Below are 69,388 nucleotides of genomic sequence, written 5' to 3' on the forward strand. Positions count from 1 at the left end.
AATAAAGGGATTCAGTATACAAGTTTTTGTCAAATAAAAATATTTTTGTTTCAAAAACATCAAACAGAACCTAACATTGAAACTGATTACCAAGGGCTGGTGCCATTGGAGAGAGTGTCAATTGTGCTTGAGCTGTTGCATGATTTTTGTAGTGCAGGATTGAGAAAAAATGTCAAAAATTTTGTGAATTGTTTTTTTGGCTGTGCATGAGAAGGGACGTTAGGAATTGGATAGAAAGCTGTGAAGTGTGCCTAAAAAGAAAATAAGAAAGAAACATTGACATTCAATGACAAAATGGAAATCTGTTCATCTATTTTGGCAAGAATCTCTTGACATCATGAGCCAACTTCCCGAGGCTCAAGGAAACAGGTACATTTTGCTTTTTGGCGAAGTTTGCTTATTCAGTAAGTGTTACGGAGCCGTAGCCTTACCCAATCAAGAGGCAATAACCGTTGCAAGAGCTTTTGTTGAACACTGGATAGTGAGGTTCGGCTGTTCAGTCAACTTACACAGTGACCAAGGGTCAAACTTTTTGTTAAAAAGTAGTTGATAGTCTTTGCAGTGAACTAAAAAATCAGAAAGAGGACATCAACAACATCCTACCACCTACAAGGGAACACGATGGTTGCAAAAAACAAAACGAACAAAAGATTCTCTAAATATATAGGTTAATAGCAACAAGAATTGACCTAATTTCTATCCATAGTGATGATGGCCTATCGATCATCAATCATCCATAGTATAACAAACTACAGCCCAGCTCATGTGGTACTGATTTTCCACTCTCACTACCCATAGGCTGCATCTATAGCACACACAGATTGCAAAATTGAAAAACCATTTGACTATGTTTCCACCATGAAGCAAAAACTACATGAAATGTATCAGTTGATGCAAGAGTTTATGGGTGTCGAACAAGAACGCCATAAGACCTATTGTCATTGCAGTAAGTATCGACCGATATAAAAAGAAAGGAGAAGAGAGAGGAAGTGTTTGTTTTCAACTCTACAATAAAAAAGAAGCACGAAAATTTTCTTCCTTTCTATAGAGGACAATCGGTAATAAAGTTAATCATTTGGTTTGAAGTTAGTCATTGGATCTAAAATCTAGTCATTGTGTAATAAAAAAGAGTACGTGTCGTTGATTTTTATTTTAAATGGCACCAAGTGAAACAAAGTGTGTTCCATGGAACTGTGCTTCGCCCATTATTAATTGAGTTTTATATTAACCACATCGAAAACTCTTTGAAATTTTTTACAGATTTGGTACAAATTTCGTATGACTGGATGTTAATTTCTTCAGATAGAGTTGACCATTTAGCTGAACAAGCTTTATCAGCGACTCTCTACAAATTTTTTAAAAACTTCGAAAGCCATGAACTAAATTTGAAAGCAGAGAAAAAGAAAAACATCAAACATAAGCCAAATTAGAGGAAAAAAAGCAATGATTTGGAATATTTAATTGTTGACAAAAAGTTTGCTATTGCAAAAGCGAACAAAACTATTTCGCCGTAATAATTTAAACTCACCGACTTTAAACTCAATTTTGATTTTCATTTAATTATGTGAGAGCATGACAGTAAGGTCTTGACATAAGGTGCATGACATAAGATGCATGACATAAGATGACACAGTGAGAGCATGACATAAGGATTTGAACAAAATACGGATTCAGGATCTTTTCCGTTTGTGCCCCCCCAGCTTAGTGAGTGCACAGTATTTGCAACCCCCCGATGCACGTGCAATATTTTTACTTAATGATTCACTATGTAATGACACGTGCTCTGTAACTGGGGGGAGCGTAACTTACTGGGGGACACAAACGGAAAAGATCCAGGATTCAACTGCCCACGAAAACAATAGGAGCTCTAATGTTGTTGTTGTGGCTTTACGACTTGCGTCGCAGGTTTCTTATTCCAAGTCATCATGTTTTAAATTTTTCTACCGAAATGGCAATCGCAGAACAGTTGCCATATGCAAATTGTCTTTTGAGAGTAAATTTTGGTGACGAAACGCCACATAATTGCCTTTATTCTGTTTGTTTTTTAGTCATGCTTCGTTCTCAAAACCAAGCTATTTGTCCGATCTATTCACACTTCGATAATTTTCGAAGACAAAGTTCAGAAGATTTTTTATAGGCAAACTATTCAAATTGATTGTTTTGTTGCATCTAGAATCATATGCTCAGCTATTTATCTATGTTAAAAAGAATTTCTAATTGTTGTTACGGCAATTGAAATGGGGATTGAAGTTTTTCGTTACATCGAAATATAAAAATTCAAAATTTTTAGTCAGGAAAAACGTTTTAGGTAATTTAACAAACGCTCAATTTTGCATTTTTGCAACTACATCATCAATCAATAATTAGCTTTTGAAAATGTTGTGAAGCTCCCAATTGGAAGATTTAAAAAAGGATTGTCAATTTAAAACTTTCCTATGAACCTTTGCGAACTCTGAGTTCATCGTCAGGTTACTAACAATACAAAATGCTAAAAAGAAAGCCAGAAAGGAAAATGCAAATCACTAAAATCAATCATTCAAGGAAATTCAGAATGAATTTTTTATATATCTACAATCGTATCTGCAAAACATTTACATCTGAGTAAAAATACTTTTTCGACTTGATGTAGCAGATGCATATCGACATGTTTATCATTAAAAAACCTACAATTATTGCTTTAAGCTTACTTTGATTTTGTTCAATTGTAAAAATGAAATTTTCGTTTCTTTACGTGTCTTTCAAGTTGGATTTTTATCTCCAAACTAAGCTTTCAGTTTCATTTCTCTTGTTCGGTATTCGTCGCGCGTGTTGATGGCTGCTTTCAAGGTTCTTATATAGAGCGCCTCTAGTATCAATAACTTAGATTGGTTGCTGCGTTGGTCTAATATCTTCCACTGGAAAGCTGTTTTATCTCCGTTGTACTCGATTGCATGTACTCCCATCAGTGAGTCGGCCTTGGCATGCTCTGCAACCCTTGTGGTAATATTTCGGCATGTCTGCCCTATATAGATGGATTTGCATCCATTACAAGTGAATTCACAAACCACGTAGGATTTGAGATCCTTATCAAAGCTAGACTTGAGGCTAGGTAAACAGCTCTTAAGTTTCCGAGTGGTGACAACCGTCTGTACAGGATGAATTTTGTTCAACTTCTTTACAAATTCATTAGAGATGTTGCCTCTGTACTGTAATACAAATTGTTGTTTCTCAGTATTTTCCTGTTGTTTTACGGCTACACCCGCGTTGTATCTATGTCCTTTTCTTTTTTCTTTAATTCGCAGCTGGTTAATTTTATCCTTGACGATATTCCCTACCCAATGCCTAGGATATTGGTTACGTTCCAAAATTTTTTCATTTTTTGTCAAGGCTTCATGGAACGCTTCCCAATTGCTGGTGGCTCGGAACAGGCGGTGTATTGTTCCCTGTATTAGGCTTTACTTATGTTGTAGGAGTGCACAGCTACGATAGTTCAGAATTGTTCCAGTAGCTGATGGTTTTTGGTACCATGTGCAAAAAATGTTCCCCTCCGGTTGTACCTTAATTGACATGTTCAGAAATTGCAAATTTCATCGGTTTTTATCATCTGTTGTTTCTAATGTAAATTGGAGATTTGGATGGAGGTCATTGACCGCATCTAACAGCATCTTTTTTGTGTCACCTCTAACTGTTCTCACAATATCGTCGACATATCTTAGAAAATCTTTAGTTTCGGACGAATAGTTAATGTCAGTCTGATCATTTGCACGACAGAATGAGCACATCCAGAACTGGTTTTCCATGCTGTCATATTCTGTGTTACTGATTTTCTGACATTTTGCGTGGAGCCATCTATTACAAACTTCACACTCTACACCCCTGGAACGTGCTGTCACAGGGTGTTCGCAATTGCGGCAAGTGCTAGATTGTGTGTTGGTTTTACATTTAGGTGTCTGTAATTTCAGTTGTGGCTCCCACGATTTCATTCAAAGGTTTGCCAAAATCACCGCCAAGGACGCACCCACTCCCAATTGTAAATTGCTACATACATAATCGAACAAGGAAAATCATCTTTCAAGATCATCGGGAACCAGTGAAAATGCCAACACTATGCTCATGCAATGACAATTTCACTCTGGCACATGCCCTCAACTGTCAGAAAGGAGAATACACCCACATGAGACATAACGAGCTTCGCTATTTCGTTGCGAACTTGTTTTTTGATGAGTGTCATGATGACAAGATCGAACCTCTTCTTCAGCCGTTGCAAGAGGAAACCTTTGCTCTTAAAACAATGACAACTGATGATGCTGCAAGATTACATATCAAGGCCAACGGACTTTGAGAATCCCGGTTCAACAAAAACATACTTCGATGTACACATTGGTTCTTTAATTCTCACACTCGGTGTTTGAGTTTCATCGCTCAATTTTTCTTCAAAGGACTTCGTCGAAATGTTAGCTAAGACAACTGCTAGGGATGCCCCCTTGCCAGGCCGTCTTTCTGACGGTACCAGTTATCGTTACATTTGAAATGAACATTGGTGACTGCCAGTTTCAGTAAGAGCTTAAGTGTGGATCGTTTGTTCAACCTGACGATGAACGCAATGTTCGAAAATGTTTGTTTTTTAAAGCATTATATTTTTAATCAAATTAAAGTGTCTTGTTCTATGTCAGCGTAACAGCTCTATCTATTTTCAGTTAGTAATGGCGGCCTTAGCGCCATTTGGGACCGATTCTCAGCCTAATACTAGGGCCATACTGAAGGGCGGCAAGCTTATGTATGTCCCATCTTATACCAGGTGAAACTGCATTTTTGCATAAATTCCACAGCTAATTGTAGTTTTCGTAGAATTTTTAATGAGGTGCTTTTACTTCGTGGTTTCCTTTTCCGTCATGTGCCTTGCGTGTTTTTGTTTTCCAGATTTTCATCTAAGAATTTCATGCAAGTGATCAATCAAAGATTGATCTCGTCTGTGAGCTTCTGAAGCTCCCGCTCGAACTATCTCATCAGTAAATTTTGAACCAAGATTTGTCATGAGAAATTCTATTCAACTTTTCCGCTGAAGCAAATTCAAGAAAATGCTGACCTAGAAGATTAGACTGAGAGAGTTCATTTTATTACTAACTCGAGCTTACTTGATACCTTTGCACATTGTAGGTGCTATATAATGATTACGGGAATTATCAGACGACCAATAACGGAAGGTCCTCAAAATCACAATGCAAAAGTCACAAAGCATTGCTCACTAATAGCAAACATATATCAGCCTATTCTGGTTTTCTACTGATCAATTTTGCAAAATTGCTATCATAAACAACTGCGCAGTTGAATAAGTTTAAACTGTGCTGTGAGGATATACTTCAGAAATCATGGCAGAGAGAGTAACTATTTTTGTTAACCTAAAAACTGTAAAACTAAAAGTATAAAGCCCTTACAGGGCACCAGCCAGTCAAATCCACGAAACCCTGGAAGAAATCGAAAAACAGATGAAACAACGGGATAGTTACACCTGAATTGTCAGCGGCGATCTCAACCTCCCTGGAGCTGATTGGAACAGCATGCTCTCAGATGATGACTACGAACTTTCGCTTCTCAACAACTTTGAAACCCACCAACTTCAGCAAATTCTGCCTTGCAAACGAAATCAATCACTGGATGTATGCCTCACCCAATCTCCTGACAGCATTGAACTTGCCGAAGTCGACAAAAACCTAACACGGGAATACTCAATCAACGGAAAGAGATGCTCCGACCATCAAGCATTCCGGACAACCATTTCCATCGACATATCAGCTACGAAACCAGCCCCCAAAGTGAAACATGCATATCACAAGGTGGACTGGAAAGAATTTAACAGCCACATCAGAGACCATCCCTTTTCACCCTACTGCTTCAGCAACGTCGATGAACTTGTTGACCAATGGTACCTATGGATCGAAAAGATAATTGAGATACTAATCCCCCGTGTCACCCAGCACCGAGCAAACCTTCCCCCATGGATTTCCTCTGCCACATCACACGAACTCAAGATCCTCGGAACGATGAAAAGAAAATACGAGAGAGCACCGACCCTCAACCTCCTGATAAAGATAAAACGACGCGAAAAACTCCTCAATGAGCAAATCCTGACAGATCACGCAGTCTACGAAGACAAACTCTTCAAAAGCCGCCGAATGTCTGATCTACAGAAATACCTGAAATCCCTACGCAAATCAAAACACTTCCCTGATGAAATGTACTACAATGTTGTGCAAAATGGACAAGAAACAAAGAAAACAGCCACAACCGATAGTGAAAAGTGCAATCTCTTCAACGACTTCTTCTCCGACGTTTTCACCAAAGATGGTAAAATCAACGAACCCTCAGTCTACCCAAAACAGAGACTCAACTACCTCAGAATTTCTGAAGAAGAAATCGAAAGACAACTGTTGGGCCTCCAGGCAAACAAAGCGTGCGGCCCAGACAACATCGGAAATATAATCTTAAAAAACGCCCCAGCTTTGGCAAAATCTCTCAAACTTATCTTCCAAACCTGCCTTAATAAAGGAAAATTCCCAGAGAGCTGGAAAACAAGTGAGATCACCCCGATCTACAAAGAAAACGACAAAGCAGACATCACACAGTATCGACCAATAAGTCTATTGAAGAACGTCTCAAAAGTCTTCGAGAAAGTCATCTTCGAACGGCTTTACCCACCAATAGAAAGAACCCTCTCTGACTCCCAACACGGTTTCAGAAAGAAACGATCAGCAGTACTTCAACTCATCCTCTTCACAGACGAACTATACCAGCAACTTGAATCGAAAAAATGCAATGACATTCGAACTCTGTATGTTGACTTCAGAAAAGCCTTTGACAAAGTAGCGCACAAAAGACTCATCCAGAAGCTCGAGAACATTGGCCTCGGAGGAAAGCTACTCCAACTACTCGAAAGCTATCTCACAAACCGAACGCAACGCGTCAAAATTGGAACAAGCAAATCAAAGACCAGAAATGTAACCAGCGGAGTACCTCAGGGATCAATTTTGGGGCCTCTGATGTTCATCATCTACATTGACGATCTCCCCGAAGAAATCTCAGACATCCCGGCCTTCGGATACGCGGATGATTTCAAAGCAATTACCCACGGTGAACACGAATGCGAGACCACTCTCGGGGAAATACACAAATGGAGCAAAGCAAACCATATGGACCTAAATGTTAGCAAAAGTAAAACTCTCCTCATCAGAGGGGATCTAGCCCAGCGTGACGAAGCAGGTCTTGAAACCGTTGCCACCCAAAAAGATCTCGGAGTCGTAATGTCTCGAAATCTCTCTTGGAGCGCAAACTGCCAACTTAGAACAACCAAAGCGTGGAAAGCCTTCTACACACTCAAACGAAATGTTTCGAGCAGAACCTCAATGGAAACGAAACTGAACGCTTACATAGGATACGTAGTGCCCGTACTCACTTACGCCTCCCAAGTCTGGTACCCTTCGAAGACTGACATGAAATCAATCGAGAAGATCCAGCAAAAGGCAACAAAGTGGATATGCGGTGGAAACGACGAATACCATCAAAGACTCGAAACGCTGAAAATACTCCCACTCTCCATGTACATGGAAATGCACGATGTCCTCTATCTCCTCTCAATCCTAGAAGGCAATTACTACGTCCCCGAAGACAAACTGCCAAAGCGAAAAGAAAACGAAACAAGACAAAAGCAGGAATTTGAACTCCCCAAACACCGACTACATAAATCAGACGAAAATTTTTTCTTCAGAGCCACAAAGCTATTCAACATCATCAGTAGGACAACGGAGAAGCCAATGACGAAGAAACTTCTGACAGAGATGTACCAAAACTATTTCCACAGAAGCTACAACGAACTCGACAGCTGCACCTGGAGACTTCTATGCAACTGTGGAATCTGCAATCCAATGAAAAAACTCGTGCCAAACGAAAACTGAAGGGTTCCACACCCGAGGGCTCCGACCCTAAAGACTCTCCTACTACTACTACTACATATGCCACAGCCCTTATGTGTCGAAACATCTGTAGCTGGCATCTATGCTGTGACTGTCAGATCTGCAGAAATAATAGGACAATTTTCTAAGACGACGACTGGGACGAAAATCCCCTCAGTGAAAACTGTAAATCCCCAACAACAACAACAACAAAGCCCTTAGGAACAAATTAATCTAAATTTGATAGATTTATTTTGAATTGATATTAACAAAATATAATTTGTTTAGCCAGATTTTTTACTTAGAACTGAAAATGACAAAAATCAAAACTTTTTTTGTCCCTAATTATTACTTATTTGGATCCCATTTACTTTTTTCATACAATATTTTTCGTGATATTTTTGTCATTACGGTTTTGACTTTTGGAATTGGTGTAAACTAGTAAGGCTCGAGATCATATTTTTTGTTTTGTGGCTCCTTTTATGCGGTATACTCGTCCGTAATTTTAGGTATCACCAGAACTGCTTACGAAGCTCAAGTTCTTATAGCTGTAAAAGCGTGTTTACGATTAATGGAGTGCTTACGTGTTAACTAAAACAGGATAACCATCTAGAGCTCGACGGCACTTAATCGCTTCGCAGTGCTGTTATAGTGTTTTAGTACTTAAATGCACGTTTGATAGAAACTGCTAAAGATGCCTATATTCATGTTGTATAGGCGCTATTTTATTTGCAGATTTGGACCCCGTTTTTTGTTTCGACACTTTTTTGTTTCCTCCGCATCAAGTGAAGCTATCCTCCCCAGTAAGTCACCTCAACCAATTCTAGTTAGGGCAATAGTTTGAAACCAATTCGCAGGACATTAATCTTTTTTTGTCCAACACGAGGCCGGCTTCTTCAGTTAATTCTCCATTTTGTCTCCGTACGATCCTTTAAGAATTTATTTTACGCCTATCAATGAAAACGCCGTCTATAAAGTTATTTGGACCACAAATATTTTTCAAAAACAATATTGTAACGACCGTTTCTGGTCTATGTACTCCTCCTTACTTTATTTATCGAACTGAGCTGAAAGTATTGGAATTATGACTGTAGCTAAAAAAATTTTCACAAGACATTTTTTTTGCAGTTAATAATCCTCAATGATTAGCTCAGTTTACTAATTCGCTTTAAATTGTCGTATTTAGAATCAAATTGTGTGGCTATCACTCACTGTAAGTCACAGAAGCAGCAAAAAATATATTTGCAAATACTTATCCAAAGAATGGAAGCCATATAAATAATATCCGAAAGTGAACAAACAATATTTCTTTGATTCCAGGTAATTGAATTTAAGCAGTCAAGTTTTATATAGGGCTTTCCTGGTAGATTTTTTTTGTATGTTTGGACCCCGTTATGGAAAAGACGTTTTTCTTACCACTGCTTCAAGTGAAGCTATCCTTCCCAGCAAGCTACCTAATCCAAATTACGCCAATAGTTTGCGACCAAATCGTTGGACATAATCTGTCTTATCCAACACTCTGCCGGTTTTTTCTTCATTTTTTTACGAACTGATGAGAAAAAGATATAATTTTGTACGTTCTAAAGTCTAAATTTGATTCATATAAAAATTGAAAGCTTCAAATTGTTTGAATGAGGGATACCTTGGATTTTCGAATGAAAAATCAATTTTTTAAGTTGTACTTTCTTAGACCTTCAGCAGACTGAACTTGCACACCATTATAAAATTTGCCACTTGTTAAAGCCTGAACAATTTTTTTGGCAAAAATTTATCAAAAAACTTTAGTGTTAAATGAAGCCAACTGTTTCTTCTGTTGGGTAAACATTTGTAAATAAGATAAGTTACACTCTTGTCGGCAAATGAGTTATTTATAACAGCAAAATTTCAGCTACGCTTTTGAAGAAAAAAGGATACTGTTTTCAAAGCAAAATTTAAATTTTGGAGTTTTTGTTTTCTTGATTTTAAGAATAGTCCCAAAACCATTGCTCTCCAGCTTTTTAAAAAAATATTTCAAACAGCTGATTTAGCTTACTGTATTGGAAACCTTATGAGCGCAGACACATAAAAACTTTATTTTGAAAATTTTAATTCTATCTTTATTATGACTTCCGAAGTTAATTTTAAAAATATTTCTTTCTCTGAAATTAGTTTCGTCCTTTTATAATATATGGTGCTGTGAACCAAAAGCATGCGCTGAAGTTCAAACAAAAATTAGATCCAAGGCTGTTTTTCCTCAAATGAAAACTTTTCCTTTAAAGTGAATAGAGATCTTTTTTTCTCACTAAATGAGGTTTTTTTCGATTAGAAGTTTGAAAGACAAATATTATGGAGCTTCGTGGTATCACTCAAGTGCTTCGCCGTTGTTGTTATTTTGGTTAAATTCTTCCTAAAAGCTTGAGCTTTTCCTCGATTTTTATAAATAAAATTTATTAGATGCTTATCTCTAAGGAAAATTCTTGAAAGGAAAGTTTTCCTCAAAGGAAAATCCTTTTCTCAAAAATTGCACTCAAATAAAGCAACGAAAAAAACCAACATTTAAAAAACTGACATTGTGGAATATATCAACAATTTTGTGTGAAAAAGATACTTGAATTTGTTTTACTGAATTTCTTTTAATGAATTTTTCCCCGAAGTGATTAGTTATTTTTCTTTTTTATCTTGCAGACCTTACTGCTGAGGGTCTCCTTGTTTAGTTTATGTACTGTTCTCGACTTTATCGAAATGAGTCCAAAGTATTGGAATTATGATTGTAGCTAAAAAATTTTCACAAGATATTTTTTTGCAGTTAATAATCCCCAATGATCAACTCAGTATACTAATTCGCTTTGAATTTTCGTATTTAGAATAAGAATTTGTGGCTTCCACTAACTGTGAGTGACGAACAGCACGAAATTATAAAACTCTATCTGCAAAAACTTGTCTAAAGAATGGAAGCCATATAAATCATATACAAAGTCCACAAACCGTATTTCCTTTTGATTTCAGGTAATTGAGTTTAAGCGTTCAAATTTTACATAGGTCTTTTCAATTCTCCCGAATAGTAATTATCTAATTTAAAATAAGATTGAATATAATTTATTAAAGTAGAATTTGCTTCGCTAGATTTTTTTTTCATTGGAACTAGAAATAACATAAAAATCAAAACTTTTCTGTCCCTAATTATCAATTACTTGGATCCCATTGACCTTTTTCTGTCAATTTTTTGATATTTCCGGTTATTGTAGGTGTCGCCACATTTGATAACGAAGCTAAAGTTCTTATAGCTGTAAAACCGTGTTCACGATTAATGAAGTGCTTACGTGTTAACTATAACGGAATAGCTATTTAGAGCCCGAGTTGCTTAGTCGTTTCGCAGTGTTGTTAGTGTTTTACTCGTTAAATGCACGTTTGATGGAAACTGCTAAAGATGCCTATATTTATCTTGTATAGGCGCTATTTTATTTGTAGATTTGGACCCCGTTTTTTTGTTTCGACACATTTTTGTTTCCTCCGCATCAAGTGAAGCTGTCCTCCCCAGTTAGTCACCTCATCCAATTCTATTTAGGGCAATAGTTTGAAACCATTTCGCAGGACATTAATCCTTTTTGCCCAACACGAGGCCGGCTTCTTCAGTTAATTCTCCATTCTGTCTCAGTACGATCCTTTAAGAATTTATTTTACGCCTATCAATCTATAAAGTTATTTGGAACACAAATATTTTTAGAAACAATATGGTAACAACCGTTTCTTGTCTATGTACTCCTCCTGACTTTATTTATCGAACTGAACTGAAAGTATTGGAATTATGACTGAAGCTAAAAAAATTTCACAAGCCATTTTTTTGCTGTTAATAATCCTCAATGATTAGCTCAGTTTACTAATTCGCTTTAAATTGTCGTATTTAGAATCAAATTGTGTGGCTATCACTCACTATAAGTCACAGAAGCAGAAAAAAATGTATTGGCAAATGCTTATCCAAAAAATGGAAGCCATATAAATAATATCCGAAAGGGAAACAATATTTCGTTGATTCCAGGTGATTCAATTTAAGCAGTCAAGTTTTATATAGGGCTTTCCTGGTAGGTTTTTTTCTATGTTTGGACCCCGTTATGGAAAAGGCGTTTTTCTTACCACTGCTTCAAGTGAAGCTATCCTTCCCGGTAAGCTACCTAATCCAAATTACGCCAATAGTTTGCGATCAAATTGTTGGACATAATCTGTCTTATCAAAAAAACTATTAGTCGTACAGGTTCAGTTTTAGTGAGACTTGAGTTTAATTGTCTGAGCTTTGTTGTGTAATCGTTAGGCATTAAATACGCATTGATTAAGACAACGTTTAGTTTTGGAAGCGTTATTGCTGTATGGTCTCTTGATTGAAAGCTTTGTTCATTGGTCTTGATTTCTTCGTTCCAAATTGTTACAAGACTTCCACTACAGTTTATTGCAGGCACTAGGTGATAGCTCAGTTTGTATTGTTCAAGAATTGCTTCATGTGAGCTAGGTAGTGTGAGAAATTTCGTTTCTTAAACACAAAGGAAAATTCTTTAAAGGAAAATTTTCCTTGAAGGAAAGTCCTTATTTCTCAAAAATTGCATTCCAAAAAAGCAAAAAAAACCATTTTTTCAAATATGACGATAGGGAATATATCAATTTTGTGAGAAAAATGTACTTGAAAATGTTATAGTGAAAACTTAATGATTACATTATTTATTCAATTTTTCTCTGAATTATTTAGTTATGTTTCTTTGTTATATCTTGCAGCCTTTATTGGTGAGAGTCTATATTTTTTTGTGGATGTCAAAACATCTTCAATTTCTTAATACGGTGAATGTCTCAAATCGCGAGGCGCTATCATGTCATTGTTGCAAAGAGTACACCTGACCTGAAGGAAGCAGAAAATGCATTTCTTTTGCAAAATTAGACGCAACTTGAGTATTTGATGCGCCTGAAGTCTCTAATTGTTTTTTTTGTTTCCGTTTCATTAAGATATGAATTTCTATTTTCTGATTTTTCTCTTGAAAATAGTATTTTTGATAACTGTGATATTTGCAAAATAATTATTTAAACACTTTTGAACTCCTCAGAAGCACTTTTTGTTTCTACCTTTACTACAGAAGCACTTTTTGTTTCTAACAAAAACAGTAAAAAGGTAATTTTTTGTTGCGTTGGGGAGTTCAGATTTATGATCTACAGCTTACGAGTTGAAAAACTTAGCAGTCGCTGAATTCCTTATACGGACGCCCCACTTCAGAGAGAGCCCATCTAAAATCACTTAAATAATTCGTGTCTATCACGGCTATTTTCCGACAATCTACCGGCTATGTGCTTGTTTAGTCGAGTAATGGATGCATTTAAGACGGATTTTACTTCCGTCAGATGGAAATCTGTTATTATTTTTTATTCATTATCTAAGTTAGGTATCGTTTCAATTAAATGTGACTTTTTTGTAGGATGTTATTCGCTCGGCTAATTATCTTTATACTAATGATTTGAAGCTTGCGTCGGCTTTGAAAAGAATAATTTATATTGCTCGAAAAGACTGCTTTGCTTGCTCTCACTGTTAAGGCTGAACAGATATATGAATGGAGGGAATTACTTAAGACGAATGTGCGTTTGACCGATTGGTTTTTAATTTTGATTCAAAATAAGTCGTTTGTATTCTTGTGCTCTTCTAAAGCACGTTGTTCCATCGAATATAAAATGAATTTTATACAAGTTGAGGTAGAATTTCAGAAGCTGTTAAATGATTAAACGAATAAAAATCTTATTTTGATATGCTGTTCAATGATATCGCCAATAGTTCCGGGTCCAATGGTAAATATGGTTGTACATAAAGAGGTCAACGCCCAAGATTGAATTCTGAACATATAGAGCAGTGCTAGGAATATTGGCCGACAGGGCGTTCAGTGGAAAAGGAAAAATGAGAAATTTAGCCGTGTTTTCTAATAGGTCAACAAGCTTCATTTGGCCACCATAAAGAGTATAGTTTGGGTTTAACAGCTAAAATTGTGCCTAGGTACTCTTTCAATTATAGAAGTGCTGATATCTTTCTACAAATACGGAGGGTGACTCTTTTGCATACAGTGTTTTTGGCACCATTTCAAATCAAGTTTTAGTGGTTCTAAATGGCATCGTATAATGTAGGCTGTTGTACTAATTTTTGGATATACATTGTGACTGTTTTATCGGAAAGAGTGTTACTTTTAGACACCCCAGAAAAAATTATTTTGTACCTTTACTTTACAACCTTACTTTTCTCACAATCAATATTTGATGACTTTGTTGACCTTATAGCCTTTTCAGCCAGCGAAACAAGACAGAAAAACAGTAAAAAGGTAAATTTTTGTTACGTTGGGGAGTTCAGGTTTATGATCTACTGAATTTTTTGCTGAATTCCTTATACGGACGCCCCACTTCAGAGAGAGCCCATCTAAAATCGCTTTTAAATAATTCGTGTCTATCACGGCTATTTTCCGACAATCTACCGGCTTTTAAATAATGAATTCAGAAGGAGGTATTTACAAATGCTAACTACCACTAACTATAGCTTGCAAAAGTAGCTCTATCGAAACAGTACTACAGACTGAATAAAAAGTTTAAATAGTTTTTAGTTTGCTCAGGAGATTCTTGCCATGAGCCGTTTAAAACACTTGCAGTAAATCGTTGAGTTTCGACTCTCATAAGATCAAATATCTCACGCCAGTTTGTCAATTGTAAGACATTTCCTGCTGCAGTTAATTTGTCGCATTTAAAAACTGCTCTGATGTTTCAAATGTGTTTTCGCAGAAGCTGCAATAGGGCGAGCCAGATAAATTTTTCAGCCAACTTAATTGTTTTTCAAGAAGACAGTTGAATGCAGGTCGATACAATAAATTTTGTTGTTGAGGTAAGAGCTGGTTTATTTTCCATATATCGCTGCAAAAGCGGGTTTAGTCTTCCGTTGAACAATTGTATTTAATGACAGCTTTGTGTAAACGATTTTCAATAATACTGGAGGGAAAAATTTATTGATTATGTACCAGTAGATGTCTCTTGTTTTCATGCAATTATGCAGCCTGAGCGAGGATTCTCTCTTGCTTTTGAGTAAAAGTAAAGCATTCTCGTTCTGAACAACTTTGAGCTTTAGTAAAATAATCAAAAGGGTTAAGTCTTTCGAAAAGGTGATCGGTTCTCGTCAGGTGAACTAATTTTGTCAAAAAGTTATGAAGAAAAATTTTTTGAAATGTGGAAGGGAGATCCCTCCTCTAGCCGATGATTGGTATAGGACTTCGTTTCTATTTTCCATTTTGTGACCAGCTTTCAATAGGCTGTTAATGAGTTTTTGCATAATTTTCAAACTTTTCACGGTCGAATCTGTGTGTCATGCATAGTAAAAGAATTTTGGAAAAATGAATGTTTCGATATTATTTTCTTGGCTTTCGTTGTTTTCGCTCGAGAAATGAAACGTTTGTAGACGGCTATTTTTGTTATAAGATAAGAGACCAAGTAGTTTAGGCTGGGATTTGTCAGCGTGGAACATTATGCTAAGAGTTTTTGTTGATCGCACAGTTTTATAAAAAGGTATATTGTTCGTAGATAAGATTTCGCTCTTGAAATAAATTTCTAGCGAGTTTTGATCGAAGAGAACTTCAATCGATGATTTATGAACCAGACATGTGATGTCATCAGCATATGCAACAGTTTTTGCATTCACGAAACCTTTGTTGCGAGATGAGTTGTCAACAAACTAAGTAACGGCTCAATAGCGAGGATGAAGAGCAAAGCTGAAAGAGGACACCCTTGTCTTACTCCACGTTCGAGAACAATTGTCTGAGAGAGGTTGCCGTTGATTTCAATAATTGCTTTTGTTTACTTATATATTGTTCTGATTGCAGATTTTGTGAAACTATCTACACCTATTTTTATAGAGAAGAGCGAATATGTATTCCCTATCTACTTTGTCGAAAGCTTTTGAGAAGTCTAGATTAACGATGCATTTACTGTTACTCATTGGTTGTGGGCTTTGCGTACCTTCATCAGCGCTGTATTAAATTGTCGTTTGTTTAGGTAGGCGTGTTGATGTTGACCAATTATTTCTTCGAGGTTTTTGATTAGTCTGTTAGCCAAAACATGCGACAGAATTTTCAAGTCAGTGTTCAGCAGGCTTATGGGTCTGAACCTGTCTACTGTTATTGGTCTTTTAGTCTGTACAATATTGTTGAAAACCGTTTTTCTTATTGGGGCAATTTCTCGTTCCAAGTTCACAGGATTGCATCAATTTCTTAAAGTGTTTGAAGTTCAGTCGTTGTTATTCTCGTGTTCGTTGTTATTTAATTTGCTGAATTTTCTCTCTGAGTTCTTTTTCTTCACATAAGCTGCTTTTCATCTTTGAACCTATCTCGCGGGATTTGTTTATCGCTAAGGGTTGGAATGCATCCCGTATATGACACATCATTTCTTCGTATGTGTCTTCAATCGGAAAAGCGTTTCCAAATTGTTACAGTTCTTCTCTTATATAGTTTTTATTGAAAACTAATAGAGTGTCATTCATTTTCCAAAAGCTCTGACCACGTTCTTTTTCTTCAATTTTGTTGCTTAGCTCCAAAAGCATATGATCTGAGAGGTTATTCCGATGTATTCCATGTTACTGTTATTGAGATTAGCAAAAAAAATCTATGCGTGAGAAAGATGTTGTCTTTTTGTAGTGTGTGAAAACTTAGACGTCTAACTCAACTGCTATATCAAAAAGGAGCGCTTTCTCGATGACAGGCTTTAGCTTTGCGAATCGCTTTGATCTGTCGTCTTCACTTCAAGAGCATTTGAGGTGATTTTTGGATCATGGTTAAATGCATTGAACTCTTCTGTTAAAACTATGAGTCGTCCAGGTTCAATTTTAGTGAGACTTGAGTTTAATTGTCTGAGCTTTGTTGTGCAATCGTTAGGATTTAAATACGCATTGATTTAGACAAAATTTAGTTTTGGAAACGTTTTTGCTGTATGGTTATAAGACTGCCAATGCAGTTTATTGCAGGTGATAGCTCAATTTGTACTGTTCAAGAATTGCTTCATGTGAGCCAGGTAGTGTGAGAATTTTCGTTTCTTGAACACAAAGGAAAATTCTTTAAAGGAAAATTTTCCTTCAAGGAAAGTCCTTATTTCTCAGAAATTGCATTCTAAAAAAGCAAAGAAAAAACCAGTTTTTTCAAATATGACTATAGGGAATATATCAATTTTGTGAGAAAAATGTACTTGAAAATGTTGTAGTGAAAACTTAATGATTACATTATTTATTGAATTTTTCTCTGAATTGTTTAGTTATTTTTCTTTGTTATATCTTGCAGCCTTTATTGGTGAGAGTCTCTTTGTTCTCTTTCGTGTTGCCGCGCCATTGGGATCAAGCTAAAAATTTTCAAGCTTGTTCTCATTCATCTGTTAACTTATATTTATTTTGCGGATGTCAAAACATCTGTACAATTTCTTAATACGATGAATGTCCCAAATCGGGAGGGGCTATCATGTGATTGTTGCAAAGAGTACACGTGACCTGAAGGAAGCCGAAAATGTTTTTCTTTTGCGAAATTAGACGCAACTTGAGTACTTGGTGCGACTGAAGTCTTTAATTGTTTTTTTTTGTTTCCGTTTCATTAAGTTATGAATTTGTCTTTTCTGATTTTTCTCTTGAAAATAGTATTTTTGATAACTGTGAACTTTGTTTTAATATGAAATTGCGTAGAAATCGTAATTTACTGTTTTCAATGATTATTATAAGCTCCAATTAGCTGTTTATTTTTAGTCTTGGTAAGCCATTTGACGGAGGTGCTCTTATTTTCAGATTTGCAAAACAATTATTTAAACTCTTGAACTCCCGAAGCTTTACTAAAGAAGCACTTTGATTCTAACAAAACAGTAAACAGGTATTTTTTGTTACGATGGGGAGTTCTGATTAATGATATAGCGTACAAGTTGAACAACTTTAGAGTCGGTGAAGTCCTTATACGGACGCCCCACTTCAGAGAGAGCCCATCTAAAATCACTTATAAATAATTCGTGTCTATCACGGCTATTTTCCGACAATCTACCGGCTATGTGCTTGTTTAGTCGAGTAATTTATCCATTTCAGACGGATTTTACTTCCGTCAGATGGAAATCTGTTATTAGTTATTAGTCATTATCTACGTTATGTCTCGTTTCAATTAAATGTGACTTCTTTGTAAGATGTTGTTCGCTCGGCTAGTTACTTTTATACTGATGATTTGAAGCTTGCGTCGGCTTTGAAAAGAATAATTTATATTGCTCCAAAAGACTGCTGTGCTTGCTCTCACTGTTTAAGGCTGAACAGATATATGAATGGAGGGAATTACTTAAGACGAATGTGCGTTTGACCGATTGGTTTTTACTTTGATTCAAAATACGTCGTTTGTATTCTTGTGCTCTTCTAAAGCACGTTGTTCCATCGAATATAAAATGAATTTTATACAAGTTGAGGTAGAATTTCAGACGCTGTTAAATGAATAAACGAATAAAAAAAACGAATAAAGAAAGCTTATTTTGATATCGCCAATTGTTCCGGGTCCAATGGTAAATGTGTTTGTACATAAATAGGTCAACGCCCAAGATTGAATTCTGAATAATTTATATTGCGAATGCAAAGGAAACCGAAGTAAAAGTAAGCCGACAGAAAAGCAAGCCGAAAGTTATTTAATAGTTCTATGTATACATTTCAGAGTATTTACATGCTGAGTTTTTTTCTGAGATTTTTTTTCAGGCTGAAATTTTGTTCTGATCAGTAATGCCACAGTCTGATTTTGTCATGTAGTTCAGAACAAATTCAGAGAAACTAGGTTGTCCTGATTTTTTACTCTGATCAGCCTAATTTTTGACATGATCATGATACTTGGCAGTCCAAAATTCAGAACAAAAGTTATCATGATTCAGCGCTGAAAAAATAATTTAGTGCAGTCCGGGTAATCTATCAGAAATAATACATTATACTGCGCGTAGTATTATAGTGCATAATGTATTCCAATGCACCAAAGAAACAAAAATACGTCAATTTTTAGACATCTAGTGGGTACGGGCCTCAGCAGACCGCTGTCCATGGCCATGCCTCTCATCCGCTGTGGGGTGTAATCCGGAAACCGCGGGCCCACCGGCCCACCAGGGGCAACTTTAAGTATGGGCATCCCAAAATTTTTCGGCTTACTTGACCTCATTTTCAAAATTCGGCTTGCTTGACCACCACCGCTAGGAATATTGGCCGACAGGGCGTTTAGTCGAACAGGAAAAATGAGAAATTTAGCCGTCAGTTTTCTGATAGGTCAACAAGTCTCAGTTGGTCACCATAAAGAGTAGAGTTTGGGTTTAACAGCTAAAATTGTGCCTAGGTACTCTTTCAATTATAAAAGTGCTGGTATCTTTCTACAAATACGGATGGTGACTCTTTTGCATACAGTGTTTTCGGCACCATTTCAAATCAAATTTTAGTGGTTCCTTAATGGCATCGTATAATGTCGGCTGTAGTACTTAATTTTTGGATATACAATGTGACTGTTTTATCGAAAAGAACGGTACTTTTAGACACCCCAGAAAAAAATTGGATCTTTTCCGTTTCTGCCCCCCAGTACGTTATGCTCCCCCCAGTGACAGAGCACGTGTCATTACATAGTAAATCATTATGTAAAAATATTGCACGTGCGTCTGGGGGTTGCAAATAATATGCACCCACTAAGCTGGGGGGGGGGGGGGGGGGGCACAAACGGAAAAGATCCAAAAAATTAATTTGTACCTTTACTTTACAACCTTACTTTTCTCACAATCAATATTCGGTGTCTTTGTTGACCTTATAGCCTTTTCAGCCAGCGAAACAAGACAGAAGAGTTGATGCAAGAGTACACAGGGGATGTTCCGTATTACCCCCCGACCGTCAGGACCCAGGAGTACCACCAGGACACCTCCCCCCAACATCCCCTTTGGGCTAAGAGGAGTCCTTTGCCACCCATTGTGGGTTCTGTGCCTTCGGGGCCATTCCAGTGAGTTGTCTGTTTGAACTATTCCACCTGTTGACTTTCGACTTCGACTGTTTGACCATAACTTCTAAAGAGGCTTTGTTACTATATATGCTCTTCACTTATCCATTTAATCAACTTTTGTTCCTGTTTCTTAAGGTGCGTGAAACGAAGTGGAATGACGCCCTGATCGACAGCGTGATCGCGTTTTCCATGGTCAAAATTAATTACAAAATTTGCTCTTTTTCTGCGCTTGGAGGACCAAATTTTTGTGCTGGACCAAATTTTTGAGGACTAATTTGTTAAACTTCTGCAGAAGCAACAATCCTCAAGACAGCTTTTTATTTAGTCACTGACTAGTGGATTATGAGCTAAACTTTTCTCATATGGTAGAAATTTCCGTATAAACCGGATGTTGGATAGATTTCTTATGGATATCAGAAAACCCAACGGATTGTGGACGAATTTCTCTTCTCATTGAAATGTCCCTCAAAAAATACAATCATAAAGCAAGAATACTTGGGGTCAACGTATTGGTATAGAAGATTAATTCAAAAAGCTAAAATTTTTTTATCACCAATGCTTGCGTTTTTCGCTTTTATAGCACACCAAACCACTAGTCAAGGCCTCCAGAGCATAGGAAAGCTAATTACCAGAAAAACGTTTCAATGTTTTCACTTTTTGCAAAATATTTTTAAATTAATTTTGAAAAGCAGCTGTTTCACATATAATGCAGGTAAAGGTCAGCTTTTCAATTTTGTCTTCATAATTATAATACATTAAGGTTCCAAAAAGCTCCGTACATATTAAGCATTTTCAAAATGAGTTCAAATGAGTTCTCTAGTACGGAGTCATTACGCTTTCAGGTTTTTAACATTTAGCAGATGGATAGTTTTTGACGCCATTTTCTAACGACATCCGAGTCAAGTTTTCGATATTTGTCATCCACGTTTTCCAAAACAACTGCCTGTTTTCGTAAATTGCCCGCTTTGAAATTGCCCACAATTTTTTAACTGTATTCAAATCGGGGACTATTTGCTGACCATTAAAGTAGCTCCTGTTCCTTTTCTTCGAGAATAATTACCGTAACAGTGTAGCCAATGAAAAAACCTTGCAGAGAAAATGTAAATGATATCTTGTTTAATTATAGCTGCGAAGCTGTAATTTTAGCGGAGCTATTTTGTGTTGTCCTTGGTTTTTTGTTTCGTCGTCTGACGCTTGTTCTCACCGCAAAGCTAAAAAAGTCAAATTTTCTGAATGACTTCTTCCTCTCACTAACTGCATTTGCGCGCGTGACACCATTTCTCATTTTCTCTAGTAAAAGTTTCTTTGATCAGTTACGTAATTAGATTTTGATCATACGTGACTTACCTCGCTCAATAAAATGACGTTCGCACAAACTTATGTTTAATTTGAATTAGTTAAACGTCAAGAGAACTCATATGTGCAGTAAAGGCACCTAATAAAAAGGCTTTCCCGGAGTGAACTTCAACAAGTCTTATTAATTTGTCACAGAAATTTTATACAAAATTTTTTGAGCGATGTCGATAACTTTTTCAACTTATTTCTGTTTCTATCTATTATATGACCCGCAAGTCTATTTCGCAGCTAGTCGGGCAATCTGCCGGCTATGTTATTTCAGAATTTCACGCCTTTTGTCACGCCTTAACACATACCAACCGATTTGAGAAAAAAGTGACGCTCAAAGAGGACAATTTGTGTTGTACGTAGCGTCTTGGTTCCAGTCTAGTGTATCTGATGTGATTATTGTTAAAAACTAATTTTAGCGGTTTCTGACGTAACAAGTTGGTTGCAGCTTCATGTGTTTTTCTCGGAACAAATGGAAAAATTTTTCTTGACCCGTCTACATAACTAAAAATATGGTTGTCTATTGCTTAAGAACTGGTTGTTTCTTTCTGATTAAAAAAAAGTGTTCATAAAACTTTTAGTTTTTTAATAGCCGACCTCATCTTCTCAGTCGGTTTTTATATCGGGCCTTTTTTGCAATCTAAAGAATTTGGATTGTCTTGGTGCGCTGTCCTTTTCTAAAGATCTGTTACGCTTTTTTCTCTTAACTTTTTCTCGCCAATGTCACAACAGAATGGTGAGATTATTAACGCTGGAGTAGTGGCAAAGAGAGCGTGAAAACGATTTGGAGTGATGGTTTAGTTTTTCTCAAACTATCTTTAAAGTGGAGTGGCAAATTGGCGTTTGAGCAAATTTTTGTATAATTTTCTGTTTTTGAGAGGGGTTTTTTCACTGCTTTTTATGACTTTGTCACTATTTGTTCTCATTAAATGTTAGTGGATTTCTAATAGTCGCGTCAGTAATTCCAGGCGGCTATTATTGCGCTCCTGTTTTTTACTTCGTCTAACAGATTTTTGTTTCGTCTTTACCCTGACTTTTTCAATGACTTCAGTGACTTCCACTGCTTTGCAGTAAAAATGTCTGCGTGACGTCATTTATGCTTTAAAGTCGATTGCGTGACTTACCTCACTAAAAAAAATGACTTCTGAACTCACTTATGGAACTTTATTTTATGAACATTTACTAACTAAAGATCAATAGTGTTCATCTAAGTAGTGCCAAATTTATATGCCCTAATTCTTGAGTATTAGTCTTGAGTTTTTGATTTCGTAAATCAATTTTGAAAAGCTCTTTTATGGCTTTTTCCTTAGACAGTATGTGTATCATAAAAAGGCAGTACGTATCTAACCCAAAAATCTAGTGGTCTACTAAAAGACTTTTGGTCAATCTGCCTATCTTGTTTATTTAGTTGTTTCAATTCGTGGAAGGCCACAAGCGTCTGTCGCGGCTATTTTCCGGCAATCTGCGGGCTATGTTTAACTTCTGTTCATATATTTTTTACTGTCTGAACACTTGGTATTATTGTTGACAGGTCTCCTTGGTCAGTAATCAAGATATTCATTCTCTATAAATGAATCTTTTTAATGGTTTAATCTCATAGTTGTTGGTTTTCATTACTTGACACCTTTAAAAAAACATTTTGTGATCTTTTTCTGTTTGCTGGTTTTTCTTGGTATCACTGTGGTCAGGTCTTGTAGGTTGCTAGGGGGGTTAAATTATTCGATGTATCTGTTTGATTTCAAATCTTATGCGTTCTATGGCTTTCAACCTAACTGTTTTCAAGAAATATCGAATTTTTTGCGTCTTGTGATTTTTTGTTGTTCAATTTTGTCTTATCTCTTAGTTCGTTTCTTTACTGACAGGTTTCCTTGGTTGCTTTTGAGGAATTATTAGATTGAATTTGGATATTGAATTGAAATAGAATGTCATTTAGTAGCTAATGATTTCGTGACTTTCAAACAGTATTTCAGTTTTGCTAGTATCTGTTCTACTTATTGTGCCTTATCACTTAGTCTCTTTAATGACAAGTTTCGGCGTTCGCTAATGAGACATAAGTGAATTGAATTCGTTGAATGAGGTAATAGCAATCGTTTTTATAATTTTGATACTATTCAAAAATGATAGTAATTATTGAGTTATGCATTGTTTGCTGCTTCTCTTGTGGTCTTATTGCTTCATTGTTTAGCCTTTTTCAGCCATTGGAACTACTAAAGGGTTTTTTATTACTTCAAAACTTTTATTGTGTTCTTGTTTTCAGAATCAGAATTGTTTTCATCAGTTTTGCCTCCTTTTGGTTTGTCAATCATTGATTCGCACAATGTTGGGTTGCGTACTCATTCTAAGGATTAGTAGCCTCAATATAGTGCGTTATTGGTAGCGTCAATTAGTGCGTCAGGTAAGCGTTAAGTAAAAAGCAGCCATTCATGAATTTTATTTGCCTTATTAAAGTGTTGGAAAGAATCTTTTTTGCTAAAGTTTAGTTTGTTGTTTTCAGTTGTAGTTCTTTGTTTTGTCTCGCTTCACAGTGAATGGTTGTATCCAGTTGTCCGCTAGACCAAAACTAATAACGTATTGAAATTAATTGAAAACGTTGTTTTTAATTGCTCTTGAACCAAATTCATAGCAATTATTGTAAACGTGTGTGTCTTTTTTATGCAACATTCTCGCTTGACAATTTTGACTTTTCGTGTGACTTTTACGCCCTTGACTTTTTGCGTTTGGCGTGATCTAAAATTCTTTCTCAATAAAAATTTCAAGTAGTTGATCTCAATTGGCGGCAATTTAATACTAAAAGTCAAATGGAAAGTGCGCCGAAACTGGTGTCATTTTTAAATTAAATCTTAATAGTGGTACATGTTAACCTCTAATGTGGTTATTTGAAGCCCACTATTGAACGTCTTAGTCCCATTTAGGCCCCCCTCTCTCCCTCCCTCCCTCCCCCCTCCGACTGATGCAGGCTGCAATTGATTAAAGCTCCCACTAGTCGTTCGAGAGCAATACTTCGAGAGCGTTGTAGTCAATGCTAGATCACCTCGCCCTCTCATATGAACTCTTAATTGTATTTTAGCATCCGAGAAACAGAGAGATCGGATGGACACTTCATGGAAGGAGTCAAATGGCAGCCTGAGAAGATCAACAGCAATGCTGACATGAGTCAAGCCATCCAGGTATACAAGCAAATGCAGTTGTCTATTTAACTTGAAGGTCACGTCAAAGACACTCCTGGTACTTCATCAGCATGTTAGGAACTCAAAACTTTGACGCTGTACTAAATTAAAGGTTCTCGCAATTTAAGGCAATAACAACTCATCTCTGATTTAAGAAATACTGAATGTTGACACGTAATCTTAACAATGCTTCGCATCCAAGTTTCGCTGACTTGTTTCAATGCAGTTATGATAATCAGCTTTTTGGACTGATAACTGGGTTTCGACAAAACAGCTGGAAAAAGTTGTTGAAGTGTGTCTTCTCAATTTGTTGCTATTGTGATCGCGAATATCAATGCTTACTGAGCTGTACCATCCATATAAGGTTCGAGAGCTCGCTTTTCTAAATTACGCGAGAAAATAGTTGTGTTTTGTGCCCTGTAAAACTTTCATTCCATGTTCTATCAGCTATTAGAGGACAGTTATTGCTGCAATTTTTACCTTCATACTGAAGCTTTTTAAGTGCTTTTCCGAGCTAGAACCCGTTTAAAACTTTGTAATTTTTATACCAGTTTTGTTTAATTGCTCTCAAACGAAGTTTGTAGTTAGTTGCTCTCAAACGAAGTTTGTAGCAATTATATTAATCCTGTTGGTCTTTTTTATGCAATTTATCGCTTGACCAATTTTTCGTCTCCAAGTGTGCGATTCACAAACTGTTTTGGAGAGTTATAGTTATGGTGTGAAGTGCGATTTTTAGAAGTTGAGAGCAATTGGCCTGACGTTAGTTGGTTATGTTTTATTGAAGCAACTGAGCTGCAGTAAATAGGAATTTAAAATGTACATCATAAATCTGAGACATACTATAAATATTTTTACAAATCATTTTTCCAGCAAATCAAGCTCCTCTTAGATCAGGGCTACCTTTTGTTGTTCCTTAATTCTGCTAACGTTTTGGATTTTTTAAGGTGAAACGTCTGCTAGAAGGTTGGCCGCGTGCAGCTCTAAAGAAGATCTACCTATCAATAGCAGAGAACTACGATCGAGGATTGACAGATCAGGTCTATAGGGGTGATCTAGCTAGTGTGTGCATAGCTTGTCGGTTGCCACTAACAGCTAGAGTTCTGGAACGATTGTTCGACAGATTTTCACTCGTTCGGTAAGGAGAATGAATTTTGATGTTGTATATATTTCCTAATCTTCTTTTTACAACGTTTTGTTTTCGTCGCAAATTGACGATATTTCGTTCCCAGAATCGACCTTTTTCTTTATTAATCATGTTTTTCTTTAAAACAAACTTTGACAATTTTGTTCGGATGTTAATTATAAAACCATAAGTAGTGCAAATTAGTTCTTAACGTGCTTGTGCAACGTAAAGAAATGAACAAGATTATGGCTTAAAAATTTTGGGTAATAAGGAAAACAGTCAAATTAAGTTCAATTATTCCCAAACTTTGCACGTTTACATTCTTTAGTGATCCAAATAATGTGGACTACAAGAAGATGTTGATATACTTGGACACTGTGTTCGAAGTGGCCGATTTCAAGAAGAAGCCAATCGGAAGTAGTATTGCAGCTGAACCTTTGAGGTTCCCTTTGCCTGCTCCCAGCCAACAAGCCAAATTGGACAGTGGAGAATTGTCACAGGTAACTATTTTTTTAGAAAATTTCTATTATTAATTGCTCTCAAACAAAGTTTGTAGCAATTATATTAGTCCTGTGGTCTTATTTATCCGATTTTTTGTACTAACAACTTTTCGCCGGATCGTTTTTCCCGTCTGACCCTTTTAACTTTTTGTCCCTTAAAAGGAATAATTTAGTTAAGCCCGAAGGGCTTAAGTTTCTCAGAGCATTATGGTTTGCAAGACCCTAAGGATCGCATTCACCAAAACTTTATGCGACGGGCCGTTCTTGGCGTTTGAACCCCTTACAACACTGACAGCTACTGATGGAGCCAACCGCTTGCCAGTCGTTTGACAGTAATTTGCCGGAGTTTAGTCTGTTATGATATCTGAATTGAGATTGTGTCGAACTCTACAATTTACAAGAGGTCATCCAAACTAGATCATTTTGAGGTTTTATTATTTTGACTTGATCTAAGCGTAAGAAAAGAATTTGAAATCAGAGTTTTTTTAGCAGTACTTTTTGTTGCTGTAGATCATTTTTTAAGAGTCTGAGCAGTACATTGGGTGGCCATCTGCGGTCTAGCAGGTACTGCTGTTGTTTTCGTGATGATACTAAAATTTTTCCAAGAAAAAGTTTTCAACTCTTCCTGTAACATAATTTATTAAACTTTATTTTGCTTATTCCTCTTTTAAAAACATGATTTGTTTAATAGCCGCGCAGCGATAACTGGGGCTATTATTGGCCTTCTTTTGGTTTCCTTTATTTTGTCGTCAAGATTTTTGTTACGGCCATATGACGTTACAACCATTTGAAATCTGCTTTTTGTTCATTCGTTCATGCAATGTCAACTGAAGTGCGTGCGTAACGTCATTTTTCGCTCTTAGTTGAGCGAGTTTTTGTTCATTCGCGTGATTAAATTGTTGGTCACACGACCTACCTCACTCTCAAAAATGACTTCCTCACTTTGAAATTGATTTTTGTTTACTTTAATTCAAAGAGGTAATGTAAAATGATTGTGTCACTCTAAATGAAGGTGATTTGAGAGCAACTAATAGAGGCAGCAGTAACATACAGATTCGTAATCAAAATATTACCTCTCAGCCTTCAATGAAAAGACTAATTTTTCTGGTCTGTCTTTTACTGTTTTTTGAGACTGGACATCTACAATGCTATTGCGGCTATTTACTGGCAATCTGGCAGCTATTTTGTATTATTCAGTTTTTTAAAGGTAGGTTTTTTAATTTCATTTTTGTCTTTACAGAGTGTTGGCTTTTTGTAGAGTCCAATCAATAGTTTTTGCTTTGATGTTATGAACATCATAGATTGATATCAACGTTTTCAATTAATTTTGGATTTTATTCAAAATGATTTTAGTTTTTTTTAATTTTATGCTGCAGACAATAGTTTTAAAATTGGAAGTCAAATTTTGTTCCAATTACAGATAATCTTTATCCTGCTAATCTCTATCTTTGCTTGTGTTAGGCTCTGAATTATTTTTCGTTTTTGAGGTATTAACATGAATACTATATCAGATTTCGCTGCGAAAAAAGTAAGATCAATTACCTAATTATTAATAGCCGCCCTCATCTTCTCAGCCGGCTACTCTAGCGCTCCTATTTTTTTTTACTTCGTCTAACTTTTTTTCGCTTTACATTTTTGCCGCTTTTTCAGCAATTTGCGTGAAATCTTTTGACTTCTCCAGGCTAGTTTCTCTCTTCTGTCATTCTGCTAAAAGTGAACTTGAACATCAGTTGCTCAGCAAAGCAATTCAAAATGAACAGAGTCAGAATAAAAAATTGAAGTCAGAAATAGAAACGGGATAAACCCATAAAGCCCAAATTTAGATGCCCGATATTTGAACGTCGTTCCCATAAGTCTTAGTTACCATCTCTTATGCTTATTGGTATTGATAGTAGCCCCTGTAGCCTCTCTCTAAGAAACAGAAGTATATTCAACTACGAAATGCCAGCAAAATAAATCGGACTTGAAAAATGTTTTTGTACAAAAATCTTTTTTTTTTCGATATCTTCTATTCTTTCAATCCCAATCATGCTTATTGGAATCAACGGCGGCTATTTTCCGGCAATCTGCCGGGTATGTTTTAATCATATATCCTTGTTCCTGATTACTAGAAACTGGTATTGGTTTCGCAACTTCAAATACATTTCTAAACTTTTACTTCGTACTGTTGATAATGTGGTACGGTTTTACTTTTTTGAGGTTTTTCTTTTCAACTAAACGTTTAGCTTTCTTTCACTGTTTCAAATTTTTGTCGCTTGGCATCAAATTTCTTAAATTTTTTTTGAGTCGTGTTCTCAGTTCTTTGAATTTTACATATATTTTGATGGTAATTCAGAATTTAACTTTCTATGCTCTATTAATTCGTTCTGTTGTTGTTTAATTTTTAATAGCCGCCGTCAGCCTCTCAACGGCTATTATTTAGGCGCTCTCCTTTTTTTAAATTTTCCTTTACCTTTTGATCACGTTTGTCGTCAAGATTTTTGTTACGGCCATATGACGTTACAACCACTTGAAATCTGCTTTTTGTTCATTCGTTCATGCAATGTCAACTGAAGTGCGTGCGTAGTCATTTTTCGCTCTTAGTTGAGCGAGTTTCTGTTCATGCGCGTGATTAAGTTGTTGGTCATACGACCTATCCCACTCTCAAAAATGACTTCCTCACTTTGAAATTGACTTTTGTTTACTTTATTTCAAAGAGATAAGGTAAAATGATTGTGTGTCACTCTAAATGAAGGTGATTTGAGAGCAACTAATAGAGGCAGCAATAACATACAGATTCGTCATCAAAATATTACCTCTCAGTGTTCAATGAAAAGACTAATTTTTTTGGTCTGTCTTTTACTGTTTTTTGAGACTCCACATCTACAATGCTATTGCGGCTTTTTACTGGAAATCTGGTAGCTATTTTGTATTATTCGGTTTTTTAAAGGTAGGTTTTTTAATTTCATTTTTGTCTTTACAAAGTGTTGGCTTTCTTGTAGAGTCCAATCAATAGTTTTTGCTTTGATGTTATGAACATCATAGATTGATATCAACGTTTTCAATTAATCTTGGATTTTGTTCAAATGATTTTAGTTTTTTTTTATTTTATGCTGAAGACATAGTTTTAAAATTGGAAGTCAAATTTTGTTCCAATTACAGATAATCTTGATCCTGCTAATCTCTATCTTGTCGTGTTCTCAGTTCTTTGAGTTTTACATATATTTTGATGGTAATTCAGAATTTAACTTTCTATGCTCTATTAATTCGTTCTGTTGTTGTTTAATTTTTAATAGCCGCCGTCAGCCTCTCAACGGCTATAATTTGGGCTCTCTCCTTTTTTTAATTTTCCTTTACCTTTTGATCTCGTTTTTCGTCACGATTTTCACGTTTGACATCTGACTTACGTCACTCACTGTTTCGGAAGTAAGTATAGGTTTAGAATCTAACTGAAACTGCACACTGAATTAGAACAGTTTTTGAAATTTAGGAAATTTTATTTGTCAATTGCTATCTCTTCTTTTTTCTGTTTCAATCCCGATGTGCTTCAAGCGCGTCAACGTTGGCTATTTTTCGGCAATCTGTCGGCTATGTTTGTATTCTTATTTTGTTTTTATTATAGCCTTGAAGCTGTAAGTTGAGTTGAGCTATATTGCGGCGCTTTTTGTTGGTTGCGGTGCTATATTTGTTTTTTTTTGTAGTTTTCTGTCATTTTTTCACGCTTCATTCTTGCTTGTTGCGTGACTTGAGTCGAGTGAGTTCATATATTATGTCTGTTGTTAAAACAAAGTCGAATGTAAGATGAAGGGTACCAAGGGGACTGGTAGTTGAGTGGTTAATGCTTCTGATTATTACCCCGGGGATTGGGGTTTGAACCTCTGCGTTGACAATACTTTTGCACCCAAAAATTTTCTCGATAGAATAAGATTTCTGCATTAGTTTTTCTGCGTGGCGCGATAAGTTTATTTACAACTCATTTCTGTATCTGTATATAACGGCACGTAAGTCTATTTTGCAGCTTTTCTGGGAATCTGCCGGCTTTATTATATTTTCGATTTCGTATTTGTATATATATATATATATATATATATATATATATATATATATATATATTTATATATATATATATATTTATATATATATATATATATATATATATAAATTTTATGTTTATATATTTTTGTATATATTTGATTTACACTCATCAACAGAAAATGCGAACTGGAGTGGCTTTCATAATTTTCTTGACAACAAATGGCTTTTTCACTCTCAGAATGACTTTTTCCAAGTTTGAGCTGCAATTGCTGCAGGGTTTTAATAGTTGCTGTAAATATTGTTGCGTGTCATCTGATATTGATCGGATTGAGTTCTTGAGGGATATTAGTCTGTCACATTTTACATAAAAAATGTAGCTGTAAGTAGGTCAAACAGTCTACCAAAGTTTCAATTCATCAAGAAAAGGCATAAATTTAACGTCATAAGTTCGTTCGTTATTATAAAGCAACGTATAAGACAACGTATATAAGCATTATTAACGTATTAAGATTACGACGATCATAGCAACAAGTGAGAGTTTAGACGGCAAGGTTTTTTGGTGCTCTTTTACTGGTTTTTTGTCTGATGTTATTGACGTCAGAATCGGTTCATAATCGATCAACAATCGTCTAAAGAACCTAAAAATATTAAGCCGAAAACCGCCTTATTCGATACATATCATGGTATAATTTACTTAAAATTAGGTTATACGAACTTTTCCGGAACTTTTTGTGTATATTAGACGCAATTCTATACGCAATTTAAATACTCGATTCTGATTGGCTAATAAAAATGACGCTTTTTGATATATATTACACGCTTTAAATCTATTTAGTTACTAACATCCTCCGGCCCAGAAGAAGATGCTGAGAGAATGGGTACTAATTTTTCAAGCGGGTGAACGAGCGATCCGGAGGACGTGCGCAATACGGCGGAGCGTGCGACGCTGTCGGAACCGTAACGGAGTTCAGTGATCCGAGCAGTGGGGTAGTAACCCCTCGGGTTGGTTTCTTCAACTACCCAAACCAAATTACCGGTCTTAAGGTGATGGTCGGCAGGCGTCTGCCACTTAGAACGTCGGTTCAGCGACGGTACGTATTCTTTGATCCAACGAGACCAAATAGCGTTAGCGTAGGACCTCTCGCGGGCGTAACGTTTACGGTGATCAAACTCATCTACGCCAGTGATGGACGGGAGACTACGTGCTTGGTTACCGAGGAGAAAGTGATTAGGTGTTAATGCGCCTAGGTCGGACGGGTCGGCGCTTACGGGCGTTAACGGACGTGAATTAAGTGCATGTTCGACCAGACAAAAAGTGGTACTTAAAACCTCATCTGTGAGGCGACGTGTTCCAAGGATTGTGTAAAGTATTCTCTTAAAACTACGCACCAGCCTCTCCCAGATGCCACCTTGGTGTGGTGCACTGGGCGGGTTGAACCTCCACTTAATGCCTTTATGGGCAAGTTCCGCTGCAATATTGAAAGTATTCCACTTTTCGATGCTCTCGCGTAGTTCTTTCTCCGCGCCAACAAAGTTAGTGCCATTGTCTGACCAAATAATGGCAGGTGTACCTCGACGGGAGACAAAACGCTCCACTCCCATTACACACGAACTGGCGTCCATGGACGGAACAATTGCAACATGAACGGCACGAGTAGTTAAGCATGTGAAGAGGAAACCCCACCTCTTCTCGGTAGTCCTACGCACAGTAACGTAAAACGGGCCGAAGTAGTCGACCCCGGCATTCGTGAAGGGAGGAGACTGGTATGCGAGTCTTTCTACTAGCAGGTCAGCCATGATGGGTTGAATAGTGGCAGCGCGGAACATCCTGCACGTAAGGCAGTTAGATTTAATGGAACGTAGTGAGGAACGTAATTTAAGAATGGTATAACGTTCTTGTACTTTTGCTCGCAGGTAATCATTACCTTGATGATGATGTTTAACGTGGTAGTGCCTAAGGAACAAATTTAAGAAGGAATGGCGCGCGTCGAGAACGATATGATGTTTTACATCAAAATCAACTTCGACCAACCGTTTGATGCGGCCAGCCGAACGGATTAGACCATTTGGTCCAATGAAGGGTGAAAACGGGGCAATACGGCTACTCCGTTTAACGTATTTGTTTTCGAAGAGATCTTTTCGTTCGGAAGTAAAAGATTCTCCTTGAACGAGATACTGAAGATGACGCTCGGCTTCGTCAAGCTCAGTGGGATCTATTATACTACCATCGATATTGCGGTAGCATTCATGTGAGGGTAAAAGCCGGAGTATGTATGCTGTTACTCGAAGCAACTTCTGATAAGAACTGTACTTATCGAAGGGAATTAGTTGCGGGGGTGGTTCCTTAGTTCACTTGGTTACGGATGCGGCCAATGATGTATTGGTTTCGTCAGTTTCCTTAGTTACTATACCAAGTTTGATGTTTTTAACTACTTCGATGCTTGGTTCGAACGGGAATTCCTTGGTTCTTAAGAAATCTGGACCCCTTACCCAGCTACTTGATTGCAAAACCTCAGCGGACATACCACGAGTACGGGCATCTGCTGGATTATCGCTTGAGGCAACGTGGTTCCATTCGTCAACGCTAGTGTGTTCTAAAATCTCGCATACGCGGTTTGCAACAAATATTGGCTGCTTGCTTGTGGAGTTGAGCCACTGCAAGACAGTAGTGCTGTCAGTCCACATATAAACTTTGTTGACATGCACAGTATGGGCTCGACAGATATCTTGTTTAACCGAGCGGCCAGTAAAGCAGCTTGCAGCTCTAGCTTTGGAATTGTCATCACCTTCATAGGTGCTACACGAGCTTTACCCAGGTTAAATGCAAGCTCTGTTTTTGGCCCACTAGAAGTGTTGACTTGAGCACGGAGAAATGCAAGAGCGCTGAAGACCTCTTGGGAACTATCGCCAAACATGTGTAGTTCCAGGTGTTTAAAGTTTCCCGAAAAGTAGCTCCTCGGTATAGTGATTTCTGCAAGCTTGGGTAGTTCTACACTCCATTCGAGGAACCTTTCAACAGTGTCTTTTGGTAATTCTTCATCCCAGTGCTGCCCGCTGACACGGCAGATGTCCTTTAGTAACAATCGGGCACCAACAGTAAATGGTGCCACTAGGAAGATGGGATCAAACACCTTAGACACTAGGCTCAATACCAAGCGTTGTGTTAAAGACTTAGTTACTGTACTGGAGGTACCCCGACTCACAACTAGAGTATCATTGTTGTGATCCCATTTCCACCCAAGCACGTGCGAAGAATCCTCCTTAGATGAGGCAATTACTTTTGGTTCGGCAGACTGAGTTGACCCATCAATTCGATCAGCCAGATTTTGTACATTGCTTACAAACTTAGTAAGCTTGAACCCACCTAGATGGAGAAGATGTACCAACTCCTTCGATCTTTTGAGAGCCCTCTCAGGTGACTCCACCGAATCCAAGTAATCGTCCATGTAGAAGTTTTCTAGGACGGCTTTGGTTGCTTCCGGGTACTGATTAACATTGTCTCGGGCCGTGCGTTGCAGTGCATAGTTAGCGCATGTGGGCGAGTCTTTAGCCCCGAATATATGACGCGTGTATTGATACACTAAAACATTTGTTGTGGGGTCCTCCTGCCACAAAAAACGCAGTGATGGCTGGTCCCAATCAGGGACACCCACTTGGAGGAACATACCCTCGATATCTGCGGACACGGCAAATTGATGTTGACGGAACCTAAGTAGTACATGGATTAGGTTTTGGAGCAGGTCGGGGCCAGTGAGCAAAGATTTATTCAACGAAGTACCGTGGAACTTGGCTGCACCATTTAATACCCTACGCACTTTCCCCGGTTTGTTCGGATTGATTACGGGATGATGTGGTAGGTACCACTCTCTATCCGACCGCTGCTCTACCTTGTGAGCATCAGGGACTGTAATCAAGTAACCTTTTTCCAAGTCTTCACGGATGGTATTAGCATAAGTTTCTCTCAATGATGTATCTCTCGAGAGCCGCTTTTCGAGAGACTTGAGCTGTACCAGTGACGAAAAGTAGTTATTCGGGAGCTGGATGTTGTCATCAGCCCATAACATACCGACATCGTATCTTTGGCCGTTATTGAAAGTTGATGTTTCAAGTATTTCCTGCGCGCGAGCATCCGCTGCGCATCGTGGGTCAACTTGCTTGAACGCGCCGTACGATTCCATATCATACCAAGATTTAACCTGACAAGCTAATTCAAAATCCTGCTCAATATTGTCTTTGAAACACACCGAGACTAAACTTGAACTTGAGGCGAGTGGGCCACTTAAAACCCAACCTATGGGCAAGCGGACAGCGCAGGGTGAGCACTTTTCGTCGACTGAAAAATACTCTAACGGGCGGATGGCATGGTAGACATCCTGTCCAAGTATCATCTCAATTTCTCCATAGCTATATCTTACTGGATCTAGAACTGCCAAACGTAGGGACGCACTGTGAATGCTTCGAAGTCTTGGTCTTTATGAGGTGTCAGTCAATTGAACCACCTTTGCGTCTATGAGTTCTTCCGTGTTTATACCCTTGACGGTCAGTTTTAATGCGGTACCCTGCAAACCGAGTCTAGCTGCGAGACTATCGGACACCCAAGAGTTACTGCAAGCGGTATCGCATAAAACCAACGCCGTAGTACTAGTACCAGAAGAATTTGTAACTTTCAGTTCCGTGACCTGAAGGAGGCCTTTGACATCCGTCACGGAAGACAAAGTGGTTGTTTTGCTTGGTTGCTGTTGAGCAGTAGATTGCCTACTTGTACCTGCGTTCGACTTCGAAGTATCGATGTTGTTGTTTGTTGAGGGTTTAGCTGGAAAAACCCTTTCAGCTCCATGAAGTGTTATGGGAGCTGTTGCAACCATCTTTCCTACACTTACGGGGACTTGGGCATTGCCTAAACATGTGTTTATCACGCAAACAACAGAAACAGAGCTTTGCCTGAGCCACGACCTTGGCTCTCTGCGTGGGGGTCTTTTCCTTAAAGACACGGCATTCCCACAACCGGTGGCTGCCTTTGCATACAATGCAACTAGAGATTGATGTTGACGGAGATCACTGTTGCGGCTTAAGGTTACTCTTCTGTTGCGTATTTGCAGCAAATGTCTTTGAAGCAACTTTTGATCTTGTTACTGAGTTGTTGGTATCCTCAGTCCTTGCTTTGGTTGCGGTATTCTTCATTAAATTGTGCGCTTCGGCCTTCTCTTTCAACCAATCGTTGAAATCGAGGTTAGGTTTCACCCAATGCTTTTTGACCGTGAAGAGTGACCATGACTCCTTCATGTTGGGTGGTAGCTTCTGTACGGCAGTGTTGAGAAGCGCAGCACTCTTTAAATCCGAATCATGACAGCGATTTAAATACCCCGACAAGACTTGAAATGCACCCCGAGTAGTTAATGATGTTATCGCTATTGTGCATCTTCAGTGGTGGAAAGCTGTTGAGTTTGTCCAAATGTGCACTTACAACCGCCTGTGGTTGGCCAAATTTACGTTCTAAGGTCCTCAGTGCGTCTTTGTACATTGCGCCGCAGTAGGCGAACTCAGCTATAGCTGTTTTAGCTTTACCTCTTACGAGGGTCTTAAGGTATGTCAATTTTACATCATCAGTTAAGGACTGAGAGTCAATTGCGCTTTTAAATTGACCATACCATTCGTGCCACTGTAGGGGATCCCCATTGTATTGGGACAGATTCCATTCGGGTAGTGGGTCATTCCTCTTGCTGGATAAGGCGTCAGTGAATGCCTTAATCAAACTTGCATTTTCGGATGCTGGCGCTGGAGGCGTGGGATGCGGTGGGCCACCCCAGCACAATGGTATCGGAGCAGTATGCCCGTATGTTGGATCTATAACCGGCGTGACAAAGGGTGGTGCGATGTTAGTAGTTGTACTAATGGGGTTAACAGGGATGCTACAAGTTGCTGCGTAGTTGCTATTTGGATTATGTGCACTCATTTGCAAGATGGGATGGTTTCTAGCGGGGTTAGCTGTGCTTGGGGGTAGGTACGGTTGAACATTTTTATAGACGGTAGCATTATTTGTCGCCTGGTTTACGTCTTGGGGTTTATTCTGAGGAAAACTCCACAAGTTTAGATCAAGGTTACAGTTCTGGGGAGGTCTTTGTGCTGTAGGACACGGTAACAGGCGGGTTTGAGGTGAATGGACAATGTTTTGTGGAATGTTGGGGACGGGTAAGTATGCTGTTGCGCTCGCTGGAATGGGCGACGGAACCATGGGAGGCTGAGGATTATATAATTGTTGAGGCGGGAATACAGAAGGCGGGTTCACGAATGGGTTTAGAAGTGGAGGGACATTATGCGGGGAATGGGCAATAGGGTCTTGTGTTTTGTGTGGAATGTTACTTCGAGATGGATTCAGTAGTTGCGGAGCATGAGGCATCGACATGTGTAATTGACCAGGCACACTGGAGCTTTTCGGACCCAAGAACTGATTTGCTTGTGGGTTTGTTGAAAAATTAGGTACAAAAATGGAGTTCGTTGGTGCCATAACGGGTGTCGGTGGCCGGGGAGGTTGCGTAGGTGGCTGAAGTGGTGAGAGTGCGACATTTTGTACGTCGACTGGTACTTGGTTCACTGGGTTCACCTTACCACTTCCTGAAGGACTGTGGGCCTGCTCGACCCTTTGATCACTGAGTGATTGCTGCAGTTGAGCCTCGAGATATTCCCGATACAAAGCTTCCTGCTGGGCAACAGAAATTGCAACTCCTGGCCGTGTGTACTGAGAAAGTATTTCAAGATGATGTAAGTTATCGGCAACATTACTTGTGTTTTCTGGAGGATAACTAAGGGTATCTTTAACAGGAGGGTCGGCGGTTGCTGAACCAGGACGAGAAAAGTTTAACTCACTTGAATTACCTGCTGGAAACGAATTTACCCAATCCTGAACAAGTCCCTGACTTCTATCTGATCCCCTATCTTTTAGCAAATTCAGTTCACTTGACCGGTGACTAAACAATGAATGATTATCCATTAATTCAGCCTCATCTAATTTAGCTGCGGCAACACTCTGGCGGTGGTCTTCCTCCAATTATTGAAGTGCCATCTGCTCCATTTGTATTTCAAGTTCCTTTTTTTCTCATGGCAATTTCGTGTTTTTGTTTAGCGAGGCGCATGGCAGCTTGTTCTTGTTTCTCGGCCTCTTAGTTTGCCATTAGAAAGTCATGTTTAGTTTTGCCATTAGAAAGTCATGTTTACGCTGGCTAGACATTGATGATGCTGTTCGACGTGAACTTCTCTTAGACTGCCCTTGAGGGTTAACGCCCTCACATACGGTGTCTCGGTGAGCAACTGAGTCAATATAGCTTCTAGCCGCAAGCAAGAATTTATTATTGTTCTTAGTTACATCATCCAACCATTGCTCAAGGACAGGGTAAATTGAATCTGGGTTCTCCGCTTTACTGGCCTAGTCAAATAGTTCCTCATTCTTCTGCACCAGTTTACTGAAAACGTCCTTCAACTTAGAAACCAATCGTTCATTTTTAACCCTCCTGTCTTGACGATCTATGGCATCTGTGATGTCCTTATGGGTGTTGCATAACTCAGACTCTAGATTAGATCTTGCATTAAAGAGCTTTTTCAATTTCTCTTGATGTTCGGTCATGATATTGAAATGGCTAATTTATCAATGTAGAGTAACTTTCAACCAAACACGTGGAATGAGGGTTGTACCGAACCCAAATGACGACGACCTGATGATCAAGACGTCGAAGAGCAGAAAAGAAGTTACCGAGTAATGAATTTCTCGGCGAAAGTGAGTAACAAAGTGGAGAGGGCGTCTAACGTGCTTGAAAGCAACGTGAGACTAAACAGGAATACAGGCAACCGGGGAAAGAGGACTGGTGGACGAAGCACGACGAAACGGGAAACGAAGCGAACGAGGCGGGGAGGACGGGCGAACGGCGCGCAACGCAACAGGGAACGGAACTGGCGAAAACGCGTGTAGGAAACGGGCGACGCAACGGACGGGACGGAAACGCTGAAAGAGCGACGCGCGAGGAAACGGGAACGAGACGGACGGAACGAAGGCGTTGAGCGAGTAGCGCACAACGAAACTGAAAGACGGAAAGAAACGGGCGTGAGCCGATTAAGCAGCGAGCGGGGAAGTCGGGAAGTACTATGCTAGCATACCACAGCAACAAACTCAGCCGAACAAACTAGCCGTAACTCCAGAATAAACTTAAGTCACACCCTAGGAAGGAGAGATGCTACTGCAAGAGACAAACTAGCACAAGTCATTATGGGGCTGGACATATGAAAATAACAAACTAAATTGCGGCAAACAATAGTATACAAAAGGATGAAAAGAACAAGAAATTAACTAGCCGTAACTCCAGAATAAACTTAGGTCACACCCCAGCAATAATCAAACCTAAACAACCGATCAGCATACCAACAATATTAAACAAACTACAGCAAAAATTAAGTAATATGCAGCGCTTTTGTAGTCTATGAAAGCTGGAAAAGTGAAGAATCAATCTAGCCGTAACTCCAGAATAAACTTAAGTCACACCCTAGAAGGCAAAAAACCAAACCAACTAACAATCATACAGTTACACGCAAACATACAGCAGCAAAAATTAATATACTACAACAGGGATGCTAATAAATTAGTAAGTTGGAAAAGTCCAGGAACCAACTAGCCGTAACTCTAGAACAAACTTAAGTCACACCCTAGAAAGCAACAAGACCAAAACAACAAACCAGCATACTAGCTTAATCAACATACTACAACAAAAACACAACATACTTCATCATATATGACAACATACTACAGCGAGATCCGGAAAAGTAGATGGAGAAAAAGAAAAGCAATGTTTTGGGAGAGCGACGTTATTGAAAAAAAACGGAACACGGTTAATTGACGAGTGAAAGAACAAAAAAGGACGCTAACGAAACGTTACTTAAACGAACGACAAAACAATTTCTGGGAATTAAATAATTTTTTTTTGTGGGCCGGAGGTTGTGAATTTTCACAGATTTTCTGTGTGTATTGAGTTTCACTCAATTGACGAGCCTTCTAGTTGAAAAATCAAAATTTTGACAAATTTGTCAAAAGTTTATTCTTTTGTCCAATTTTTTTTCAAGATTTGGTCAATTTTTTGCAGATTCTTGATTACGGAACGGTAATCCAGTAAACTGGACGGTTATAAGCTTGAAAATACGGTTTATCAATATTCGGTATTGATTTTCTAGGGTTTTTAGAATTGCATCAAAATTGACAAAAAATTTTCAAAAATTGAACAATTTAGCACAATGTTTTCTCGGTTTTCTCTATATCAGAGGTAATTTTTTGATATACGATCCGACTTGATCACTTTTAACAAATTTTTGACAATTCGACCAAAAATTTTCAAAATCGATGTTTTGCGTCTCAAAAATTTGTTTGTGGGGGGTTAATGGTGACCGTTTATCACGAAATCATTAGCAATAAATCCGTTGTCTTACAAATTAGAGTTTGGAGTGGCTAAATTTGTCAATATTTTTTGCTTGATTTTAATACCCAATGCAACGTGAAAAAAAATCCCGGGTAGATTTCTTGCCGTCTAAACTCCGATAAATAAATTAAGGCACGAATTTATTCCAAAATTTATAGTTATGTCTTACAGTTTTGGTGCAGTTCAGGTCCAGCTCTTTGCGTTCCTTGACCCAGTCATTCTGCTCCTCATTGGCTAACACCTCATAGAAGCAGTCACGTTCCTCTGACCTCTGCCTGAATGTCATTCATTTGGGGTAGTAGTTGGTCTGGTCTTTCCTGCCAGTGACAGTCTTGTGGTTCTGTTTGATCGGAAAACACTTTTAGTACGTGTTAAAATCCCTATAGAGGATCAGGTCGAGTCTTGTTGCAATCGTGTTCAGTTTGTCGTGATCTAGAAAGTCATTTCTGGGATCCTTGGAGGGTGTCTTGACTCTCCACTGGCCCAGACTCTCTGCCATTCCATTTTCATAACAGTAGCTCAATTCATGTATTATGTCCTTAACTTCTGGCTTATACCCGTGTCTATTTAATAAAACAATGTAATGAAACAATTAGGCTAAACGTCAATTTCCGCTTAGGGCGCGGTACCAAAATGTAGCTGTAAGTAGGTCAAACAGTCTACCAAAGTTTCAATTCATCAAGAAAAGGCATAAATTTAACGTCATAAGTTCGTTCGTTATTATAAAGCAACGTATAAGACAACGTATATAAGCATTATTAACGTATTAAGATTACGACGATCATAGCAACAAGTGAGAGTTTAGACGGCAAGGTTTTTTGGTGCTCTTTTACTGGTTTTTTGTCTGATGTTATTGACGTCAGAATCGGTTCATAATCGATCAACAATCGTCTAAAGAACCTAAAAATATTAAGCCGAAAACCGCCTTATTCGATACATATCATGGTATAATTTACTTAAAATTAGGTTATACGAACTTTTCCGGAACTTTTTGTGTATATTAGACGCAATTTAAATACTCGATTCTGATTGGCTAATAAAAATGACGCATTTTGGTATATATTACACGCTTTAAATCTATTTAGTTACTAACAAAAAACAATGGATTTTGTCCGGTGCTAGGAAAATTGGCCGACAGGGCGTTTAGCCGACAAGGAAAAAATGAGAAATTTAGCCGACAGTTTTACCATAATTGGTCATAATTTTTTTTTTCAATTGGTCATAAAAGTCTCATTGGTCCATAAATCAGTAGTTCGGTTGTGATAGATTCATATCAAGTCCCACGGGCCGCTGAGGCATGGCCATGGCCCGCGAGGCATGGCCAGATGCGGTAAAATACGGTCCGACCACGGATAGACCTTCGTTAATTACACTAGTTGATGAAAAAATTGCGTTATATGTGTCCGCTTACGAAATAGTGTTTTAAATTGGCCAATCGCAGCTTCAGAATAAGTTTTGTTGTTCATTTTACTTAAATTGTCGGCTAAATTTCTCATTTTTTGGTTGTCGGCTAAACGCCCTGTCGGCCAATACGGCGGCCACCATTTTGTCCGTTCTGATTTGTTGTTACAAATTGTTTTTTTGGTTCTACAGCTCTCTCAGAATATTTGTTGTATTTTACCAGGTTTAGTGAATGTCCTCAGCTCTAAGAAAATTATAATTTACGTGTCCCAATGGTGACTTCAAATTTCAATCATTTTTTTGCGTATTTACTAGTGTATCGTGTTCACATTGATGTTCGAATGCAAATATTTTATACCTAGTGTGGTATACCCTTCAGTGTGCTTCATTAGCTTGATTAATTAATAACTGTTGACATTGTTTTCAATTTCTTCTTTAGCCAAGAGGAAAGGTGAGATTTAGATTAAATTATCATGTGCCACTTTAAATTGAATCACAATTGAACTGAATGGCTTTGGCTTGCGATTGTCACAATTATCTGTGCAAAGTTTTCACCAGCGCCGCACAAATATTGCGCATGCTTTGCAAAAAATACAGTTGAAACAGCCACCAAAATTTGTCCTGACCACATTCTGAAAAAATTCAAATAATATTACTGAAAATTAACTTGTGTGTCGTGGCCTCATTCCTGTTAGGATTAAACTTAAATTTTTTCTAAGTTTATTGTCATTTTGAATAGCGAATTTGTATTTTGAATTTTTGAATAGCGAATTTGTAAGTTGAAACAGCCACCAAAATTTGTCCTGACCACATTCTGAAAAAATTCAAATAATATTACTGAAAATTAACTTGTGTGTCGTGGCCTCATTCCTGTTAGGATTAAACTTAAATTTTTTCTAAGTTTATTGTCATTTTGAATAGCGAATTTGTATTTTGAATTTTTATTTGAATTTAAACTTGTATTTTGTTATTTTTACATCAAAATATTTGACAAGGTTGGTGAATTGTATTCCAGTAGGTATCTGAACGTAGAGCCAGCCTAAAAGTGACTTGAATAATTCGATTGATAATTTTTTATTAACAAATTCTAGATCTTAACAGCATAAGGTCACATATGTCCACACTTTTTGAAAATTGATTTAATTATAAGTCGGACGTCTTGGGGACTTTAGGAAATCTTGGTCAGTCGGAAGTTGGCCATCAGTACAAATCATGAAAAAATCAAATCATCATTTAGGATACTTTTTTAACGTGCAAATCAGAGTTTTTAATACCAACGATTAATGCCCAGTATAATATTTTTGACCAGCGCATTTCTCTCTTGTTGAGTTTTCCAATGTCTAGATTTCCATTTTTCATACTTTGTTTTATGTAGTATGAAAGTTAGTCTTTGTTTTTATTGTTAGTCTTTGTTTTTTATTGTTAGTTATTAGTTTCCTTTTAGACATTCAGAGAGGTCCAAGAGCGAACTACACGCAGAAACATGGAACATGAAAATGGACAAACTCACACTGCTGCACCGAATCAATCAAATGAAAATAACTGTGGAAACGGTAGTTTTCAAAAGACGGAACAAGCAGCCGAAGTGAGTTTTTTAAATTCATTTATCTAGTTGTCAAGTTCTCAATTTGTAGCTCATTTGACATAGTTATTGAAATACAGTCAGTATTCATTTTAGTTGTCATCTAATTTTGATTCGTAGCCATCATATTTTGGTTTAGACTTTGACATTGTTCTCAGCAAATGAAAGATAGATTTATAGATCTTGAGCTCTTGAATTTGTTTACATTTGTCTCATAGTTAGGGATTTTTCATATAAGAAAATAAATATAAAATAATAATATAATAAATAATAAAAAGATTATTAAAGAGAAGTAAATCCGTTAAAAGATTTCGAATGAATCGAGTCGCTCATATAGTTTATATCTAAGGTTGCATAGCAGTTTGGGATATTTCAGGAGTTCCCAATGACAGAAGAAATTACAGAAGCCAGAACAGACATTCGAAACAGTCCGGCGCCTTATCAACACCATCCGCTAGCCAAGTCCCATCAGGATAATTTAGGTCTATCGCCCGCTCTGCAAAGTCATCAAAATTCCCTGTCCCCGAAACCTTCAACACCTCAGTTAAATACCAAGTTAGTTTGTTTAATTGCTCTAGAATGAGAAGCAATTATTGTAAACGTGTGTCTTTTTATGCAAATTTTTTGGGTGACCGTTTTGCGCTTTTCTTCTAGAATAATCTTTGACTTCTCAATTGACTTTTCACGCACTTCTTGATTTCTAAGTGCTTTCAATTGCTCTCACTCCGAAATTAAGTTTGTTGTTCACAAAAAAACCGTTTGTTAGAGACGCGATATCTGGTCCGTGATATTGGAGTGGCTAATACCTCCATTGAGATGATTGAATCGGACTCGGGAGTCCTATTTTTTTGCAATGACTTACTTTTCCGAAAAAAATTCACCAAGTATACTAGTTCTGTTGATTTTTTGTTCGCTCATTTTGTTCGACTCTTTGTACTCGGGTAAAACACGTTAAGCCCGGATGCCAGTACGTCGCTGAGCATCTCTTTAGATTTTTACTAGTCAAAGTGTGCAAATCACCGAAATTATGGAGAAGACAATAAATCATGGTCTGAAGAGCAGTTTTTCACAAACATCCTCCCGATTCACTCCCCCTCACTCCATTCAATTGCTTATCCCGAATGCTTGCCCTTCTTAATACCCCCACTGCGCTAAATTGTAGATCGTCTAAAGTTTTTTGGGCTTCCCTCAGCAAGCTATCGATAGACGTATGCACGGTGCTGCGTAGCACAAAACAGACATTAATACGGATTTGTACAAATTGAATTTTTTTGGGCCGTTGACTTGCACCTTTGGTGTCTTTCTTGTAAAATGAAACATACCCAGCTATTTAAGTTTCTCTAAGATGAAGATCATAGTCCGAGGTAGCTACTGACGAAGTCAACCGTTCGCCAGTCGTTTGCGACCAATTCGCGCGACTCTAGTGGGTAATATTTTGTTTTAAGGATAGACACGCACGATGCGGAGTTGTTGACTCTTTTGGTATCTCATCTATCTAAGAAAGGGAGGAACATGAACCTGAAGAACATCAAAAAGGCATTCTATGATGCTGACCTGGACAAGACAACCTTTCTATACAGAGGCAAAGTGAGTATGCTCCCTAATTGATGCCTTTTACTCCATGAAAGTTGGGGGGGGGGGGGGGGATTTTTTGCCTGAAAGAGGCGATGTGGTTTTATGCGTTCTGAAATTAGCCTATTTTTTTTATCAAAGTGCACCCAGCTTTAGATACGTGAACCGGGTTAATTTGCAGATTTTTACACTTGTTGATTAAGTAATTTTCTGATTCTACTGATGTCTTGATTTCTCTGCCATTGTGTTGATTGTTGCGTTTTTGCTTATCAGGTGAGAGATATTCTGAGGAAACATTCAGTGTCACTTGACGATTGGCTTCTGGAGGCTTTTCTGAACAGATGCGACATCGACAACACTGGAGTCAAGACATGGTATGGTTCATTCAATTGTAGTCACTTCAATTAATTCTGTTAAGTTATCAATTGCCGGCGAACGCAGTTTGAGGCATTATTGTAAATGTCTTTTTCCTGAGGTTTTGTTTACCGGAAGTACTATTAGTTCAAACGTCGTTTTGACGTAAAAGCGAAAGTCAGTAAAATTGCCGTATGAGTTTTTGATTTTGCGCTGCGGTCAGTGAATGAATTTTTGACTTTGAAGTGTTTTTGAGAAAATAACGCATAGAGATAACCGTTTTTTCGTCCATTTGGTCCAATGTTTGGCTTGTAGTTTGAGTTTTCGTAGAAATAATTTTTGATCGATGTTGCATTAATATGTAACCGTCTGAAATTGGTGACATACTAATAATGCGTTTCAAGTGCTTTATGGGCACAGATTTCTCAATTTTTCTTTAGTTTCCTTTTTCATTATTTTCTTTGTTATAGCTGCAAGCTGAGCGGAGCTATATTGCTGCGCTCTTGGTTTTTTTAGTATTCAAAGAATTTGAATTGTATTGGGGCGCTGTCTTTTTTTAAGATCTGTTCACTTATTTTCATGATTTTTGAATTCATATTGCAGTAGTGAATTTGGTCACACCGAAACAGGAAGTAGAGCGAAAAAGCGAGTGGTTTTGCGGCATGAAATTTTTTCGCTCTAAATTTAAAGTAGAGTGAGAAAACGGTGTTTGAACAAAAATTCGCTTTCTCGCTAGTTGTTCTTTGTTCACATGCGACAATTTCACTCTGATTTTTACTTTTTTTAAATTTTTGGATCGATTTTTTTCTAAAGCGTATTCTCAATCCATTCATGTTTCTTTCTATGCCTAGTTTTTTGTTTGAAACAAATTTTCATTTCTCGCTAGTGGTTTTTTGTTCACATGCGGCATTTTGACATTGATTTTTTTTGAATTTTTCGATCTGTTTTTTTTTAGAAATAGTTGTCCCAATCCACTCAGTCTGTTCTAGGTCTAGTTTTTTGTTTAGTCAATGAAAATTGTTTGAATTATACGCCAGGACTTGTCCTGCTATGTTTTTTTTGTTTCGTCGGCTGACGCTATTTTTTCATTTTACATTTGTTCACACCTCAAAGCTGAAAAGTCAAATTTTCTGAATGACTTCTTCCTCTCACTAACTGCTTTTGCGCGTGTGACGTCATTTCTCACTCTCTATCAAAAGTTTTTTGCGTGATTGGATTTTGATCATAAGTGACCAACCTCACTCAATAAAATGACTTTTGCACTTTTAAAATTTAAGTTTATTTCGAATTAGTTTAAGGTCAAAGGAACTATATGTGTAATAAGGGTCCCTAATGAAGACTTCTGCGCAATGAATTTTAACAAGCTGTATTAATTTATCGTTTAGTTTTTTTACATAGCTTTTTGAGCGGCGTCGATAATTTTTTCAACTTATATCTGTATCTGTTTCTATCTCTATCATACGGCACGCAAGTCTATTCTTTTGCAGCTATTCCGGCTATGTTAATTAACTGCTCGCAAATGAAGTTTGAAGCAGTTATTAGAAACGTCTTAGTCTTTTTTATGAAATTTTTATTTTAACGATTTTGAATTTTGGAATGACTTTTATGCCCTTGACTTTTTTGTTTTCCGTGACCTAAAGTGTCAGCTGCTGAAGTCAAATGGCGGCAGTTTACTTCTAAAAGTTAGTTGAAAAGTGCGCCGGAGTTGGTGTATTTTTGCGCTTTAAATGGTTCTATGGGTATAGAATAACCTATAATGACGTAATTTGAAGCCCACTCCCGACTGAAATGATTAGAGCTCGCACTAGCCGTTGGAAAGCAGTTTTTCCGACGTTAGTTTGGTTTGGATATTTGAAAAAATCAGTGTTTTCTACCTTTGATGATTCTTGCTTTGAACGGCTTTTTTACGGGCGGTATTTCCGTTTTTATTAAAGTTGGATTTATACGAATCCGTTTTTTGTAGCTTTTGTCCAATTGTTGGTATTTTTTGTTTTAGTTATTTAGTGGAAAATGGCTGTGTGCACCGTCAGGGTTTTTAATTGAAATAAAAACCCTGTCTTTTTTAAAGATCTGTTCACACATTTTCATGATTTTCGAGTCAAATTGGAGTAGTGATTTTGGTCACGCCGAAACATGAAATGGAGCAAAAAATCGTGTGGTTTTGTGTAGTGAAATTTTTTCGCTTTAATTTTAAAGTACAGTGAGAGAACAGTGTTTGAACAACAATCGCTTTCTCGCTAGTGGTTTTTTGTTCACATGCGGCAATTTCACTCTGATTTATACTTTTTTCGAATTTTTGGATCGATTTTTTTCTAAAGCTTATTCTCAATCCATTCATAGTTCATTCTATGCCTAGTTTTTTGTTTGAAACAAATTTTCATTTCTCGCTAGTGGTTTTTTGTTCACATGCGGTATTTTGGCATTGATTTTTTTTTGAATTTTTCTATCTGTTTTTTTTAGAAATAGTTGTCCCAATCCACTCATAGTCTGTTCTAGGTCTAGTTTTTTGTTTAGTCAATGAAAATTCTTTGAATTGTACGTCAGGACTTGTCCTGCTATGTTTTTTTAATTCGCTTTACCTTTTGCTCACGAGTTTCTTTTTACCTAAGTCACGATTTTCACGTTTGACTTCTGACTTACCTCACTCACTGTTTCAACTGAATGGATTCTAAATTCTTTCACGCATTGAATTACGCAATGTAGTGATTACGTTCAATGTCAAAAGAGCAAAATCAAAAGAAACGGGATAAACCGATAAAGCCCGTTCAATAAGTCATAGTGCATTAGGCTATCAAAGTTCATTAGAGCGATTGCTAGCTGATATTAGTATTAAGCTTAATACCCTTCAGTTTAGAAGCTGAAGCAAGTATAAGTTTAATATCTAACTGAAACTGCACGCTGAATTAGCTCTTTTTTATTTGTTCTTTTTCTGTTTCAGTCCCGATGTACGTCTAGTGCGTCAACGGCGGCTATCTTCCGGCAATCTACCGGATGTGTTATTAATATAGTTTAATATTAATATTAATTTAAAATAATAATTATCAAATTTTTAATTTTTGATTTTAATTTCATTTGAATTATTTTTGGCGTTCAGTTATTAAAATTTAGTTATCAAGTTTTTTCGTCAGTGCATTTTTAATAGTATTTAGACATTTTAAAATTTTTTCAAGATTTTGAATCCTTGAACACTGTTTTCGCTTTTTAGACAGAAAGATGGCTATGCTATGTCTTTTCGAAGCCTCGAATGCTTAATAATGGATTGTCCTTTCTTTTTCTGCTTCCAAAGTTTTGTGTATTTGATTTTTAACTCTGAATAATTACGTAGTTGTTTTCGTTTTGTTTCTGTTTTTGTGTTCAGATTCTCCACATTCTAGCTTGTATCTTTCTAGATTTTTTCTAAGACAGTTTTAGTTGCCCTGCTTCTTTCAGTTGTAAAAAATTTCCTGCTTTTAACCTTTCTTATTTTTTGATTTACTATTAATTTCATTTAATATGCCGCAAGGAATTATTTTCAAAAATTTTGTTATTTTTTTGTTTTCTATTCCTTGAGGATATGTCTTGGTACTAATTTATGGTTTTTGCCGTTGAATATTATTCTGTTTCCTTCGTCTTCTTCATGATGAATTTCAATTTTGCTGTAGTTTGAACTCATTTTACCGTTTTGTTGAGAACTAAATTTGAAAATAATTCAGTTGAGTTTCTAAGAATATTATCTTTATGCTTTCGAAATGTCTTTTGGGTGTTTTTATTAGAGTTGATTGGGGAAATCTAATTTTTTAAGCCTATTGTAATGAATAAATGCATTGCATTTGTTAGCGAAGTCAGTTGTTGAGTATCAGTCATTGTCAATCTTAAAAATTTTGGCCATTTATTTCTCAACGTTACTCGATATGTTTTCAGTAATTCGAAATTTTCAGTAATGAAGTGTTTTTTTTTCTTGTGAGCCTTTCTGTATGGTTTCTGACTGATGTAATTGTTTTTGTTTTGGTTTTTTTTTCTATGACATCAATGCTTAAATCTTTCTTGCTATGACAGGGTGTAAATTTTTACAAATACTTTAATCAGATCTGATGAGCTGAAGAAAAAATGTTTTAAACAAAAAAATGATGGTTTCCGCTGCAATTACGGTTTTCTTTGTGAAGTTCCGGAGCTACGTTTGCTCCCGGGATTCTTACGGCTATTTCTTATGCAAAAAGTGTAACAATTATGCCAAACTTTCAAGAACAATCATTCCTTTCAGATGACTTTTTTACGCTTGTAATCTCAATTGCTCTCATTCCGAAATAAGTTTGTTGCTAAATAGTGATTGTGAACGATTGATTATCAAAGCCGTTATAGCTGAGTGGTAAAGATGGTAGTCGGCAATCGTGGACGTCGCGGATTCGAACCTCTTGAGGTCGGATTTTCTTTGCGTCCATGCAGAAAATTTCTAAGCCACAACCCCTAAATGAAGTTTTTCCTAGGCTGTCGTTCGAGAGCAATTCATTCCACGTTGGCCGGTTTATGTGTAAATCTATTAATTCTAGACTTCATTAGAACAATTGCTATCTATAGATGCTGTTCTAATTTTGTTACGATTAGCGATTTAAATTAACAGCAACTCAATCAATTATAATATAATTGAATTAGATGAAGTTTGAAGTTTTCTTCTAATGCAGACGTTTACGTTTGATTGAAATTACGTCTACGTTTGATTGAAATTTAAACAGTTGATAGGAAGCTGGTTTATAATGTAATAGAAGTGCAATAATTGCATTTAAACTTAAGCTCAATGAGGAGGTAAAATTTTAGCTGGATCGCCATTATCGAGTTCCTGGAAAGAGTTCAACCATTTACATTGAAGAAAAATCCACTTGCTGCAACCAATCAGAATGCAGATGCTAATGACCAATCAGATCCATTTCAAGAGCTGTCTCCAACTAATAGGAAGGATGAGCGGCTGTCGGATGGTGTTTTGTTGCCTGGACGCTATTCGGACGAGTTTACAATGCAGTTAGTTAGCATTTTAGTTTGGTAAATTTAGTAAAGGTTGGATATACACTTGTTTGATTTGAAAATTGATTTTTTTGTCAGTTAACAAAAAATCTTAGTTTTCGAAAGTCAAAGATGCGAAGTGTTTCACTATTTTTAATATAAAGATTTAATATACTCAAATCATATGAGAAGATAAAATGTTTGAATCCAAACTTTCATACTCAGGACACAAATCCCGAAGTATTGTTTCACGAAGCTACGAGAAAAATGGATTGATTTTAATTAATAGCCGCCCTCATATCAGGCTATTATCGCACTACTACGTTTATGACTCTAAGAGGAGTATGGATATTCTACCCGTTTTTCTACTCGAAGAGGAGTATTGAGATTTTGCAGGTTTTTACGAATCGAAGAGGAGTGTTGAGATTCTACAGGTTTTTTAAGCTGACGCAAGTTTGTTCCTGACTTGAACTTTTGACTTTTGTTCCCGAACATTGACTTCTGTTTTAGAGCCTTGACTTCTGTTTTCGAATCACTTTAACAGTAGCTTAGGTACGAATACAAAGAAATTAGGAACTGCTGGTAATAATCAAGGTGAGAAAAGTTATTGAGAAGTTTTTTCCCATAACACTCCGTACCTATTCAAACTACAGACACCATCCGCCTCCCCCCACTACAAAGGTAGGGTTAATTGAAAAAGTTCTTATTGCACGACTCTGAGTCGTTTCTGGTTTTCTGACGGCTATATTTTTTTACTATCCAAAGAATTGTAAGATGTTTTTGCACCTTTTCTCTGTCTTGTAAGATGTTTTCATACCTTTTTCCATGACTGAGCTTTCAAAACGGGATAAGCAGTTAAAGATCAGAGGGCATGAAGTATCTTTACAGGCCCTTAGCTGGTAGTTGTTCAAGAAGGCCGTCAAGCGCTGAAAATTGTGCAGCTGCTGGGAAGGGTTCAATTAATTCAAGCTTAAAAGGTTGATAGAACATATGTTCTGGTTCTGCAAACATCAACACTCAAAATTATACTAATTTTTGCAATGTTTTTCAGGTTTCTTTTTTGAAACTTTTTGCCCTTGTTTGAGTATCTCAGCCTCACGGACCAAAGGACCTCTTTTAGAGTTTATTCATAGTTGTTAGGGGCTATAGAGTGGTTTGGAACATTTTAATATCACAAATTTTTACAATTTTTGAATAAAATTTAAAAATTTCCTGAAAGTTATTATGTTCAGAGTTCATCGATCTTTTTGAGTCATTGGAACTTTTTAGGCTTAAAATTGGGTAACTGTACTGTTTCTGAAGACTATGAATTGGTTGTGAAAGTATTAATATCACGAATTTTTAGCAGCATCTCATTAAAAGTTGCAAAAGTTTTTGTCATTTTTAGGGGCCAATGAATCTTATAGGTCTTGCAGATGGGTTACTGGAAAGGTTTGGAAGACCGAAAATGCTAGATGCTAGATCACGCGTCCTCTTTTTAGGAAACAGGAATATGCATAACTATGTAATCCAATCAAACTGGTTCAAATTAAAAAAAATGTACAACAATCAATTTTGTGTCAGCATTTTTCTGTTCCGTCAATCCCAATCGGTTCTATCGTAAACAATGGCGGGTATTTTCCGGCAATCTGCTGCCGCGTATGTTTACATTTCCAGTGTCTTTCAAAGGAACGTGAAAATTTCCCCTTTGCACTGCCAATATCTGTAAGCAAATGAATTACTCATTTCTTTAGTTTAGCATCACCAAAAATATTAAACTCTAATACTGGTTGGTAAAGTAAATGAAAACAGTTCTCAAATTGCAGCCGCTATAAGAGAAGTCTGCAACCCTAAGACATATGTCCACCTTGTTTCTCGTGTGCAGTCTTTTTTGATCTCTATAACTTCGAATTGTTGTGGAAGATCATTTCGTTGGTTTTTCGTATTTTAGCAGATTTGCCCAAGATCAGAGACAATACAAAAATCAGCGACCAGATTGCCATTCCTCGTCGCTCATCTCGACAGCGAATTCTAGCGACAATAGCACTGCAATTAATCCCTCAAATTGCATCGCTAATAAATGCAGCAATTTGTACCATTCCTTTGTCATCTCACTGTTACGTTTTGGTTACTAATTATTCGATTTGGAAATTTTTACGCTTGGGGTATTAATTAATCCGACTTTATAATTTCATAAAAGCACTTTTCCGAAAAAACTTTTCCTTGCAAAATTTCAAAAAGAGTAGTAGCCACCGACTTGAAACGCGCGGAAACGAGTGACGAGATCAAAGGATCAGAGTAAATTAGACTTGTCGCTGATATTTGCAAACTGTAAAATGCGAAATCTACCGACCTATTTAGCAAGATTTGAGCATGTCGGACTTATTCGCGCTTGCTTATCTTAATACGTATGCTCAAAAGACATGCGAAAAACTTCGATGTACCGAGTATATATAGTCGAGCAAATATGCTTTTTGCAATGTAGTGATGTATAAAATCGACATAGCTTCTAAAAAAATTGACATAACTTCTAGTCGAGTTCAAGCTAAAATGACAGTTTTTAATATTGCACAGTTTTGATAACTGGTCTTCATCAAAAAATCTATTCACAAAGAACTTGTCACAGTGAAAATTGTTATAGTTGGTCTCCTGCAACTTTTGACTAAAGCAAAGCGAGATCTGAGTTATAATTTTCCATTAGTTGACGTTTTTCCGAGATATTGATCTATTTAGTAGAAAAAATTGAGCAGAGGAAATCAACTGTTAATTTTGATTCTCTAAGTTGTATATGTAAAGAACATAAATTTCAGTCGACTGAGGTATTTAATACATTAACAGGAGTACGTTGCGCCTAAGTGCTCTTTTCAAATCTGAAAAAGTGAGATTCGTGTTTTAATTTGCTTCGAGCATTGTAATTAATAAAGCAATTAACAACTCTTCAATAAATAACTCTTTATGTAATAACTTATTAATATCGTGCCCGGACAAAACAGTCCCTGACAAAACAATCCAAAATTGCAAAATATTCTCAGACAAAACAATCCCAGACAAATTAGTCCAAAGAAAACAGACAAAGCAGTCCCAGACAAAATAGTCCCAAGTAAAATATTGAAACAAATGTAAGTATATTCTACAAACAATTAACAAATAATCTTTGAGCTAAGCTTTGGAATGCATTTTGTAATTGATATGAATTAGGACTAAACCAAATACGTGTTTCAAAATGCAACATTTGGCAAAAACTGTGTTGTATTGAGCTTAATTTTTATTCAAAGAAATACAATCATATAAATAACTTAAAAAGTTTGTTTGTTAATTGATGTGCATATGTTTGACTCTACCTTTAGTTGGGACTATTTTGTCTTGAACTGTTTTGTCTGTTTTGTTGGGAGTATTTTGTCTGGGAATTTGCCCGGCTTTTCTCCTTCTTCGTCCTCGCACTCCGAGGCTGCCTCGGATAGCTAAAACCAAAGTCCAATCCATTATGTATGACGAGATCAAAGGATCAGAGTAAATTAGACTTGTCGCTGATATTTGCAAACTGTAAAACGCGAAATCTACCGACCTATTTTGGAAGATTTGAGCATGTCGGACTTATTCGCGCTTGCTTATCTTAATACGTATGCTCAAAAGACATGCGAAAAACTTCGATGTACCGAGTATATATAGTCGAGCAAATATGCTTTTCGCAATGTAGTGATGTATAAAATCGACATAGCTTCTAAAAAAATCGACATAACTTCTAGTCGAGTTCAAGTTAAAATGACAGTTTTTAATATTGCACAGTTTTGATAACTGGTCTTCATCAAAAAATCTATTCACAAGGAACTTGTCACAGTGAAAATTGTTATAGTTGGTCTCCTGCAACTTTTGACTAAAGCAAAGCGAGATTTGAGTTATAATTTTCCATTAGTTGACGTTTTTCCGAGATATTGATCTATTTAGTAGAAAAAATTGAGCAGAGGAAACCAACTGTTAATTTTGATTCTCTAAGTTGTATATGTAAAGAACATAAATTTCAGTCGACTGAGGTATTTAATACAATAACAGGAGTACGTTTGCGCCTAAGTGCTCTTTTCAAATCTGAAAAAGTGAGAGTCGTGTTTTAATTTGTTTCGAGCATTGTAATTAATAAAGCAATTAACAACTCTTCAATAAATAACTCTTTATATAATAACTTATTAATATCGTGCCCGGACAAAACAGTCCCAGACAAAACAATCCAAAATTGCAAAATATTCTCAGACAAAACAATCCCAGACAAAATAGTCCAAAGAAAACAGACAAAGCAGTCCCAGACAAAATAGTCCCAAATAAAATATTGAAACAAATGTAAGTATAATCTACAAACAATTAACAAATATAATATTTGAGCTAAGCTTTGGAATGCATTTTGTAATTGATATGAATTAGGACTAAACCAAAAACTTGTTTCAAAATGCAACATTTGGCAAAAACTATGTTGTATTGAGCTTAATTTTTATTCAAAGAAATACAATCATATAAATAACTTAAAAAATTTATTTGTTAATTGATGTGCATATGTTTGACTCTACCTTTAGTTGGGACTATTTTGTCTTGAACTGTTGTGTCTGTTTTGTTGGGAGTGTTTTGTCTGGGAATTTGCCCGGCTTTTCTCCTTCTTCGTCCTCGCCCTCCGAGGCTGCCTCGGATAGCTAAAACCAAAGTCAAATCCATTGTGTTTTTAGAGCAATTGGCCCGACGTTAGTCAGTTATGTTTTATTAATAGCCGCCTCATCTTCTCAGCCGGCTATTATAGCGCTCCTATTTTTTTTTACAATTCAAAGAATTTGAATTGTATTGGGGCGCTGTCTTTTTTTTTTAAGATCTGTTCACACATTTTCATGATTTTTGAAGTCAAATTGGAGTAGTGATTTTGGTCACGCCGAAACAGGAAGTGGAGCGAAAAAGCGAGTGCTTTTGCGGCGTGAAATGTTTTCGCTCTAAATTTAAAGTAGAGTGAGAAAACGGTGTTTGAACAAAAATTCGCTAGTGGTTTTTTGTTCACATGCGGCAATTTCACTTTGATTTTTACTGTTTTTTCGAGTTTTTGGATCGGATTTTTTTCTAAATGGTTTTCCCAGTCCGTTCAAGGTCTAGTTTTCTGTTTAGTCAATGAAAATTCTTTGAATTGTGCGTCAGGACTTGTCCTGCTATGTTTTTTTACTTCGTCGAATAAAAAAATTTTTCGCTTTACCTCATTTTGCCGCTTTTTCAACATTTTGCGTGATATCTTTTTGACTTCTCTAGACTAGTTTCTTTCTTCTCTCATTCTGCTAAAAGTGATTTTTGAACATCAGTTGCTCAGCAAAGCAATTCAAAATGAACAGAGTCAGTATAAAAAATTGAAGTCAGAAGTAGAAACGGGATAAACCCATAAAGCCCAATTTTAGATGCCCGCTATTTGAACGTCGTTCCTATAACTCTTAGTTACCATCTCTAATGGTTATTGGTATTGATAGTAGCCCCTGTAGCCTCTCTCTAAGAAACAGAAGTACGTTATCTTCAACTACGAAATGCCATCAAAATAAATCGGACTTAAAATATGTTTTTGTACAAAAATCTTTTTTTTCAATATCTTCTATTCTTTCAATCCCAATCATGCTTATTGGAATCAACGGCGGCTATTTTCCGGCAATCTGCCGGGTATGTTTTAATGTAAGCTCTGAGTTTTTACTTCCGACGAGGTGCTCTGAAAAGTTTTAGAATTAAATTTGAATCGCAATGGAGTTGCTGTCAATGTTTCCCTATTAACCGAAAATAAGATGTTCTTAGCAAGCTTGATGGGTGCTTAGAGCAATTCATGGTTCGTTAGTCAAGTCACTAAATCGATTCGACCAAGTGGCTGGAATTAAATTGAATTTGGCGTGCATTCAGCTGAATTGCTGAACGTTTTGCTTTCACTCTTTTTTGTAGAATATATTAAAGAATATTTTCAGAAATCAGCACGTTCAGAATCCAATGGTTCAAGATCCTGTTGATGGATTCCCTACTGTTGAATCATCACAAGACAACTACGAACAGTCAGTTGAACCCTCTCTTAACGATGGGACTGATGCTATGGCGGAACAACAGATGCGAGTCCAGAATTTGACGAGGGCGCTGAAAAGTGTGGATATCGACAACACTGGTGCGCTTTCAGTTTGCTGTATTAAAAAATCTTTATTAATTGCTCTCAAATTCTTTAAATTCTTTATTAGTTGCCGACGTGTAATCAGGGTCACATGTTTAAGCGCACTGAATACAGCGCGGTCAAGGCGAGACATCGAAAGCAAAAAACGTGTACAGGTGATGATTGAACCGGGGTTGATGGTGATGGCGTATAAGGACTGAGCCAAATGGGATTGCGCGACTTCGGCCTTATTAGGAAATCTTCCGATCATGGACATTAGCGAGGGTTCCTTTGTTTAATAACGGGCCGCCTGTCAGCCTCTCAAAGGCTATTATTTAGGCGCTTTGCTTTTTGAGGTTCGAAGAAGGGTTATGGTGATATAATTTTTTCTTTCTTTGATTGGTGTTTGTCTGGTGTGATGGCCGCTAATTGACGAGAAACAGCATTGAAAGGTATGCTCAGAACAACTACAGAAATTTTACTGGATTTTGAGTGTTCGATTGCTCTCTTTCCTCAATATCAACTGTATTTCTTCAACGTGTATTGTTTACTTATCCCTCTATCAAGTTACAGGGGTTCACTGGAAAAACGGCAGCTGTATCAGATTTGCGATTAATTGTCTTGGAGTGCAACTTGAGAATAATTATCAGCAAAATGAGAGCACTTTGCTTTTCTCGTATTCTATTTTTTGTTATTTGTGTCAAAATGATGAATTGCACTCAAGCCAAGTTTGTAGCAATTCTATTAGTCCTGTGATCTTTCTAATGTCATTTTTTGCTAGCGCGATTTTTGTCTGACCCATCTGGCTTTTCTTCCTCAGAAAATGTATAAACATGTAGCTGGACATTAAGTTCTCTTGAGTGTTTCAGCTCAATAGTATCCAAGTGTGCGATACACAGAAACTGTTTTGGAGACGTATACTCATTACTCATAGTGTAAAGAGCGGTTCTTAGAGTTTGACCCCCCGCTGCGCTCACGCCCCCTCAATTAGCCAAATCTAAAGCTAGGCTCACTAAACCGTAGCTTGCTACTGACGAAGCCAACCACTCGCCGGTCGTTAGAGCAATTGGCCCGACGTTAGTCGGTTATGTTAGTATAATTAAATTAATCGTTTGTTTCGTTGTGAAAAGTTGACTGGGAGGTCTAAGTGAGGTTAAAGTCAAAGGGCAAATCAACAAAGTGACGAACCGATAACACTCACCCGGTCATTAAATCATAATGCATTAGGTAATCTGAACTCATTAGAGCGGTTGCTAGATGCCATTAGTGTAAAATTAAATAGCCTTCGTTCTGTAAGCCGAATTAAGGGTATTGTTGTGCAATGAAATAACTGAAACTATCCTCAAAATTAGAGTATTTTTGACACTTAACAAAAAGAGGCTGTTAATTTGATTTGTATATTTTTAATAGCCGCGAAGCGATAGCTGAGGCTATTATTGGCTTTCTGTTGGTTTGTACAATTCAAAGAACTTGAATTGTATTGGGGCGCTGTCTTTTTTTTAAAGATCTGTTCACACATTTTCATGATTTTTGAAGTCGAATTTGAGTAGTGATTTTGGTCGCGCCGAAACAGGAAGTGGAGCGAAAAAGCGAGTGGTTTTGCGGTGTGAATTTTTTCCGCTCTAATTTTAAAGTAGAGTGAGAAAACGGTGTTTGAACAAAAATTCGGTTTCTCGGTAGCGGTTTTTTGTTCACATGCGGCAATTTCACTCTGATGTTTACGGTTTTTTCGATTTTTCGAATCGGATTTTTTTCTAAATGGTTTTTGCAATCCATTCACAGCCATTTTACGCCTAGTTTTTTGTTTGAATTAAATTTTCATTTCTCGCTAGTGGTTTTTTGTGTTCACCTGCTGCATTTTGACATTGATTTTCTTTTTTTTTCTTATTTTTTTATCTGATTTTTTAAAATTAATTCATTTTTTTTCTCAATTATTTCATGGTCAATTCTAGGTCTAGTGTTTTCTGTTTAGTGAATGAAAATTCTTTGAATTGTACGTCAGGACTTGTCCTGCTATGTTTTTTATTTCATCGTCAAGATTTTTGTTACGACCATATGACGTCAATCACTTCAAATCTGCTTTCGGTTCACTCGTTCATGCAATTTCAACTCGTTCATAAATTGTGCGTGTGACTCTCAGTTGAGCGAGTTTTTTGTTCATTCGCGTTATTAAGGTTTTTGTTACCTCACTCCCAAAAATAAATTCCTCACTTTGAAAGTGTTTGCTCCTCACTTTTGTTTACTTTAATACAAAGAGATAAGTTCAAGCGATTGTGTGTCACTCTAAATGAAGGTTGTGAGAGCATCTAATAGTGGCAGCAATAATTTATACAGATTCTCAATCAAAATATAACATCTCAGCCCTTAATGAAAAGAATAATTTTTTGGTCTGTCTTTTTTTTTTACTTTTTTGAGACTGCAGATCTACGAAGCTATTGCGGCTATTTTCTGGCAATCTGCCAGCTATGTTCTTTATTAATAGCCGAACTAGGTTTCTCAGAAGCTTTTAAAAGCGCTCTCTGTATTACAGTTTAAAGAAATTGGATTGTATTGGTGGTCTGTCTTTCTTTGTAAGACGTGTTCACACGTTTCAAGTCGAATGGGCTCTAAGTTTCAATAGAGGCTGTAGTAGTGGTTTTGTTTTAGTAGTGGGCTATAAATAAGGTGAAAAGGTCTTTGCTGTTTTTGAGCTAAAAATTATGGGGTGTTTTTCTCCTTTGTTTCGCATTTTTGGTGATTGGTTTTTAAGTTAACGTTTGTCAAGGTCATAAAGATCTTTCGCAAAGTATGATTTTTTCTAATCATTTTGAAATTTACAATTGTTGGTAACGTTCTAGCTTTCGATTACGTTTTTCATTTCACGCACGTCAATATTTTCACGCTTGACTATTAGAGGAGAAGCCTGTCAACTGTTTTTTTTTTGTTTCAATCCCGATGGGCCTCAAAGTAGGCTATTTTCCGGGAATCTCCTGGTTAAGTTTCTTTCAATTCCGATGGAATTTGATTGTGTCAGTGGAGGCTAGTTTTCTGCAATCCGCCGGCAATGTTCTGTTTTGTGTGCGTATAGTTGAGAAAACCAACCCTAAATTGGAATAATAATGAACTTTTGGGCAACACTCTTTCAGTTTTCATTTCATTTCAATTTTATTTGTGTGTCTGTTTCGTTTCCTCTGTCTCCCCCTCTCTCACTCCGCCTATTCCTGCTTGCTTCATTTTCCATTGACCTTTTGAAGCCACTTCTTCACGCTTGATTGATTGGTTTTTACATGAACTGAACCACTATTCTGTGTTAATGAAATTAATAATCAGTTGAACTCAATTGGTAACGATTTTTTAAGTCTAATGACATGTGCGGCTAAACCGGTTACTTTTTTAATGTGAATCGTGGTAGTAGTCTAAAACAACCCCTGACACCATTTTGTGCCTCATTAGTGAAGCCATACCCACCGCCTCCTGTTTTCATTTGAGAGCAATTCGCCTGATGTCAGTTGGTTTTATGGTTTCATTCTTTAATAGCTGCCGTCATTATAGCGGATTTTTCTTGCTCTCATATTTTTTATTTGGGCAACTAGTGTTTTGTTTTTAGTTAACCATATTGTGCGCTGGTTTCATTTTTTGCTTAAAAAGATCTTTTCTGTTGGCTATTTGCCTTAAAATTTTGTCAAAATTTTTACCTTAATTTTGATAGACTGTCTTTACTTCCATATCTGTATACTTGAGTCGGATCTATGGTTTCACCACTGATTCAGAATTTTTGAACATTAAAGTAATTTTTATCACATGACAAGTTGTTTCGTCGATTGGTTATGCAATTGTTGTTGTCGTAATTAAAACATTTTTACCACAGTTTTTATTGCCACTGAGAAGTTATCAATTTCGAGGCGGGGCCAGTATGTCGAATAAATTCGAGAAGGCGATACCCACCGTAAGGTAATACTTTTTAGTCAACTCTCGTTGATTAAAGTTTCATAACTTACCATTGATAACTTATTAAAGCTCGTTGAATACTACGAAAATCTGAAAATGTGGCGAGGCTCTGCATTTGGATTAGACTTGTATTTTCCTCTATTCTTTTTAAAACACTGTTGCTGTTTGGAGAGTGGGAGAAAATTATAGTCTAAGCAGCTGCAAGGTAGCGTAAGTTGCACAGAAATTATTAAAACAATTCCACGCAGTTGATATCTCGTTATCAATGTTATTGAACATCTCGGCATCACCTTGGAGTATGATGGCTTCCATAACTCGATGGCGATAACATCAGTTTGATAATTTTTACTAATCGATTCTCGTTGCGAATACAACAGTTGCATAACTTACGACTCGGTGAATATTGTATCTCGGATCAGATTACTTCTTTTGCCAGTATTTAATCACCACGCTAAATATAGCTAACTACAGTGGCGGAAGAAGTCTATTCCCAAAGGAGAGTTTCGCCACTGTTTCAGATTATTTTAGTACTCATCGGGCGCTATTACGTTATTTCATCGATAAGTCAAGCCACCTGTTGCATTAGCAAGAAGAGTTTGTCAAGTATTATACTTGTGCTTTCAGGATTTGTGCAAACTGACGAGGCTCTGCGATTGCTGAGGAACTACAACACCGTGTACCAACTAGGCATGGATGATTTCGACATAATGCGCATGATACAAAATGCAACACATCAGGGACAAGTCATTGTAGACTCACTTTGTGACAATTTGAGGCTGGAAAACTCTCTGCATTACTGAGTTATAAATAATTAGGGTTCTTTTGCCTTCCCCGTGAACAAAATTTTGCCTGCCTGTGCGAAAAAAAAAATGATTTTAAAAGTTAATTATTGTTTGTTTAGCCAAGTAAATGGTTGTTTTAGCCAATACTCATGGCATATTCCTTTGAAAGGGTATAAAATGTTACTGATTTTAACCGAGAAAAACAAAAAGATCCCTATTTATTGTATCTACCGAGATGCTTCAATAAAGCAATGAACTTGCTGAGGTAGCTATGTGATTAGTACGCATTGAAAAAGCATTTAGTCCGTTCTGTCTTGCCATAGCATCCAAAAACTATCGCCAGTTTAGATCTCAGATGTGTCTACCTGTAAAATGTAAATAGCTTTTAATTGTCAATAAAGAGAGTTGTACATAAGTTAAATTATGTAAATATTTTTTTTCAATATAGATATTGTTCTATTGTATAATTTGTCATCTGTCACCGTCGATGATTAACGGAAAAGTTAGAAGTGTCGGACGTAAAACGGTCAAACAGAAAGTATAATGGCTACTTTTATTGTAGACCACTTCATCGAGGAGTCCTCGTTTGACATAATGCGATCATCTGAAAGACAAGATAGTCCAGCCTGTAAATATGGAGTACGGACTGTTTAAGATAATCCACGGCATTAGTTGTAAGGAAATAGTAATGAGGAAAAATTGTCACTTAAAAGCTTAATCAATTGAAGGTCAAATAGGAAAAAAAAATGAGGGACTTAATCGTTTTCACAGTCCTGTCCGTCTTGTATCAATTTAACCGAAAAGAGCACTTTAATAATGGAAACATTTCAGAGCTCCTGTTCTCTGAGGACAGCTTGATATGTAGTTCATAATTTTAGATCCCACACAAGCCTCCCACCTGTCCCCTCTTCCGCCAATGAATTCTATGTAGACGTAACTTCACGATAAAACGGACAATTTTAGGTGGCTTGGAGGGCTCTTTTATTTACAGCGCCCAACCCCACCCAGTCAGGATAGCCTGCCTATAGCCTAAATTTGTAGAAACTACAAGAGCCACAGTGAGAATGACGCCAATTGTTTCAGAGCAATTCGTTGGACGCTAGTTAGTTATGCTTTATTTCAACAGTCGATTCATTGATTCACACGAGCAAAAAAGTTGTTCGAAATGGGATTATAAATCTCCTGGTCTCAATCGGACCTCATTTCGTGCTAGGAGAACAACGGCCTGGTAACAGATCAATATGTCCCTGGAAAAATTAAGAATGTAGTTAGTGAACACAAATTGATCAATTAGAATAACTGTTAATTAGGAAAGTGTAAAGCAGACTCCTTAAATTCAACCTACATATTGGGTCAAAGTAAATCAATAACACATCATCGTATTGATGAATATTTAATTGCTCTCTAACAAAGTTTATTCTACAATTGGTTTTATGCAAAATTTTTGCTTCACCGTTTTCGAGCTTTTCTAGAAAATCCTTGGACTTCTCAAGTGACTTTACTGTTGTCCATTTAATTTTTTAGTGATCTCAATTGCTCTCACTCTGAAGTACAGTTTGATGCTAAAGTAAACGTGATTGTAGTATTGAAAATCACAAGGTAAGCGCGTGGTGAGTGATTGTCGAGGATTCCGGAGTGCAGAGGTTAGAATCTCTTCATGGTCCGATGTTTTGCACTCGTAAAAATTTTATGCAGGCTGCAGGCCTTATGCTTGGTCTGCCTTATGCTTGGTCTACATTACTGAGTAATAATTAAGGTTCTGTTTCCTTCCCCCGTGAACAAATTTTTGCCTGCCTGTGCGAAAAACAGATTTTTTGGAATTATTTATTGTTTTTGTAGCAAAGTAAGTGGTTGTATTAGCCAATGTTCATGGCACATTCCTTTGAAAGCGTATAAAATGTTAATGGTTTTTACCAAGAAAAACAAAAAAGACCCCAAATTATTGTATCTACCGAGGAACTTCAATAAAGCAATGAACTTGCGAAGGTAGCTACTTGATTAGTACGCATTGAAAAAGCATTTAGTCCGTTCTGTCTTGCCATAGCATCCCAAAACTATCGCCAGTTTAGATCTCAGATGTGTCTACCTGTAAAATGTAAATAGCTTTTAATTGTCAATAAAGAGAGTTGTACATAAGTTAAATTATTTAAATATTTTTCGATATAGATATTGTTCTATTGTATAATTTGTCATCTGTCACCGTCGATGATTAACGGAAAAATTAGAAGTGTCGGACGTGAAAGGGTCAAACTGAGAAAGTATAATGGCCACTTTTATTATAGACGATTTTATCGAGGAGTCATCGTTTCTTAATGCGATCATCTGAAAGACAAGGTAGTCCAGCCTGTAAATATGGAGTACGGACTGTTTAAGATAATCCACGGCATTAGTTGTAAGGAAATAGTAATGAGGAAAAAGCTTAATCAATAGAAGGTCAAATAGGAAAAAAAATGAGGGACTTAATCGTTTTCACAGTCCTGTCCGTCTTGTATCAATTTAACCGAAAAGAGCACTTTAATAATGGAAACATTTCAGAGCTCCTGTTCTCTGAGGACAGCTTGATATGTAGTTCATAATTTTAGATCCCACACAAGCCTCCCACCTGTCCCCTCTTCCGCCAATGAATTCTATGTAGACGTAACTTCACGATAAAACAGACAATTTTAGGTGGCTTGGAGGGCTCTTTTATTTACAGCGCCCAACCCCACCCAGTCAGGATAGCCTGCCTATAGCCTAAATTTGTAGAAACTACAAGAGCCACAGTGAGAATGACGCCAATTGTTTCAGAGCAATTCGTTGGACGCTAGTTAGTTATGCTTTATTTCAACAGTCGATTCATTGATTCACACGAGCAAAAAAGTTGTTCGAAATGGGATTATAAATCTCCTGGTCTCAATCGGACCTCATTTCGTGCTAGGAGAACAACGGCCTGGTAACAGATCAATATGTCCCTGGAAAAATTAAGAATGTAGTTAGTGAACACAAATTGATCAATTAGAATAACTGTTAATTAGGAAAGTGTAAAGCAGACTCCTTAAATTCAACCTACATATTGGGTCAAAGTAAATCAATAACACATCATCGTATTGATGAATATTTAATTGCTCTCTAACAAAGTTTATTCTACAATTGGTTTTATGCAAAATTTTTGCTTCACCGTTTTCGAGCTTTTCTAGAAAATCCTTGGACTTCTCAAGTGACTTTACTGTTGTCCATTTAATTTTTTAGTGATCTCAATTGCTCTCACTCAGAAGTACAGTTTGATGCTAAAGTAAACGTGATTGTAGTATTGAAAATCACAAGGTAAGCGCGTGGTGAGTGATTGTCGAGGATTCCGGAGTGCAGAGGTTAGAATCTCTTCATGGTCCGATGTTTTGCACTCGTAAAAATTTTATGCAGGCTGCAGGCCTTATGCTTGGTCTGCCTTATGCTTGGTCTACATTACTGAGTAATAATTAAGGTTCTGTTTCCTTCCCCCGTGAACAAATTTTTGCCTGCCTGTGCGAAAAACAGATTTTTTGGAATTATTTATTGTTTTTGTAGCAAAGTAAGTGGTTGTATTAGCCAATATTCATGGCACATTCCTTTGAAAGCGTATAAAATGTTAATGGTTTTTACCAAGAAAAACAAAAAAGACCCCAAATTATTGTATCTACCGAGGAACTTCAATAAAGCAATGAACTTGCGAAGGTAGCTACTTGATTAGTACGCATTGAAAAAGCATTTAGTCCGTTCTGTCTTGCCATAGCATCCCAAAACTATCGCCAGTTTAGATCTCAGATGTGTCTACCTGTAAAATGTAAATAGCTTTTAATTGTCAATAAAGAGAGTTGTACATAAGTTAAATTATTTAAATATTTTTCGATATAGATATTGTTCTATTGTATAATTTGTCATCTGTCACCGTCGATGATTAACGGAAAAATTAGAAGTGTCGGACGTGAAAGGGTCAAACTGAGAAAGTATAATGGCCACTTTTATTATAGACGATTTTATCGAGGAGTCATCGTTTCTTAATGCGATCATCTGAAAGACAAGGTAGTCCAGCCTGTAAATATGGAGTACGGACTGTTTAAGATAATCCACGGCATTAGTTGTAAGGAAATAGTAATGAGGAAAAAGCTTAATCAATAGAAGGTCAAATAGGAAAAAAATTGAGGGACTTAATCGTTTTCACAGTCCTGTCCGTCTTGTATCAACTTAACCGAAAAGAGAACTTTAATAATGGAAAAATTTCAGCGCTCCTGTTCTCTGAGGACAGCTTGATATGTAGTTCATAATTTTAGATCCCACACAAGCCTCCCACTTGTCCCCTCTTCCGCCAATGAATTCTATGTAGAGGTAACTTCACGATAAAACGGACAATTTTAGGTGGCTTGGAGGGCTCTTTTATTTAGAGCGCCCAACCCCACCCATTCAGGATAGCCTGCCTATAGCCTAAATTTGTAGAAACTACAAGAGCCACAGTGTGAATGGCGCCAATTGTTTCAGAGCAATTCGTTGGACGCTAGTTAGTTATGCTTTATTTCAACAGTCGATTCATTGATTCACACGAGCAAAAAAAGTTGTTCGAAATGGGATTATAAATCTCCTGGTCTCAATCGGACCTCATTTCGTGCTAGGAGAACAACGGCCTGGTAACAGATCAATATGCCCCTGGAAAAATTAAGAATGTAGTTAGTGAACACAAATTGATCAATTAGATTAACTGTTAATTAGGAAAGTGTAAAGCAGACTCCTCAAATTCAACCTACATATTGGGTCAAAGTAAATCAATAATACATCATCGTGTTGATGAATATTTAATTGCGCTCTATCAAAGTTTATTCTACAATTGGTTTTATGCAAAATTTTTGCTTCACCGTTTTCGAGCTTTTCTAGAAAATCCTTGGACTTCTCAAGTGACTTTACTGTTGTTCATTTAATTTTTTAGTGATCTCAATTGCTCTCACTCAGAAGTACAGTTTGATGCTAAAGTAAACGTGATTGTAGTTTTGAAAAGCACAAGGTAAGCGCTTGGTGAATGATTGTCGAGGATTCCGGAGTGCAGGGGTTATAATCTCTTCATGGTCCGATGTTTGGCACTCGTAAAAAATTTATGCAGGCTGCAGGCCTTATGCTTGGTCTTTCGTTCGAGAGCAATTTTTCTGACGGTAGTCAGTTTTTTATTACTCAGAGTTATCGGTTCGTAATATGCCATGATAAACTTGTAAATTGAAAAAAGCAAAGTTCTGTCGACAATCCATTTTTTAGCTAACCTAGAATTGGTATTTGGATACAAAAGCAAACTAGATTAATTTTAAACAAATCCGAATTGAAGGTTTCCGCACGTGAAGAACCTCAGTAACTTTCAACAATTTTTTTGGTCCCAAGTATGACATACAACAATTGTTAGCATGATTTTGAACGTTTTGCGAAGAACATTTTTAAAATTGTTTTTGAAGGAAATTTGAAATAAGCTATTATAAACGTGTTTTTTCTGCAGAATTTTTCTTGACAGTTTTTGGCATTTTTGATCTAGAACCTGTGTTGACTTCGCAAGTGACCTTTTCAAGACTGTCTGGTTAATTTTTTAATTGATCCCAATTGCACTCCGCAGAAGAGTTTGTTGCCAAAAAAAATAAAAGCAATTGTAGAATTGTTCGAATCCCTCCCTGCTCGGATTTTTTTGCACCCATGAAAGATTTCATTTAAACTACGGCCCCTCTCTATTTTTGCGAGCAGTTTGTCCGACATTGTTCGGTTTATGTTTAATTTTATATTTTGTCTATAATCCAAAATTGATAATTTCACGATTGCTAAATCATAACACCTAGTCAACTAATTTCGTATCTAATTTTTCTAAATTCGTTAGTACGGCTACCGCGCTGAATATTTAACCCTAAAAGCTATATTTCAGACATAGCAGCTAGAAAACCAATCCATTTTTGACATATAATGAACAGATGCTGTTCTGTCATTAGCTTTTACCTTTTTGGGGATACGAATTTGCGTCCAATTTTAATTTGAAACTGTGAAATCAAATAAATAGCATATTTTAATTTAAAACTGTGAAAACATATAAACAGCATGTTGATATTCTAGGGGGAATGCTCTATTGTAGCCAAACGATTGTAATTTTTTATGAATTCATTTTTTGTCGCAAAGTTGACGAAAGTTCTTTCATATAGCAAAACACCGACTAATTATGTTCAGTTTTAAATGACACGTTATGCTCATAAAAATTCAACAAACGACTTTGTTTTATGGCGTCGTAAGTTAATTGACTTCCTGCTTTTTATTCTATGATTTCATTTAAATAAATTTGTATGTTTATTTAGGTTCCGTTGATCGAGTTCTGTTAGAATTATTACTGAACATCATACACGACTTTGTGATGCTACTTTATAATTTTTTAGAGAATACAGGGTACGATTTCATCAGTCATTAAACCTTCGAGGCTCAAATTGAAAGATTGAACTCAGACTTAAAGATGTAGAGTCTAAATTTTTGCCGTAAACGTTGTGTCCTAATTTAGTTAGAAATATAACTTTAACATTGAAATCAAACTACTACAAATAGTTGGCTGCTTACCTATCGGAGACGGAGACTTTTGGTTTATTTCGACTCCTGTATGTTTTCAAGAGGAAAATTTTCTTTTGCCCTTAATCGTACTCTTAATATTAATTTAAAATGAAATTCAACGCTTTCTTACCCTTTGGTTCTCTAAATATGTTAGAACAAAATTTTAGTCCCTCTTGTGTCTCGTGACCGACAATCGGTCGACTGAGATTTTATTCCAACAAATACATAGGTTTCGCCAGCTTCAGTCCTCAAGCCCTCAAGTTTTGATTACAGTTCAAATATAAATTAGAGAACCCAGGGCGCGATTTCATCGATCACTAAAACTTCGAGACAGAGAGCTTAAGTTGAAAGCTTGAGCTTAGAGGTGAAGAAGTGAAAGTCTAATTTTTTTGTCCTAAACAGTGTCTTATAAAACACCAGGTTTAGTACAAAAAAATTAGACTTTCACTTCTTGTCCTAATTTTTGTCCTAAACTTATTGTCCTAATTTAGTTAGAAATATAACTTTTGACACTTTTGACGAACTACTACACAATTGGCTGCTTCACTATCAGAAACGTTTATTTCAACTCCTGTATATTCTTAACGAGAAAACTTTTCTTTCACTAATATGCAAACTTGCACTCTAAACTTCAATTTCAAATGAAATTCAACACTTTCCTACCCTTTAGTTCTCTAAATACGTAAGACCAGTTAGAAACAAATCTTGGTCACCCTCTGTCCTCCTGCCCAGCACTCGGGCGCAAGCGCCCTCGTGTGACGGCACTAAGTTCCTCGGCGACTAAGATTTTGGAGTTCGTGGGGTTCTTCCAGCTTCGGTCTTCAAGCCCTGAAGTATTGACTGCAGTTCAAATGTATATTGGACTATGCTACTTTTATCGAGTTACTAATGGATTGAAACAAGATTGGTAAACCGAGGCAAACTTTTACAACCAGTGCTGTAAGCATTAGTGTACTATGCTCAATTTTTGTCAAAATATTTTCGGATCTATTCTGTTCCCCCCCCCCCAGTGTTTTTTATGACCCCAGTTACAAATTATATGTTGTTATATAGCAGGTTACTATGTAAGAAAATAGCACGTGCGCCTGGGTCTCATAAAGAATTTATGCTCACTAAGCTGGGGGGGGGCAAAACAGAATAGATCCATATTTTCTTTCGATCTCAACTCTGATCTTTTGATAGATAGTTGTAAAAGCGAGTAGTTGAATAAATTGACTGTTTTTGCCCGTACTGCTATATATTATTGAAAATAACATCTCGCACGTCTGTAAACAGTTAAATTAAAGTCAGACCGCCATATCGCCGGAATCAATCAATAACGAGCTTCGAAATGCTGATACTAATGCGCTTAGATTACAAGTGTGTTGTTAAACGCACTTGTAAAGTGTGTCGTCCGATTTTTAATCAACACCTGTTGTGATAACAGCAGTTAAATAAACTGCCAGTGTAATAAATTTTAATGCCCGATCGACACTGGAAAAACACTTCAGCATTAGACTACGAGTTTCTCACACTCTTTTCTCGCCACTGTCACTAAGTAAAAAGTGGCGAGAAAAGAGTGTGAGAAACCCGTAGTCTAATGATCGAAACAGTTTGATGAACTTGTAGTCTAAAAAAAACGTGTGTGGTGTATGTGGTGCGTGTTATGTGTGGTGTGTGTGTGTGTGATGTATGTGTGTGGTGTTTGTGTGGTGTGTGGTGTGCGTGGTGTGTGTGAGTGGTGTGTGTGTGTGTGTGGTGTGCTGGTGAGTGTGTTATCTGTGGTGTGTGTGTATGCGTGCGTGTGTGCGTGTAAGTGTGTAAGTGGGTGTGTTTGTGTGGTGTGTGTGTGTGTGGTGTGTGTGTGTGGTGTGTGTGAGTGTGGTGTGTGTGGTGTGCTAGTGAGTGTGTGGTGTGTTATCTGTGGTGTGTAAGTGTGTGTGTGTGTGTGTGCGTGTGTGTGTGAGTTTGTTTGTGTGTGTGGCGTGTGTGTGTGTGAGTTTGGTGTGTGTGGTGTGCTGGTGAGTGTGTGGTGTGTTATGTGTGGTGTGTAAGTGTGTGTGTTTGTGTGCTTGTGTGTGTTTGGGTGTGCGTTCGTGCGTGCGTGTGTGTGTGAGTTTGTTTGTGTGTGTGTGTGTGTGGTGTGTGTGTGTGTGTGAGTGTGGTGTGCTGGTGAGTGTGTGGTGTGTTATCTGTGGTGTGTAAGTGTGTGTGTGTGTGTGTGTGTGGGTGTGCGTGTGTGTTTGGGTGTGCGTGCGTGCGTGTGTGTGTGAGTTTGTTTGTGTGTGTTTGTGTGTGTGTGTGTGTGTAAGTGTAAGTGTGTGCGCGTGTGTATGTCTGTGTGTGAGCGTGTGTGCGTGCGTGAACGTGCGCGGGTGTCTCTGTGTTTGTAAGTGTGTGTGTGTTTGTGTGTGTGTGTATGTGTGTGTGTGTGTGTGTGTTTGTGTGTGTGTTTGTGTGTGCATGCTTGTGTGTGTGTGTACTTGGTTGCATGTGTGCATGTGTACGTGTGTGCGTGCGTGTATGTCTCTCGGTGTGTGTTTGTTTGTGTGTGCGTGCGTGTGTGTGTGTGTGTGTGTGTGTGTGGGTGTATGTGTGTGGGAGAGGGGAGGGGGGGTTGCATGAGGGC

At 37.1% G+C, this 69,388-nt stretch overlaps 1 protein-coding gene across 1 annotated transcript; it reads left to right on the forward strand.

Moving 5' to 3' along the window:
• The first annotated feature begins 4,653 nt into the window (after positions 1–4,653).
• LOC142351102 (uncharacterized) lies at positions 4,654–60,287 on the forward strand. Its single transcript, XM_075403190.1, has 12 exons — positions 4,654–4,777; positions 19,739–19,912; positions 24,324–24,423; positions 25,368–25,558; positions 25,875–26,046; positions 42,358–42,498; positions 42,872–43,050; positions 43,941–44,082; positions 44,341–44,441; positions 49,213–49,413; positions 55,335–55,525; positions 60,059–60,287. Exons 1-12 carry the CDS (start codon positions 4,683–4,685, stop codon positions 60,232–60,234), a joined length of 1,863 nt encoding a protein of 620 aa, XP_075259305.1. The 5' UTR covers positions 4,654–4,682; the 3' UTR covers positions 60,235–60,287.
• The last annotated feature ends 9,101 nt before the right edge of the window (positions 60,288–69,388 follow it).

Source organism: Convolutriloba macropyga, chromosome 12 (assembly GCF_964194025.1).
Source record: "Convolutriloba macropyga chromosome 12, txConMacr16.3, whole genome shotgun sequence".
NCBI lineage: Eukaryota > Metazoa > Xenacoelomorpha > Acoela > Convolutidae > Convolutriloba > Convolutriloba macropyga.

Excerpts from the sequence above, each read along its gene's own strand:
- LOC142351102 (XM_075403190.1), top strand. The coding sequence starts at position 4,683 with ATGGCGGCCTTAGCGCCATTTGGGACCGATTCTCAGCCTAATACTAGG. Across the intron at positions 43,051-43,940 it reads ACACCTCAGTTAAATACCAA|GATAGACACGCACGATGCGG; the intron begins GTTAGTTTGTTT and ends TTTTGTTTTAAG. Across the intron at positions 44,083-44,340 it reads CCTTTCTATACAGAGGCAAA|GTGAGAGATATTCTGAGGAA; the intron begins GTGAGTATGCTC and ends TTTGCTTATCAG.